The 72089-nt window shown below is 45.6% G+C and overlaps 2 protein-coding genes across 3 annotated transcripts; both read right to left on the reverse strand.

Moving 5' to 3' along the window:
• Positions 1 to 2937: 2937 nt before the first annotated feature.
• LOC116947096 (uncharacterized) lies at positions 2938 to 18720 on the reverse strand. Its single transcript, XM_076070434.1, has 9 exons — positions 18713 to 18720; positions 17651 to 17838; positions 16190 to 16416; positions 15396 to 15759; positions 14769 to 14851; positions 9442 to 9601; positions 7772 to 7935; positions 4923 to 5023; positions 2938 to 3327 (listed from the first exon to the last, which is right to left on the reverse strand). The coding sequence occupies exons 1-9, from the start codon at positions 18718 to 18720 to the stop codon at positions 3255 to 3257; spliced, it is 1368 nt and encodes a 455-aa protein (XP_075926549.1). The 3' UTR covers positions 2938 to 3254.
• A 1875-nt stretch (positions 18721 to 20595) lies between these two features.
• Positions 20596 to 52530, reverse strand: LOC116947179 (coiled-coil domain-containing protein 63-like). Of its 2 annotated transcripts, XM_032962641.2 has the most exons (6): positions 52269 to 52530; positions 42326 to 42397; positions 36246 to 36345; positions 32675 to 32858; positions 22615 to 22716; positions 20599 to 21305 (listed from the first exon to the last, which is right to left on the reverse strand). In XM_032962641.2, exons 1-6 carry the CDS (start codon positions 52294 to 52296, stop codon positions 21159 to 21161), a joined length of 633 nt encoding a protein of 210 aa, XP_032818532.2. In that variant the 5' UTR covers positions 52297 to 52530; the 3' UTR covers positions 20599 to 21158. The 2 variants fall into 2 exon arrangements, with proteins under 2 accessions (XP_075926669.1, XP_032818532.2); XM_076070554.1 differs by lacking the exons at positions 42326 to 42397; positions 52269 to 52530 and adding an exon at positions 38363 to 38866 and having other exon boundaries at positions 20596 to 21305.
• Between the last annotated feature and the right edge of the window lie 19559 nt (positions 52531 to 72089).

Below are 72089 nucleotides of genomic sequence, written 5' to 3' on the forward strand. Positions count from 1 at the left end.
ACGACCGTTTGTGTTATGGTCGAAACGTCGTGAGAAATTTTTATTGTTTTATATATATTTTATTATTTTGTTGTTCCCCTTCAACGTGACTTTACCGAAAGAACTAAGAATATACGTTGTAGTTATTCACCTATCCCCACGTGCCCAACACGCTACCTCCCGCGCGTGCGGGAACGCCAAGCTGCCGCTCAGTGCGCGCTGGGGCTGGCGCCAGCACTTTGTGTCTCGAGGTTGTTGTGGTGATGGATTGCATGAGTGATTGATTGCCTGAGCTCGGCTGTAATTTACGTGGATTGTTTGTTTAAAACAATCTTCTCAACGCTTACCCCCCCCCTCTCCCTCCAATATTGCCCCAATGTTAATTTTATTTTTACGATGTACACATTTTTATTTTACCAGGTAAGGCTCCCACTGAGCTATATGTATGTTGAACTTCTTTCGCACCGTACGTAGCCAACCGTGCTCTTTTTCAGACGCGACCTGGCCATAAATGATAGCTCAACGAAGGGGCTCATCATGTGGAAATTTATAAACGTGGAGGGGAAATCTGAGAACCTGGAAGAAAAAAACATCCACGCGACCACGGGGAGAACATGCAAACTCCAAATATACAGGCGTCAGGGCTGGTATCGAACACAGAGCCCCCTGCATACCAGCGAGGTAGTTCACATCTTGCCTGCGTGGCGCCTCAAGCAGTGAATTGACTGGTGCATTTAAATATTCGTGTGCGTGTTTTATACATATATATCCAGTATACAAACAAATAGTATCATCACCTTGAACAGTTTTAACGTGCACCTCTCCGATGTGTTTGCGGTGCCGCACCAACACATGCAGGACCAATACTGACTTCAATTCAGCAGAGCGGCGGTGGTGGCTGTACACGTGGTCTATAACCCAGCACTCTGGGTGGTGAGGGGGTCCCATATCCTCGCTCGCCAGGAGAGGGCAGTCCAGCAACAATGTGGACTCCGCCTGTTCCATCTGTTTGGGATCGAGCGTGTCGCCCCTCGCCTGTTGTTTCGGCATGATGTCAGACGTTTCGCTGCACGTTTCGAGAACCATTCCGTTGAATAGCGCCAAGGTCCGGTTCAATACGGTACACAAAATCCGTGATCTGATCCCATCCGTAAAGGATGTCATTCCTGACTTACAGTACCCCGGTGTTTACAAATTGAGTTGTACCTGCGGTAACTGCTATAGCGGGGAGACGAAACGACATATTTCTGACCGAATTCGCGAGCACAAATCAGATTTGAAACACGGCAGAACGAATTCTTCGGCCGTGGCTGATCATTGTTTCAACACAGCGGGTTCTCATGACATTGTTTTTTTTCCGATACCAAAGTACTCTGCAAAACCTCCCGGTTATTACCAAAGATTTGTCCATGAAGCCATCCAGATATACAAACATAGACACAACTTCAACCGAGAAGATGGTTTTAAATTGAGCAACCATTGGAAAGATTTTGATTTAAAGCTTTCGTGACTGCAGGGATTCATATTCTTGGTTCTTTCGGTAAAGTCACGTAGAAGGGAAACAATAAAATAATAAAAATATAAAACAATAAAAAAATAAAAAATATAAAACAATAAAATAATCACGACGTTTCGACTGCAACACAAGCAATCATAATCAGGTGTGAAAACCACAACTAGAAAATTTGAAAAAAGTGGCGGTTTTTTAACTTTAGCACCATGGATAGCGATTTGACAGTTTGTTCAGTTGGACGAGTCCATCTATGTTCGGAAAAGAGGAGGGGGGAGACGAAAAATAATGGATGCGGTCTGAAAGCCACCTTTAGCGTGATCAACCAATTAAGACCTGAAATGGTTTATCAAATCCTTCCAACGATTGCTAAGCCGGAATCCATCTTCTCGGTTGAAATTGTCTCTGTGTTTGAATGTGGATAGCCTCATGAACGAATCTCTCATGGTAGCCAGATGGCTTGCAAAGAACCTCTGTCTTGGAGAAGTCAATGTCATGTGAACCTACTGAATTATAACAGTGATCTGCCACGGCTGAGGTGTTGGTCCTACCGTGTTTCAGGTCTGCTTTGTGTTCACGGGGATCACAAAAAAGATCTCCAAAATCTTGAATAAACACAAGATCCAGGTCCGATTCAACACATTACATAAAATCCGTGATCTGGTTCCGTCTGTAAAAGATGTGATTCCGGACATACAGTACCCTGGCGTCTACAAACTAAGTTGCCTCGGACCGCATTCGTGAACACAAAGCAGACCTGAAACACGGTAGGACCAACACCTCGGCCGTGGCAGATCACTGTTATAATTCAGTAGGTTCACATGACATTGACTTCTCCAAGACAGAGGTTATTTGCAAGCCATCTGGCTACCATGAGAGATTCGTTCATGAGGCTATCCACATATACAAACACAGAGACAATTTCAACTGAGAAGATGGATTCTGGCTTCGCAATCATTGGAAGGATTTGATAAACCATTTCGGGTCTTAATTTATTGATCACCCTTAAGGTGGCTTTCAGACCGCATCCATTATTTTTCGTCTCCCCCCTCCTCTTTTCCGAACATAGATGGACTCGTCCATCTGCACAAACTGTCAAATCGCTATCCGTGGTGCTAACGTTAAAAAACCGCCACTTTATTCAAATTTTCTTGTGGTTTTCACACCTGATGATGATTGCTTGTGTTGCAGTCGAAACGTCGTGATAATTGTATTGTTTTATATTTGTATTATTTTATTGTTTCCATTGGAAAGATGTCATCAACCAAGTCAAACTTTAGCTGCCTTATAATTGTACAGCCATTTCCATGTCTTCCAGTGGGTTGTACCCGCTTTCATGCAGTGCACCACCGCTTCCCCCGAACCCCCTGCAGCATAACAAAAGGCGGCTTAACTTAGCCCCTCCCCCTCCCCACCCACGTGCTTCCTGGCTCCTCCCCCCCCCCTTAACCTGTATATAATCTCGGTTGTCTCAGAGCTCCTCACTTGATACAGCTTTTTTGCTGTGACTGTTCCACCTGAAGACGGAAGCTTGTGTTGCCTCCGAAACGTCGTGATTTAATTTAGTTGTTTTCATTAATTTTATTTTACCTACGTGACTTTACCGAAAAAAAACCAAAGAGTATTACTTTGGAGTTCAGGCGTCAACGTTTAAACAGTTTACAGATTTGGACAAAGTGAGTTATTGAGATTTGTGTTGGCATGGATGCGATTCGCCGTGATGTCTTATTAATCTTGAGAGCTGGGACATGACGCAAACGCATCATCATTGCTTCGTTACTTCAAGCGGCTTGAGATCTGAGCCTTCCTCACTGGATTCCCCACTATCCCAGTCCAGTCTGCAACCGAGGGGAGAGAAGAATAATTCATGAACCACATGTTACCGGAATGTTTGCGTGCAAAAAAAAAACTGTACAATATCGCATATCTGACTGCCACATATCCGCCCGGACCAATACATCGACCACACCCAGTGCAGTTATTTGTCCACGTATGTAAGTTGACTTTTAACTTCTTTCCCACCGTAGTATCCAACCGTGCTCATCGGTGGTGCTGGGGAAGAACAGCAAACTAACCATTAAAAAACTGTTCTAAAGAAATGGCGTTAGTTTGTCAGTATGCATAGATATTGCGATGTGCCCCCCCCTCCCCCCGCCCTGCAGCTGTCCACCCCTGCCATCCCCAGTTCACATATCGAACCATTTTCACATATCCGTCCATACCCCAGTGCTCATCGAGTCACATAGGCGGCAGTGTAATATACAGGAAATGCTTCAGAGCAGATGGTGAAAAGGTGCTGACAGCACGTAGACCTGGCACAAACTGCTTCGCAACGGTCTAACAGGATTGCATCACGTGATGACTTGCTAGAGGATGAATTGATAAGAACAGACACGGTACAATTTTTAATCACCATTTTATCCCCCCCCCCCCCCAAAAAAAAAAAAGCCACATCAGAGAGCATTCTTTAACAAATCCTTCGGTCAGCGAAGTCCCACAACTTGTAAATAAATGTCCACAGAGCATGACCACTAAGCGTAATAACAATTGATCAGGATTCTCCGTTGCTTGAATTGCCTCGATATATTTATTTTTGCCATCAGAGCTGGGATAATAGTTGCTTATCATTCTATAGTTGAACCTTCCGGCGGTGCCCCGGCTCTCGCACAATGTCCACGATGCGGTCACTTTTAGTCTGTTGATGGTCGGCGATGCGGCAATCGACTCATCTCGACGAGCTGCACACTACGATGCACCACCACGGTGCGTACGCGAGCGTTCAGGGGTTCGCTCAATCGTCCTCGCTGCGTTTTGACATCGCGGAGTAGCACCGATGTCGGATCGAGTGGTACCCCAGTCGCGGAGTTTAGGTACACCCCTGGGAAAAAAAGTTTCCCAGAAATAAAATATTTAATTGCCTAGGCCATTTTGTATTATTTGGGCCCCCCGGGGTACCGCCAAAAGGATCAGTTATTGGCTATACGACTGCCACCAATCAGATCACTTGCCCCTTTAAAACCCAGTTTTCACAATCACAGCTGGCTGCTGTCAGCGTTTGAAACCCACATCTGAGTGGTTGCCGGCTCTGTGTTCTGACCAAGGGCATCAGCCGGCCTCGCCATACGGCAGACTCCTCACCGATTACGACACAGAACATGTATTGGGGCTCGGCGTCACAGGGGGATTTCTGTCGTTGCAACACCAAGCTGACAACAAGTACATTATGGTACTCGGTCAGTATACGAGAGAGATGGGGATAACATGTGATACGACTTCCGCATGCTGACCTTCGGAGCAGAACTGTTCGGAAACAAATATATAGCGGGAAGGGGTGCGGAAGGAAAATAATTCGAGCGAAATTTCCGATAGATTGTTTTTAGCAATTGTCACCCACGCGTAACATCAACCCAGAGTGTGGCAATCACGCACTTACTTTGTGCTCGGGAGTTCCATTGTGTACAAATCCAAGAGCGAATTCTTGACTGGCCTGGCGTTTGCTGTGTCCAATTTTCCCAAAGGTTCCGTTGCCTTTATCTGCGCGGACGTTCGGTTAACACGACAGCAGCATTTTCCGTGGCGAATTATTAAGAACACCGATGTCAATAGTGACCTCAAATACCAATACCTTCAAGTCCACGTCGCTGAACAGACGCGTACACAGTCATTCCCCCGAGGAGCGCTGCATTGTGATGTTTGTCTAATACTTTTGACGAGTGTTTTTCTGTTGTTGTGTTCGTGATCAATCTCACAGGGATGATGAGCAGCGTAAATCCATGGCCGAGCTTTGCACCTAAATGATTTAACTGGCGATTTAAAGACCCCCTTACCCCCACGTGGTTTTTTTGAAAGGTAAAAAAAAATGGCACGTACAGGTCCAGCCTGCAATTCCTTACTCACGTCACTGCTGGCATAAGGACAACCACTAGCGTGAGCGCTAGAAATCTTCTCCAGAGGGTATTTGGGCCTTCTCTTCCAGAATTATCAGTCATCTCGGAAGGTGTGAGAGTACGCACAATTGACCCCAACACACACAGTGGCGCACACATTTGCACTTCTTGGTGGAAGGAAGCAGCTGGTTTTAAGAAACTTGCACTATTGTTTCAACACCGTGGTGGCATCCCTTACTTACGAACTTGGCTTTAACTCAGTGGGACGTGGAAATCCTGAGTCAGCTACGATGTACGTTCATGGGCGCCACGGTGGTGAAATGAAAACTACTTCGCCTGGAAACAGGAGGTCGTGCGTTCTGGTACAGACCCTAACGCCTGTATATTAGGAGTTTGCATGTCTCACTCTCTCTGTGGATTTTTCTGGGTCCTCTGGTTTTCCCCTCCACATTTATAATCAACACGCATTTAGAGCGTTTGGCTGCTATACATCTCCACGTGATAAACCACTTCGTTGAGTTATCATTTGTGGCCAGGTCGCTTCTGAAAAAGAGCTATACAGCTCAGTGGGCCTTACCTGGTAAAATAAAAATAGTCTTGGTTCTTTCGGTAAAGTCACGTTGAAGGGAAGCAATAAAATAATAAAATATATATAAAACAATACAATTCTCACGACGTTTTGACTGCAACAAGCAGTCATCATCAGGTCTGAAAACCAACGGCAAGAACATTTTGCCGTTGGTTTTCACACCTGATGATGACTGATTGTGTTGCAGTCGAAACGTCGTGAAAATTTTGTTATATATTTTATTATTTTATTGTTTCCCTTCAACGTGACTTTACCGAAAGAACCAAGAACATGAATCACTGCAGTCACGAAAGCTTTAAATCAAAAAAATAAAATAGTTTATAGCTTAGTTCATGATCAGCGCAATATGATGCCATTCATCTTAATTTGTGGCTGAGTGTGGGAATTCCAAATTTCCAAGGTGTCTTTCTCAAGGATGACTAATTGGTACTTATTTTAATTACCCTGGGGAGATTATGGACTGAGCCGATGCATACCTTGAATATGATCTTGTATCGTTCTTATTCATAATTAAATGTATTTTGGTAATACTGCTGCGTTGGAATTGGTGCACAATAACAATGAACAGAAAACTGAACACATTTGTCATCAAAAACTGCCTTCAAAGTTTTTATATATAAATTATCGACGTTGGGTGAAATGGTCGTTTTTCAGAGCACTCGTAGGTGGAGGGTTATAGCAAAAAGCAATTTTTTTTAAAATAATACCGACACGATCTAACCCTTAAAAAAACTAATTATTAATCATAATATTTAATCGTGAAAGCCTACATTATAAATGTGTATCCTCCTGAGTGTGATTTGGGTGCTCCAACCACAGCACCACCCAGCCAAACATCACAATTCAAGTTGTGCAAATATTTATAATTGTGCCAGCTGTGATGATGAATTAATCGCCCCTCATCATTATTAGGACCTAACATTTAATGAAAGTGCTGGGTAGCCTGTACTTATTAATGTTTTTTTTTTACTTTCACGAACTGACAGTTCAAATCCAACAGCTTCCCCATGCGTCTTTTACAGGCGAATTAACAACGTTTGCTGTCTGCGCTGGAATGAATACTAATGACCGTGTGGCATCATTTTGATGGCTAGCACTGCTGACCCCACCTCTCATTGCTTAAAGCACCTTGGATGGTCTAATAAAAGAGCGTCGTGCCACTTTATGTACGCGCATATGTAGGTTGAACCTCTCGGCACGTGGCCAATCGTGCTGATCATAGGTGCGGGGGAAGGACAGCACAACTAAACACACTTTTTCAGTTTAATCGAGACGTTGCAGGTTCAATCTCCTGGCACGGCAGTGGAAATACTGGGCAAGTATTTTTTTTTAATTCGCCTAATCTCACCCCCCTCCCTCGCTGCCAGTGTCCACTCAGCAGTAGAAATGGGTACACCACAGGTCCTCATCCAGATCCAGAAGAACGCCGATGAACAGAGTGGAGAAAGGCAGGCTTCCAAAATAAACACCTCATTCCAGATCCAAACATCGCACCTCCTGATGTTGACATTCACTCAAAGACAATTGGGTTAACATCAACCGCATCAGAACATCATCAACAGGTCGATGGGCACATCTCCTCCATGAATTGAACATTAGAGACAAGCCACAGCTGTGTGACTGTGGCCATGAAACACAAACTATGGACCACAGAGGAAACTATTGTAGTCTGTGGAATAGCAGAAAACTATACGAACTCTCTCCTGAAGCCCTCTCGTGGCTAGCAGACCTCGATATTGGCATTTAGCTCCCGAACAAATTGCTACATGTAATAATCGAATCGCGTTCCAGGTGGAAAATTTCAACCTTTGACTGCAGGTAATCACGGGCAGAGAGAAGCCGGAAGGCTTCTTGCTTGATCAGGGTAAGGTAGGCGGCAATGTTTTGGTCTGTGACTCCTTCCTTCCAAGCCAAGCCTTGCTTGAGCTCTTCCAAATTGCAGTCCATTTTCATGAGCAAATTCCACACTCCTACAGAACAAACACGCACACTCAACAAAAACGATCCTATCGTTTACGAATGTATACGTATCAAGACCTCCATTCGACGTCTCCACCGAAACATTTTACTTTTAGTCATTGACCCATTGGCTTCTCAGGAAAATATTATCAAGCAGCGTTTGTTTAAGCATGCAAACTCTGGACAAATTTCCACCTGCTGGGACAGATCAGCATGAGGCAGGCTTGTTAAACGAGCACTGCAGTGTTATCAAATGTTATTGACAAGGGTGCTCCATTTAAATGATGGGGGGGTTGATCAACGGCAAAAAAGGCAATGTGGTATATACGTTTCTTACGTGTTATTGCGGGCCATTGTGGGTCAGAGCATGCATGAACACACCTCAACGTTATTTTAGGGAGTATATTTAGGAAACCTCCTGGTGGTCACTCGCTCGCTGTCAGTTAAATGAATTTCACGTGTTAAAAAAAAAAGTTTAAACTTTAAAATATTTCCAAATCTCTCAGTCTTTTTGAGCAAGTGGTGTAACTTGAACATCCCAATAATAATAATAATATAGGTCAATCACTCAACAGGAGATCTGGGGTTGGCTTCCCAGGGACCGGTATATATTGACTCAAGCCATCATCTCCCCGGGGAGATGATGGGTTGAGTCAAAACCTGATTGACATTTTCACTCACACAATTCCCATCATGAGTCAATGGCTCTAACTAAAGTGCCACCCAGGTGAATTACAAAATATATGTTCGTAGAAACGTATATTTCCAGCCCTTTGTCAATCAACGGCTGCATGAAGGCCTCCCCATGCTGTCTTGGGAGTTCATATTCTTAGCACTTTCGGTAAAGTCACGTTGAAGGGAAACAAGCTGGTCAGTACAGCTTGGTGAAGGGAGGACCAAGGACCGCTCCAGACACCACTTGCCACTGCTGCTGGGAATTGAAATTGGGTCACCAAGTCCGTAGTGAAGTGCGCGAAACGTTTCACCCAAATTGACAAATTATAAATAACGTAAGAAAATGTATCCAGAAAATGTCGATTGAGTTTCAAGAACCCCTTATTTCAAGTGAGCGCTGCACTGGAATGTTTATCTAATTGCTCATCGGGCAATCGAGTAGTGTACTTGGCAGGTGTTGTGCTGCTCTGTAGCTTGTGAACAAACTCGAGGTGAGAATGTCTAGACTAGACTGAATCAACTTTTTATATTACCAGGTAAGGCCCACTGAGCTACATAGCTCTTTTTTCAAAAGGAACCTGGCCACAAATGATAGCTCAACTAAGTGGCCAATCATGTGAAAATTTACAGCAGCCAAATGCTCTAAACGCATGTTGATTCTGAATGTGCAGGGAAAAACAGGAGGACCCTGAGAAAAATCGACGTGATTTCAGGTAGAAAGACACGCAAACTCCAAATATAAGAGGAGTCAGGGTTGGAATTGATCCCGCGACCTCCCGCACACCAGGCGAGGCAGTTAACATCTCGGCACAGCGGGGCCGCAACGCCAATGCAGGTCTCACCTTCCTTTAGCTTGCCGAGCGTTCCCTCGGCGTCTGCCCGCTTCTTCTCGCTCATCTCCTTCTCAGAGGTGACGCTGCAAATGTTCACCCGCACGGCTTTCTCCCTTTCGTCAGGGGTCCCCTCTGGACCACCGCCGCGTGGCTCCATGTCAGCGCTGAGCTAAAACACACGCGGGCACATTGGCGCAATCGTAAGTTCGGCAGAGCTCCGGACGCTTGCATGTGCGTACGTTGAACTTCACCGTACGTAGTCAAACGTGCTCCTTCGGAGGTGCGCTTGGTTGTGCGACGCGAGAGTAATCAGAGATCCGTCCCCCCTCCACCCCACAGCTATCGCCGCCAGTTTTCAAAGCCACGAAATAAATGAGAACACCCGTCTGGTGGTGATGAATAGGCAACCGGAGATGTTTGCAATAGCTGCATGAGCACTTTTTTAATATGTACATCATAATACTTGGAAGCCAATTACGTTTAATTTCCCCATACGCACCCTCTCGAGCATATGAGCCAGTCAAATTCCTAAGTGGATAACTCATATTTGATCTATAGCAGTGGAATAAATAAATACAGCTCCTACCTTTCATTTATTGGACAGATTGGGGTTATTTTTGTTGTCGCGGAGTTGATTTCGTGATATTTTCACTACTGGTGTCAGTTGGTGCCAGCCCCTTGGCGTGACCTTGTTTTAAAGAGGATGGCAGACAGAAACTCAGAGTGGCTGGAGGGTGAGCGGGGGGGGGGGCATGACACTGTCGATATTAAACAAACTTAAAACCAATCAATGTTAACCGCTACATTTAAGAACGGGTAACGATCCGCCTTGTCTACCGTGCTTTCTACTGTGGCTCTCGCCCTCTCCCTGTGTACGTGAGGCCAAGGCTCAAATGCCCATCGCTCAATTGTACCAAATGTTGCATTTTGTCCAGGCCCCCTCCACAGACTGCAGACAATTTATCATCATCACCGTGCTAGATAGTCGAGTCAAAGTAAACCTCACACATTTTCGACTGTCAATTACTTTTTTTAACTTCGGCGCTACCCCTTCACACCTCCCATTAGCACGGTTGCCTACGTACGGTGCGAAAGAAGTTCAACATACACACTCTACATACATCACCATCATGAAGCTCGCAAAATAAATGAAGGGCACTGTGGCAGATCAAATGTAATTGCGTGCAAACATTGAAAAAATATTGTACTCACAATGTGCCCCCCCTTTGATTATAAGAGTTTAGAATGTTGTGGGGGTGGGGGGGGTCTCAGCCCCCTCCAGACCCCCACAACGCTACAGGGCGGCGTTGATTCGTGCGTACAGCCAAGTAACTAAAAGCAATTGTTGATTACAAAGAGATGGCACCGTCAAGTGTAATAATCACCCACTTTTTGTTGACTTGCAATCGAAGAGATTGCAGATGTATGTTTGCCAATCTCTTTGTAAGCTATAAAAGCGCTTATATGTGGGGGGTTTCTCCAGCCCCGTCGTGCGTCGAGCGCTTCGGAGGCGATGGTTAGCGGATCAGACACATTTGTGGAGCTCCCAAACCCGCCGGGCTGACGTGCCTGGGGAAAATGGCAGTTCAGCAAGTGGTATCGATCTACCTGTGTGGAGCTTTGCGTGATTATCCCCTGATATCCAATACTCGAAATGGAATTGTTTCATCCAAAAATCCCAGCGCAACATCCTCCTTAAAATGAGTCTTGACGGTGAACTGAGGCTTTCATAGATTAACGAAGTGTATTCATATATACTGTATTGTGAATACTGGCAAAACATTCTAAATCAGGACCCTCTTGAAACATTCTAGAACTTCTCATTTATTAACATTAACAAAATACAAACATTCGCATAGCTCCGGTGCGTTGTACGTGTTGTTTGGCACGATGCCCGGAAGACAGTTCCAGCGTGTGGAGCGAAACGTCGGACATCGTACAACTCGCAGGCAACACGTCGGAGAACTCCACCAGCAGCACAACCGCGAAAAAAAAAATCCTCGCGGAGAAACATTTATCTCGAACGTTCTAAAAATATATAACGGCAAAAAAAAATCCAGCGGTGCGATTTTTTATTTTATTTTATACCTACGTGACTTTACCGAAATAATCAAAGAGTATGGATTCCTGCAGTCACGAAAGTTTCAAATCAAGATCGATTGAATACGTCAATTTACAAACCTAATTACTGCGCGTTGAATGTATCACTGTCGCCACGCTTGTAAACGCAGTGCGATGAGGATGGCATAGAATGCCAATGAATGGGTTTGGCAGGCTACGAGAAGCGAGGAATGCAGAGAAACAGCAGGAGAGGGATCGGGGGTTGGGAAAACAAACGTCCCACAGCACGCTTGCCTACCAGCACGGGTAAATAGAAGCCGCGCGACAATTGAGGTGATAATGCATAGGTGTGTGCGGTGAACTCTTCAGTACCGCGTGCTCTGCGTGAAGCTGCAAATCCATATGGTCGACTGAAATGTGAAATCACTGTAAGACCTGTGTGGAATAATAATTACGGTTGCTGCAATAGCATTCAAAGTGTGCGTAATGTCACTTTATCTTCTGCTAAATGGCTATTTGCAGCTTTTCAGTCTGTTATTTACATAAATAAGAAGTCGGAGATAAATTTAGGATATGAATTATGTATGAATGTTGAACTTCTGTCGCACCGTACGTTGTCAACCGCGCTAATCGGAGGTGCCGACATAGCACTGGATATCAATTCCAGCCATTCCCAATCCACCAATAGATATCTTCTCCCCGTGCCGGGTCATACACGGGGATGTCTTTGACCATACTTCACCACGCTGGTGAGTACAAGTTCGTGAGGAGGAAGGCAGGGAATGACCAGTTCTGATCTCACTCACCACCGATGCTAGCCATAGCTGGAAATTGAACTCAAGTGGCTGGATTCATAGCTCAGCACACACCGCTGTACTCCTGCTCCACCCCTGATTTACCATTATATTTCATTATTTCAAGAGACTTCTCATATGGAAGTTAATGGAGGAGAAGTCGTAGTTTGTGACAAATAAGACGAATATGATATACATATTATAAGTAGATGGGTCACATATATTGAAGGTAAGTGTGTTTGTATTAATTATATACTCGGTTAACCTGTAGTGGATCAACTTTGTTCCAATGCGGCTTTGCATAATTCAATTATAGGCCCCCATCTGCTGCCATGCTGCTGTGGTTGTGTACACGACTGACGTATCGGAGATCGCCAAATTGATCTCCTGATACTAAACTAAAACGAAACTATTTTTTATTTTACCAGGTAAGGCCCACTGAGCTATACAGATCTTTTCCAGAAGCGACCTGCCCACAAATGATAGCTCAAATGTAGTGGCTTATGACGCGGAGATTTAGAGCAACCAAATAGTCTCAACACGTGACGTTGAGGGGCCGTCGATAAATGACGTCACGCGATTTTGGATGATCTTTGACCCCCCTCCCTCGTCACACGGCGTCACAAATAGATTTTCCAAGACGAAGGTACTCTGCAAACCCACTTGCTATCAACAAAGATTCGTTCATGAAGCCATCCAGAAAAATAAACACAGACACAATTTCAACCGAGAAGATGGGTACAAACTGAGCAATCATTGGAAGGACGTTATTAACCAGTTTAAGTCATAACTGGCTGTGATGTTTCCATCCTACCTGCCGATGTCAGCAGTTATTTCCATCTCTCTGAGTTACATTCACGCTAAATGTCTCCCTAACACAGCCACCGTTGCTCCTTGTCCTCGAGTTGGCGGTGTCCCTCGTTTTCTAACGAGCTGGATGTCCCACAAGCACAGCCACCGTTGCGGTGGTTCGCTTACATTGACATGCTAATCTCTCTCAATACAATGGCCACCTCCACAGCTGCGTCGTCGTGGAGGTATATCAGCTCTCCGATCTCACATTGATATGCAAATTATATCTCTAGCCCCGCCCACTTACCCTTGGGCTACACCCATCTCTAGCTCCGCCCACTTACCCTTGGGCTACACCCATCTCAAACCTATATAACATCCTGCTTCAGCAGCTCTCCGATCTCACATTGACATGCAAATTCCATCTCTAGCCCCGCCCACTTACCCTTGGGCTAAACCCATCTCTAGCCCCGCCCACTTACCCTTGGGCTACACCCATCTCAAACCTATATAACATACTGCCTCCGCAGCTCTCCGATCTCACATTGACATGCAAATTCCACCTCTAGCCCCGCCCACTTACCCTTGGGCTACACCCATCTCAAACCTATATAACATCTTGCTTCAGCAGCTCTCCCGCTATATTTTTTCACCTGATGACGATTGCTTGTGTTGCGATCTATCTACGTGGCTTTACCGAAAGACCCAAGGAATATGCATTCCTGCAGTCACGAAAGCTTTAAGTCAAGATTTAAACAAAGATATTGGCATGCTGCCCTGGGGCAGTGGCGCATAGCCACACAAATCAAAACACTCAACAGGCTAGCCAATAACTCTCCTCAATTTGTCTTATTCTTTAAGGCAGTAGAACAAGTATGTTCATGAAATCCATCTGTGGAGACCTTTGCGTGATTACCTCCCCGCATGTGTGCTGGGTTTTCTCTCGGAATTTCAATTGCTTTCCACAAGACGCAAAACACTCACGAACGTAGATGCGGCCACACATCATTACAGGGGACCTTCCCGATGAAACGTCTCGAGACTGAGAGAAGACTTTCCGGTTGAAAATAATAATGTAATTGTTGTACGTCTAAATCATAGCGCATTCAAGAGTCACATTGTTTTATGTAAATTATAGAGGATGTTGAAATGCCTCTGGGGTAAAGCGTGGGGATTTCCACCTCTTCCAAGACGAGTAAGCCAAAGAATCCTCTGGAAGGAGCCTCTATAAAGATCCCTATGGTCAAGGCTCTTCCACCGTTATTGAGCAATTGCAGGGTTGCACGCTCATCTATCTGAATCAGGTGGAATGACCGCCCCAGATCAGTTTCAAGGAATAAAAATTGGTTCAGAATTCAATAACGCTCATAATCTGAACCACGTGATTGCGTCCAAATAAAACCCAAACTCTGCACTTTTAAATTATATGAAGAGAGTGTTAGCAATACTTAGCAATCAAATATTTATTTGCATGACATGATTATATATTTATGAAATAGATGAAAGTATTTCATATCCTGATCTTAGACATTTTTTAAAATTACAAATCCATTTCTACATTGCTAATTAAACGAAATGTTATTTTGTTTTAAGAAGTGTTTTCATAGCGTTTTTAAGGCAGTTATTCTGAGTATTTCATCTTAAGAATTTGCGAGAATTAATTATATATTTAACCTCTCCCATACATACCTTTTCAATGTCATCCTTAAGTTTTCGAATTTCACATTCCTGTTCTGTCACGTAGTTGAAGAGAGCGAAGTTGGCATTCTCTCCTGCAAGAAAAAAGCATTCTGATGAACGTGGCACTAACCAGAACAGGCATCCGGGAATAATGGCAAAAGATACAGGATTGTGGTTTAACATTTGCAAACGAAGGATTTCTAATTATAAACACTTTAATTGCTTCAGCATTGAGTCTTCAATGCTTGTGAAACCAGACAATGCAATCGCAGTGTTTGTGTCGTGGAACTCGGTAGCGACTCATAACCCATGAATACAATCCCAACGCATGTTGTGGAATTCCAAAACAAAGAGAATTAGAGCCGAGCTATCCGATTGCCCAAGCAACCAATCACTTTGCCCATTATCGGTTCGATTGCTCGCCTACTCAAAAAGAGTTGCAAATTACCCCATGTCTCACTTCCGTTCCCACAAAACTCACCCCGAGCCTGGCGACTCCTTAACCGCACCAGGCTGACTCTGAACGGCCCCAGCACGGCTCGGTTGTACCAACGAAAAACAAAAACAAAAACGGATACCAAAAAAGCCTCCTCCTTCTCCTTTTGCGCAATCCAACGCTGCAAGCGGGCCTCTTACTGTCCACGTAGGTGTCGTGGATGAAGTCCGCGTTCAGGCGGAGATCATTGCCCCAGGAGGCCCAGTCATTGCGGTGGTGCCTGGCGCACGCCGGGGGCCCTCTTGCTTCCTCGCCCACGCTGAGCTGGGTCGAGCCCTGGGCCGGCTCCGTCAGCATGCCACTGGCGCGGCGGCGAGCCGGCGCGGGGCCACCGTGGCCCGGCGCCACGCTGCCGCGACGACGGACGGCGGCGCCACCTGGGACCCCCGGTCGCAAGCAGACGCAACGCAACAACGCTCTGCGTGAAGGCAACCTCGCCGGCTGCGAGGGCCCAGCGTTTGGGTTTCCCAGCCCGGGCCGTGAGTCGAGCACAAGCGCGGTCGCCTTTCACGTCGAGCATTTGTTGCCGCTGACGCACTGCCGCCGCAAGCATCTTCGCGAGCTGTCGTTGCCCTGCGCGGGATGGCTGCAATGTGTTCGCGCAGCAGCGATGTGTTGGGGCGCCGCTGTGGCGAGATGTTAAGCATCTCGCCTGCTGTACAGGAGGATCATGGATTCGATCCCGACCCTGATGCCTGCTGTCTATTTGGAGTTTGCGTCTCTCTCTCTCCCCGTGGTCGCGTGGATTGTTTTCTCCGTCTCCTCCGGTTATTCCCTCCACATTTAGAAACGCGCGTTTCGAGTGCTTGGCTGCTATACATTTCCACGCGATGATAAGCCATTTCGTTGAGCTATCATTTGTGGCCAGGTCGCTTCTGAATAAGAGCTGTATAGCTCAGTGGGCCTTATCCGACACACGCGCGCCATGAAACACTTGCGAATCCCAAGCGCTCGGCTTTGACGTGCGCGTACCTGGAAACGGGCCGTCCCTCGGCTTGTCCACGGACACACCGGCCACTTTCACGTTGGCCTCGCCATCCGACTTTGCGACGTCCTCGTGGGCCTCTCTCTCCGCGATGATTTTGCTGACTTGTGCCACCGCCGCCTCGTACTCGCACAGCGCCTCGAAGCCCTCGGCCCTTTGCCTTTGCCGCGCGCTCTCTGCGAGCGAAGGAAACAAACAACCCCGAGCGGTTATCCGAACGGGTTCGTGCTCGACGTCGTGACCACGTGTCCTTTCGATACAGACAACCCGACGTTTCGCTCCCCCAGGACCGAACGATTCGGTTCCTGAAGGAGGCTCCTGGCACGCGGCGGCGAAACGTCGGACAGCGTCCCGAACAAGACGCGCCGCGGCGAGCTTCACGCATGACGAGGAACATCTTACGGAGTAGAAGTAAAACAAAGTGATCGGGGTAAGTGGGTGGCGTCTCGTGATGTTACACGATCAGTTCTGCCTTGTTCCTATTCACAGAATCGTCATTCGAAACACGAATTTCTTGAGAGCTGCTTTTTGTGTTAAGTTTGCTCCCCTTCCTCAGCACCTCCGATGAGCACGGTTGGCTACGTACGGTGCGAAAAAGAAATTCAACACACATACATGCATGCATTCATTGGCCGGATGATGCCCTTCATTTATACACGTCGCTTTTTGCGAGGTATACTTGCGACGTGTTTTTTCGTTACGAGTACGATTGTTCAACTGCCGACCGCTGACCCCAGGCTGGGCTGCAAACAGGAATCAGTGGCCCGCTCCGACCCACGCACGCTGCTGTCCGGCGTGTTATTTGTACAGGTGAGCGCGTATTCGCAAGCCCCATTCATTACCCACGGGGTGATTCCATCTTATCTGTAGCAGCGCAGGGAGAGAGAGAGAGAAGCAACAAAAATTAACCCGCGGATAATTGTGGGCTAATTGTGAGAACAGGGACGTGGACGATAGAAATCGTCGCGGCTGCTATGGCTCCCGCTTGTCAAGGTAGGGTCGCGGTGGAGAGAAGCTTCTCCTGTCACAAGTAACGTGAGTGTTATCTATTAAACTATTAAGCTGCATTTTTTTTTCTATTTTACCAGGTAAGTCCCACTGAGCTATACAGCTCTTGTCCAGAAGCGACATGGACCACAGATTGTAGGCCAACGAAGTGGCTTTATCACGTCGACATTCATAGCAGCCAAATGCTCTACAAGCACGTGGAGGGGGAAAAAAACAAAACAACGGAGTACCCGGAGAAAAAATCCACTCGACCATGGAGACAGCGAGAGGGAGAGAGGCAAACTCCAAATATACAACAGGTGTTCGGGGTTAGCGTCGAACACCCGCGACCTCCTGTATACCCGACGAGCTAGTTAACATCTCGCCACCCAGGCGCCCCGTGATCGGGGACGTTGGAGGCACCTCGCTTGCTCCGCGCGCGCAGCCACAGCTCGTCCGCCTGCCGCCTCTTGTTCTTGTCGAGGAGGAAGGCGTCGAGACGGTTCGCGGCGTCGGCTCCCCGCCTCTGCTCGCGCTGCTGCCCCTCACGGCGCTCCCTGTCGACGGCGGCGCTCCGACGGCGCCGATCGAGCTCCTCCGTCGCCTCCCGCCTGCCCAACGCGACAGCGCCCCGCGTCACCTGGTTGTTGTGGTTGTTGTGGTTGTGGTTGTTGTTTGACTTGCATCCCACTGGGGATTTTTTTTGCACACAGCGTTGGTGTGTACGGTGCTATTTCAGGAATATTTTGATGTTTTTCCCCCCCCCCCCCCGGATTTTCTGTTTGCACAGTCACGCATAGTCACTTTAAGAAGTTTTTCTTGTTCGTGTTTTTTTGTTTGTTGCGGTTGCACCCGATTCAAGAGTCGAATGGCTCACAGGGCTATACCAAAATAAATGAAACTATGGAACTAATGAACTATGGCTGCTGCTGTGGCTTCTACTGCTACCGGGACGTGCGTCGTGACGCGGGCGCCCGCCCGCTCGGTCTTGGCGGACCCGTCCGACTGTTTCGGCCACCATTTGCGTTTTCAAGTCGCCTCCCTATCGCTCGACTATCGCTGCTAGCTACTAAAAACCCATTCAACTTTAATTTTAATTTTTACCAGGTACAGCCCCACTGAGCTGCGTAACTCTTTAACGGAAGCGACCTGGGCCACCACAAATCACAGCTCAACAAAGTGGTTAATCAAGTGGACATTTATAGCAGCCATATGTGGAGGGAAAAAAACTGGAGGACTCGGGAAAAAAAACAAAAACATCCGCGCGACCACAGGGAGAACGTAGAAACTCCAAATATACAGGCGTTAGGATCGGGATCGAACCCATCATGACCTCTTGCGTACCAGGCAAGCGAGTTAACATCTCGCCACCGTAACGCCCTACTGCCTTTGCTCCTCCTCCCGCTACCGTGGTTGCCGTTCCCGTGAACTTCACCTCGTCAAATCCTCCACACACCTTGAGGGCTTGGTCTCCACCAGACTCACCGTTTCATCCCATCCGCACTGTGGTTTAACCACCACGCCGCATCTGTGCTGTCTGTTTACATACGCCCCCTTATCGCTCGTTTAACGCTGCTTATGTGGTTGCTGTTCCCGTGAACTTCACCTAATTGATTTCCCTACCGATGGTGAGGAATCATTCAACCAGACTAACTGTCTTGTTTCATCCACACTGTTTCAACCACCAATCTGCAAGTCACAACAACACACCTCACCCACCCACCCATCTACTCACTCACCTATTCAATCATTCAAAGACAAAGATCTGTGCTGTTAGCGAGCACCTATGGAGGCTGGCACGGTACACGAGGGGGTGGTTGGCCAGCAACAACGCCCGGCCGCCTTTGTCTCACGAGTTGTGATGTGAAAACATCACCCCAGGTATTCATTGGAGGCTGAGTCGACCTAGGGGAGGCGCAGCACCGGTTCAGATCATCGTCACTGGCGTTGGCCGTGAGCGGGAATTGAACTCGGGTCGCCGGCCTTGCATCGCTGTGCGCTAACCGCTCGACTGCCGGTCCCACCATCCCACTCACCCACTTGCTCAATCACTCACCACCCCGAATGTGCCAATGCTTCTGTCTCCTCTTCTTCCCTCGCACTGCTGAGCCTTGGGATTCTCTCTCATAATCTCCTTGCTCGAGTACTAATAACCTTGCCCGATTCAAGAAACGTATTAACTCTTATCTGTTACACCTTCGAATAGTGGCGGTCGTTTTAGCATATTGGACATTTGGGTCTGTGAGTAAAAAAAACAAGTTGGCAACTGTCCACCAATGCAATTCACGCCAGTGCTACTACTTGTCTTCTTAACATTGAAGGCACGGGGCAGGACAACAAACTAAATACAAAGAGCAGTTTCAAAGAAGTGAGTTTTTCAATCTAGATTTAAAAGTTCAAAGCTCCAGTGGCCTCCTGATATCGGAAGGAAGAGCGTTCCAGACGGCCGTAGAAGCGCACCTGAAAGCACGCGATGCGGTGACCGGATCTGTTCGCTGGCCAGCCAAAAGCTACTGCGAGGAAGACCATAGTTCGCGTGATGGTTTATATCCCTTGACGAGATCAGCGAGGTATTATGGTTCACCAACGTGATGGGAGCTTCTTCAGGAACGACTCTGTTTAGGAACGTCTCAGTTCATGAAGCTGCCGAGTAAACATGTGACTTAGATTTGAATTCACAACCGAAAGATTGTGTGAGTCAAATGCTCCAGTCACCACGCGCTATTTGGTCAAATAGCGCGATGCGACGTTCTGAAGTACTGTACGTGGAAAAATTAACTGATTCATTCGACTTGGCCTTGACTGTGTCACAGCACGCAATGTGTGTGTGTGGGTGTAATATTTATTGCGGCATTATTTCAGTGATACAAGAAAATATTGAAATCAAACCATGATTGGAAAACTTCTTTGCCAGCATCCATCTTTGCTGATGTCTCTCTCCTCAACTCATCCAATTCCTGTGAAGCAACCATAGCAGTAACAATCCTTTTGTAACATTAATTTTACACACTCTACAATATACAAGTATTATTTCCAAGGGAGGCATTTCCACGTATATATATAAAACAAATCAAGCACAACAGTGTATGAATTTAATTTAGTGGGCCGATGTAAAATTCAGCATTACATTTTGCTATTACAATCTCCATATAATGTGTTCGTTAAATAGCCCCTGGCGCTACGCATTCAATTTAGATCAGAATAAATATTGAATAGCTTCTATCAATAGCCAGAAACCCGTTAATTTTTTTTTGCTTCACAGTGCAGATAGATAAGGTGTCATAAGTTAAGCTGAAAATGTAATTTACAGAAATGCAAACCCTGCCAAAATGTGCGTGGGCTACTGCTTCTTCCCTGTTGAGGGTCTGAAGCAAGGAATTAATGAATTCACGTTTATCGGCTGCCGACGCAAAGAAAAGTGGTTATTATTTATTCAGATATCTCGATGGTCGGTAAAACTCAGCCAGGACTCAAAGAAGCAATGATGGGTTTTAAATTAAAATCTTGAGTCACGTTAATTTTTATACCCAATTTCAGATTTTATTTTTCTCTTTTCAGATTTAAAAGTATTATATTTTAATACGTCTTCATTGTTTATGCACTCAATGTAACCACTTCATTTGTTTTAAACCTAGTAATATAAACTTGTCTCAAAAGCCTGCCTTATTTTAATGTTTTTTTAATATTTTATACATTTTTTGGTGTGACTTTTTCACTCCATGAATTAGCAAATTGCGAGCTCATCATATTTCTTCCACAAAACATTCATTTGCAGGTTGCACATTGAGATGTGTTGTGAATTGGCCATGTATTGGATGTTTATGATAATGGCGGCTATGTAAATGATGATTACGGCCATGATAACGATGAAGACAATAATGACGATGGTCATGATGATGATGATGATGATTATGGCCATGATGGTATAATACTATGCTACATTTGTGTGGCGCACAAAACCTGCCTTCTGCAGCTTCTGGAGGACCTTGTGAAACCTGTCCCTCTCCCATCTCATCGTTTCGATCTCCTTGCGGCTATCTGCGATGTCTGTCAACAAGGAGCTGAATTTACCCTCCGCCTGCACAGGAGAAACAACCACCTGAGTCACAGAGGCATTGGAAATTCTACAGAGGTCAATAATCGATACAAAAGACAAGAATGGCTGAATTTCTTACGAAGTGGTATTTTATTTATTTATTATTAACCCCAACAGATTGATAGGCTGAGTCAACCTGAACTCTGATTTGAATTGGAAAAAAATCCCATTTCAGTGTAAGTGTCCTTTTCAAGGTTCCGCGAAATATGCACTTGTGGAATAGTGCAAGTGAATATATGTACGGTTGTGCTGCTGCATAGCTCTCCGATGCGTTTACAAATCGTACTACAGTTTGTTAGGCATCATGTCCGATATTTTTCTTGTATGTATATTGACCTTCTTTCACAACCGCGCTAATTGGAGGTGTGGGGGAAATACAACAAACTAATTACAAAAAGCAGTCCTATAAAAAAACTAGTTTTCAATTTAGATTTAAAAGGGCATAGCTCCAATTGTTTCCTAATATCGGAAGGAAGAGCGTTCCAGACAGCCGCAGAAGTGCATCTGAAAGCGCGTGATGCAGTGACCGTCTTTGTATGTGTAGTGGGTTCCACAGAGGCACACACTTGAATTCGAAGGCACCACGTTTATGCAACAACCCCAACATGGTAAATCCCTAAACGTACAACATAGCTAACTAGACCCCAACGGGGTCACTACATAACCGGGTCAGGCCAGCAACGTCTGCCTGACCCACGATGCCGAGCGTGACGACCGAAGACCGACGACGAGGAGACGTAGCACGGCGACGTGATTCCAGAAGACAGCAGCGATTGCTCTCGGACCATTCCCTCTTATGCTGCTGAGCGTGACCTTGCTCCACCTTCCCGCCACGCCCCCTTCTGGATCTCTCCAGAAGGATCTGGAGCCAGCATCACGTGTCCCTCAAGCCCCCTTTGGGCCCCCTGGCTACCATGTGCCGGTCACGTGCACTCTCGGGTTCACCCAAACGGTCAAGTCCTCACATGACCTCTCTCCGCCCGTCAATGGGACCCTGCCATCTAGGGCCCGCTTCCCTGTCATACCCACGCCCGTGCCAGAGAGAGGCTCAAGACGCACAGTTACAGGCTTGTGACCCTATATGGCGCACACGCCATAGTGACTCTATTAACATCACTACATATGCACGAGTGTGCATCGTGCCCACATATATAGTTGGAGGTTATGTGCTAATTGACTTTTTTGGGAAACCAATTCCGGCAAATAAAGAGCAATAAAAAATAGAAATCTCGGTGTTGTAGGCGGAGATTGTGCGACGTTTAAACGATGGATGATAACATTCCCGGGGTACCTTTTCCACCTGTGAGGTGAGAGTTTGCATTTTCTTTGGAAGGTCCTCCTCTTCATCAGTGGGCCTTTGCATTTTGCGCAATTCTTCCACCGCTGTTTTAATCTAGAAAGGAGGGCACACATTTGTGGGTAAGGTATTAGGTTGCTGTCGTTTTAAAGCACGAAGCACGCATGATCTCGCGCCCTCATATATTCTGCACTTATTACACACAAAGTGCTTGCCACAAATGAGCCACAATACCTTGTTGATCTCGTCAAGGAGCTTAAACCATCACGTAAACTCCGGTCATTCTCGCATTAGCGCGCTTTCAGATGTGGTTCTGCGGCCGTCTGGAACGCTCTTCCTTCCGATGTTCAGATGTTACTGGAGCTATTCACTTTCAAATCTAGATTGAAAACGAATTTCTTTACAACTAGTTTGTTGTCCTTCCCCACACCTCAGATTAGCATGGCTGGCTACGTACGGTGTGAAAGAAGCTCAACTTCACGAGGGATACATTCTAGAGCTGAGGCTGCCACCCCCACTTTCCAACACGAACACTGAGGTCGGCGCACTTAGATCTCCTCTCCCATCTCCAGAAGGAAGCTCAGATCCGTCATGGGCGATCGGGCCTTTGCTTCCATGGCACCTGAGCTGTCGAATTATCTGCCGAAGACCGTCTGGGGAGAGTCCGGTTCAGCTGAACTCTTCAAGTGACGATCTATAACCCATTCCTTATTCAGAAAGCATTTCCACTTCTTACCTATCACCACCCCCCCCTCCCCCCCCCCCATTGTCATTGATGTAACGTGCCTTGAGATGTTATGATTAAAGGCACTGCATAAGCGGTAAGTATGATGATTACAATAAAACTATGATCGTGTTACTCTACACCTCGCCACATCAGAGCCATCTCCCTGCTCAAACAAAAAAAAACACGGAGCAGCGCTCGTCTCCATTCGTGGTCTCGACCCAGGGGTGGAAATTCCACGTTCCCACTGCGGCGGCCAGCCCCTTCCACAGCACAACCACCGTCCACTTCAAAACAGGGTAGTGGCCACTTTTATTGACATGGGATGAATGATTGGCTGAGCACGACCGTAATTGGGATTGGATCCACACAACACGATGAATTATGTGAGTCAATCGCTCTGCCACAGGGTCAACCGGCTGATCGTTGATGCACTACCAAGGCTATGTTAACTGCATTTAACATACATCAGCATGCACAGTGCTTAGATGGGTGGCCACAACAAGTGTAACTTGTTTTGTATTACTGCCTCATAAAACAGGTGATATAGGCTGCTGTGTGGGGCTACTTTGCAGGAAGTGCTGCAAAACAATTGTTGTACTGTACTTGCAGGCACCCAGTTTCTATGCTCTCTGTATTCGGCAACACGCACTAACCAGCGTGGTGAAGTATGGTCAAACAACCTCCCCACGACCAGCACAGCGTGGGCAGGCCATCATCCAGCAGTGGACCAAACAAACGAGCTGTGCATGGACGTGTAGACAAAGATCCCCCGTATAGCCTTAACAGACTGTTGGGGCAATTGCTGTGAGCGAGCACCTATGAAGGCCGGCTCGGCAGACGAGGAGGAGGGTGGCCAGCACCACGCCCGGCCGCCTTTGTATCCATAGTGGTGATGTTTACTACACACCGCACCAGATACTAATTTAAGGCTGAGTCGACCTAGGGGAGCCCCAGGATCTGTTCAGATAATCGTCACTGGTGTTGGCCGTGAGCGGGAATCAAACCTCAATCGCCAGGTTCGTAGCGCAGTGCGCTAACCGCTAACCCTGCCGCTCTACTCTTTGGGTTTTTCGGTAAAGTCAGGAATAAATAAGAAATAATAAAATAACATAATAGCGTACGACGTATCGGTTGCAACACAAGCAGCCATCATCAGGTACAGAAGAGCTAAATTTACGAGAGAGGGGAAACACATAACCCCAGATGTATATAGACACCCAAGTAGGGGGAACTAACACAGACACAACAGGGGACACAGAGAGACAAGTATACCCAACAGACAGGGTTTAGCAAAATTTTGAAACCACATAAAGCAACACAGACGGTGGGTCAAAACACAATTAACGCATAGTCCGGTTGATCACGCTATTTCAAAGATTGCTAAATTGCAAGTTAAGTATGAAACTCAAAATACAGACCGCACACACACAGACATCCAAGTAGAGCGAACCAGCACAGAGACAAGCACACAGTCAAGTCGCCTTAAATAGGCAGAGAAGGTAAGGCTGAGAGACAATGGGACAAAAAGACTTCACTGTGTGCTTGTCTCTGTGCTGGTTTGCTCTACTTGGATGTCTGTGTGTGTGCGGTCTGTATTTTGAGTTTCATACTTAACTTGCAATTTAGCAATCTTTGAAATAGCGTGATCAACCGGACTGTGCGTTAATTGTGTTTTGACCGACCGTCTGTGTTGCTTTATATGGTTTCCAAATTTTGCTAAACCCTGTCTGTTGGGTATGCTTCTCTCTCTGTGTCCCCTGTTGTATCTGTGTTAGTTCCCCCTACTTGGGTGTCTGTATATACATCTGAGGTTATGTGTTTCCCCTCTCTCGTAAATTTAGCTCTTTTGTACCCGATGATGGCTGCTTGTGTTGCAACCGAAACGTCGTACGCTATTATGTTATTTTCTTATTTCTTATTTATACGTGACTTTACCGTAAAAACCAAAGAGTAATGCCTGCAGTCACGAACGCTTCAAATCAAGACCGCCACTCTAGGCAGCAGACATAGACACAGATGTACACTAACTGGGCGTGTGTGTGAACAGTGAGGGAAGAGCAATGGCAGTGCTGTCCCCAGGGGAGTACAACGTTAATAAACCCCTCTTAACGCAATAAATAACTAAACAATGAAACTTCTACCGTGCTCCTGGAACGCTCTCCGTGCAAAACATTGCAAAATAAGTGACAATAACACTGGTCTACAATATTTTAGACGTCGTCTGCAATCAGAGACGAAATGTGCTGCTTGTTACGGATTTTTACGTGCTGAATTAAAATATGACAATGAAAGCAACAATTATTTGCAGGCCGTCGTCAAGACGCAGCCCGTCTGCTGTAACGTGGACATTCGCAGGCAAGCGCAACTCGCAAAGATGTTGGCGCGGCTGTGCCGTCAACGCCAGCCGATGTGCCGCGGGGATTGTATTTGTTCGGCAGAAAGGTCTGACGTTTTGCCCCCTTTTTTTCCGGACCTTACCTTTCCTATACTTTGTACTCCTCGTCGTGTTTTTTTGCGTATTGTTTGCCTTTGTAACTTTCTGGCCTGCCCCTAAAAAGAGCTTCGAAGCGCATCGGATTTCTCCTGGCTAAGATCGAGAAAAGGTAAGCAGGTCACTAAAAATAAAGAAATAAATGCGATTTAAGTATAGGAGTAGAAATTGCACAGGAACATAATTTCCTGCCGATTTGTCAACACCAAATGGAAGCTTGGGCACGGAATAAAATCAACAACAACAACAACAACATCAGTCACAGACCAGACCGAGCCAACACACCATCCCTCGATTGCATTGCACATTCAAATTGAACCATCTCTTATCACTAAAATTACAATGTGAATAAAAGCAAAACACTGACATTGAATTCACTAGCCCTTTTGTTTGTACAGCTTTAAAAATATATTGTCATGTTAAGTAGGAAATTGAGTATGTCGAAGGACTGATTGAAATAAAATGTAATCCATTGTCTCTGAGCCTTCTGGATTCGTGTTTTTTTTAAATAGCATTTGGCTGAAGGTAGACTTTTATTGAAGATAGTATCCGACAACTACGCAACTATATCCAACCTGATGACCCTGTTGGCAAAGCCCCACGCATAACACTGTAACAAATTTTAATTTTGTTCCTGGGTAGTATGTATTATATCCTAATTACTTATGCCTCAAAAGTACAGAAAATTGCTATTACTCCCCACAAACTTTGCGTTTGTGGCCAGGACATTGATATTTTGAAATTCACCTATTTTCCAGAACATTCCAGATAGATTCAGTGCTGAGTAAACTTGGAGTAACTTCTAGAACATTCTGGAACTTTCCAGCAATATAAATAGTAGTAGTATAAATACAGGGGCCTTAAGCCCACCTGTTCAGTTTAGTTCAAGCTCCCTAAGTGGATACAAATCTGCATTTTTCTGAGATGGCATCAAGAGGCTGCAAGCATCTGTCAGGCGCATTTTGCTATGTCTGTGGCCAATTTATCAAGACAAGAGCGAAAAAGTACTCTGTGGAAGCATCTGCTAACATGTGTGAGGCCTACAAGGCATATTTAGACATGCCTGTTGGGGATCAAGACAAACCCTGGGCACCTCATTTCACCTGCAAGCAATGCAAAAAAAACTCTGGAAGGTAAGATGGACAATTGTTGCTCAGAATTTTATGGTATAACATTTGTAAAAAAATGTTTTTAAGTTTATAATTTTAAAATGTTTTACAATTTTCAATGTTATTGAAAAAATATATCATGAAAAATGTTGCGATAATCTCTTACACATTTGTCATGGGTGAAATAAATGTATTTTTGTAGGATGGTACAGTGGAGAAAAGAGAGCCATGAAGACGTAAAGCTTTTGTGGCTGCAGGAATTCACATTCTTGGGTCTTTCAGTAAAGTCACATAGATAGGTTATTTTCTTTGAACCTATCTACATTACTTTACCGAAAGATCCAAGAATAAGAGGCATGAAGTTCGCTATACCAAGAATTTGGCGGGAACCCACTGACCACTCAAGCAACTGCTACTTCTGCATGGTGGACCCTTCCAAACGTCGGACTGGCAAGAATGCACCTGCTATCACTTATCCGGACCTTCCTTCATCCAACGCCCCCGTGCCACACTGCCATGAGCTCCCCGCACCCACTCCTCCAGAGAGAGAGCAGCCGTCTTTAGAAGAGAGCAGCAAGTCAGAGAGCGAGGAAGACGTTGTAGATCCAGATGACAATTTCAGAGGTCGAGCTGAGGAGAGAAACCCATACTACCCCAACCAAAAAGACCTCAACGACTTGATCAGAGATTTTGGTCTCACCAAGTCCAATGCCAAGCTTTTGACGTCAAGGCTCAAGCAGTGCAACTTGTTGGATGAAAGTGTGCAAGTCACAGATCAGAGGAAGCGTCACCAACCTTTTTGCAGCTTCTTCACCTGCCAAGATGGGCACTGTTTATGCCACAATGTGACCAGTCTGTTCGATGCAATCGGAATCAACTGTAACCAGAATGAGCGGCGCCTCTTCATTGACAGCTCATCCAGGAGCCTCAAAGCCGTGCTGCTCCATAATGGTGTAGTGGATTCGAATTAGGTGCACACACGACTCCTTGGGAGGCAACGCTGATTTATTAGAACGGTAAGTAATATAACACTGAATATAAGGTGGTGACCACCGACCTACTCTAGCTAACACATACTTCTCAAATACTCTAGCGTGACCCAGCCAGGTGGGCTACTGCCAGGTCCGCTGACTGGAGGCTTGACTCCTCTTGGCGTCTTCACGATGCATCTTCGTTCTTGATACGGGCAGCCTCGAACCTCGTGAGGAGGCTGCTTATATGGGCCTCGGCGTGCCCGGGCCCCGACCCGGCCACACCTCCCTTCGAGAACCCTCTCGAAGCCCCCCTGCTGTCCACGTGCCCTCCAAGGTGCCCCCTAGGCCCCCGGCCCCCACTGGGGTCCAGTCACGTGTCCAGCCGGGGTCACAGAGTGCCACGGCCTCACACCACCCTCGTGGCCTCCCTAGCCCAGCACCGGCCCTGACGTAATTCCCGCCTCCAGCCGGGATGACGTCATGCGTGTGTGTAGACCCGCGTGGTCATGACGCTCCCCCGCATAGTGACGTCACGCTTGTGCGTGTGTACACAGTAGCGATGCTACCATCACTACATCACCCTCCCCCATGTAAAAAAAAAACAGCCGTCTCGGCTGTGACAATACAGAAAAAAAAAACAGTGTGCCTCCAACAACAACAAACAACCGGCGACCGACAATAATCACCCCGAGAAACATATGTACACACACCGAGAGGGGGGGAAGGGAACAATGTATGGAATGAGGGGAACCAACAACCACATGTACACCAAAAGAATTGGTCAACCCACTTATCCCTCAGCAGAGCCCATCCGTGTGAATTTGTACGCATGCACCGACATATGAATGTGGCTGCTTGACAATGGTGTAGGCAATCAACAAGGTGTGAGAGTCATGGACAGCGGCCAGTCTTCAAACGAGTTCGCATGGCCGAGCCCCCAGGGGAGGCGAGTACGCTCTCCCTGGAGGTCCTGGGGAAACTTGAAAAAGGCCCAAAAAGGGCACGGCCCCTCCCCAGGAGTTGGGCAACAGGATGAGCAGGAGTGTCGTACGGGCGCTCCACTCTCCCCTTCAAGTCCACATCCGGCCAGCACAACCGGCGACTCCAAGGGCGGCAGGTGCAGGAATCCTGAGAGGCTGTGAGGAACGGAGGCTGCACTGTGGAACTTGAAGACTCTTGGATGGTGAGCACAGGATGCCACCAAGACGGCCCAAGATCTCCCTCCACAGGCGTTGAGAATGGCGGGAACGGCGTTTTGGCGGGAACCGCGTCCCGACTGCCCGCCAAGATGGCGGCCGCGCGTGCACCATGCGCGCGCGAATTTCCCGCCCAGGCACCCGCAGCAGCAGCAGCGGCGGCGGCGGCGTCCTCTCTCCTCCAGCTCCGTCGCTCTCTCTCTCTCGATGGCGGCGAAGCAGCGACGTGATGTGCGTGCTGCTGCCCCGCCTGCAGCGCCATCTCCCTCCTTCACCGAGGCTGCAGAACCCCGGGGCTGCCCCGAAGATGATCGTCTCGCCTCCTTGTCGTGTGAAAGCGAGCAGGTAAGTTGTAGTAATCGTGCACATTTAATAAGCTGACTAGGATAACACCTAACGTTATTTATTTTTCCGCAACTTCTGACACCAAATGTAGTGGGTTCGAATTAGGTGCACACACGACTCCTTGGGAGGCAACGCTGATTTATTAGAATGGTAAGTAATATAACACTGCACATAAGGTGGTGACCACCAACCTACTCTAGCTAACACATACCTATCAAATACTCTAGCGTGACCCAGCCAGGTGGCTACTGCCAGGTCCGCTGACTGGAGGCTTGACTCTTCTTGGCGTCTTCACGATGCATCTTCGTTCTTGATACGGGCAGCCTCGAACCTCGTGAGGAGGCTGCTTATATGGGCCTCGGCGTGCCCGGGCCCCGCCCCGGCCACACCTCCCTTCGAGAACCCTCTCGAAGCCCCCCTGCTGTCCACGTGCCCTCCAAGGTGCCCCCTAGGCCCCCGGCCCCCACTGGAGTCCAGTCACATGTCCAGCCGGGGTCACAGAGTGCCACGGCCTCACACCACCTTCGTGGCCTCCCGAGCCCAGCACCGGCCCTGACGTCATTCCCGCCTCCAGCCGGGATGACGTCATGCGTGTGTAGACCCGCGTGGTAATGACGCTCCCCCGCATAATGACGTCACGCTTGTGCGTGTGTACACAGTAGTGATGCTACCATCACTACAATGGTAACAAGTACCCATCTCTTCCCTAGCTCACTCGGTGCACCTCAAAGAGGATTACAACAGCATCAAGACCTTGCTAGACGCCTTGAAGTATGATGAGTACGGCTGGGAGGTCATCGGATACTTCAAAATGGTGGCATTCCTGAATGGTCTCCAAGGCGGTTTTACCAAGTTTATTTGCTATCTTTGCCTTTGGGACAGCAGGGACACCACGGCACACTACCACAGGCGGGACTGGCTACACCGGACCGAGTTCTCTGTGGGGAGGAACAACGTCAAGTGGGAGCCACTGGTGGACACCCGGAAGGTGCTGATGCCACCACTGCACATCAAATTGGGCCTCATGAAACAATTTGTCAGAGCTGTAGATAAGAAGTCGGCAGCCTTCAAGTACCTTCAAGACTTCTTCCCTAAGCTGTCTGAGGCAAAGGTCAAAGCTGGTGTCTTCGTCGGACCACAGATAAAGAAGATCCTGGAGTGCAATGAATTCCACAAGAAACTCACTAATAAGGAGAAAGCGGCTTGGAACAGCTTTGTCGCAGTGCTTCGTGGCTTCCTGGGCAATCACAAGGTCGAAAACTATGTGAATATGGTTGAGACTCTGGTGAAGAACTACGGCACAATGGACTGTAGGATCTCCCTCAAAGTCCATATCCTTGATGCTCATCTTGATAGATTCAAGGAGAACATGGGAGCGTACTAGGAGGAGCAGGGCGAGCGCTTCCCCCAGAATTTACTGGACTTTGAACACCGCTACCAAGGACAGTATAACGAGAACATGATGGGAGACCACATTTGGGGGCTGATTCGTGAAAGTGATTTACAGTATAATCGTTAATCTCGAAAAATTACTCACTACGAAATCTTTTGTAGCAACTTTTTAATTACTATATTATAGGTACATGTAAATTTGTATTCGTATGTTATTTTTTTTCTGACTTTATGTGGACGTAAAATACACAAATTCGCCAAATTTCTCATTGAAAATATGTACATTTCAAACTATCAATGTCCTGGTCACAAAAGCAAAGTTTGTCGTGAATAATATAAATTTTCTATACTTTTTTAGGCACAAGCAATTAGGAAATAAGACTTACTACTCAGGAACAAAAATTGTGTTACATAGTGTAATCAGAAGGTCGTGAGTTTAAATACTCAGTGGGGGAGGCAGGGGGGGGGGGGGTCAACTCGGACGATCATATCCATGTAGCTGATAAAATAAGTACAGGGACTCGTCTACTTACAAATTAGTTAGGTTCCAGAGGTCTGTTCGTAAGTCAATTTGTTCGTAAGTCCAACTTTACCCCTGTTTATTCCGAACATGTCATTCGGCGTGTACACTAAACACGGGGAATAGCTTCAAAAGTTGTATCATCTCCTGTAGATGCCACTGGTTCTTCACGTTCTGTAGATGTCGATGCCACCACCGCCATCTATTGTGCGGTGGTTGAACTTACGACTCTCGTTCCGAACAGGCAACTGTACATACGGACGGGTTTGTTCGTATATCTGAAAGTTTTAAGTCGAATGTTCGTAGGTAGAGGAGTCCCTGTACCCACCTTTGTGGCAAGTCAACAGTGGTCATCAATTTATGGATAAAATTCGCTCAGGTCATCCCATCTTGTGAATGTGGAAAGTGTCCGCCTCTGGCTCAAGGCTCACCAATTGTGGTGAACACTTCCTGTTGGATGATTGCATATGGAGGACGCAGATTTTTTTCCTTGTTATTCCATAACACGCATTACCCACGCAAAGGGTAATTACTCTCAACAGGTCTTTCACCTCCAGCGGAAGCCAATGATGAACACCGATCAATGGATTTATTGTTGGGAAGCAAAATTATTCCATTTCAAAGGACACATTGCACCTGCTCGGATCCATACTCTCACCCAGATCGATGGTGTTCAAGTGCTGCTGTTAAATAGAAAATATTTTTCTCATGGCGTTCAGGTGGTGCTCACGGAGTTTTAAATTAAATGTGAATAGCCTGGCTGGGCACTGGAACCGTGTCCCGAATAGTAAGTGGACCATTGGTGAGATTTTTTTATTCTTCTTTTTAATATCATATATGCTGTTTGTCTCATAACTGATACAAATAAAATTTTGTTCTTCGTTTTAATGTTAGGTTAGAAACACTTATAGCATGTGCTCTCTACATTCTTGGTTTTTTTCGGTAAAGTCACGTAGAAGGGAAACAATAAAATAATAAAAGTATAAAACAATTAAATTCTCATGATGATGATTGCTTGTGTTGCAGTCGAAACGTCGTGAGAATTTTATCGTTTTATATTTTTATTATTTTATTGTTTCCCTTCTACGTGACATTACCGAAAGAACCAAGAATATGAATCACCACGGTCACAAAAGCTTTCAATCACAATGTGCTCTCTAGTTGCCTGGGTGAAAGGTGGTGCCATGCTTTGCACTTTTTTTTTCAGTCCGAGTGGAAAATTACTCAGCTACCAAAATCCGACGGGCAAACACAAACGAGCGCAACATGGGAAAACAAGCCGCGAGCCTTGCGTACTCACTTGGCGGTCAATCTGCTGCTGCCTGGCCTTCTCCTGAGCTATGAGAGCCTCGGTGTCTTCTTGTCTGCGGAGCAGCGAGACGAGCCGCGTGGATGTGGCGCGGTCCTTCGATTGTCTCCCGGCCGCGACGCCCAGCGCCAGCTTCAGGTTCTCTCTCTCCAACTCGAGCTGCCTGATCTGCTGCCTGGGCACGAGTCAAGCGTAAGCGTTAGTAACCCCACGCGCGCGCACACACACACACACTTGGTTGGGATAATTAAATATATCAAGGTACCTTTTAATTGCCCCCCCCCCCCACCTCACACAGCATAGCGGTGCAGCGAGCGGCTGACAATCTTTGGGTTGCCGGATTCAAATTCCTTTGGTAGGGGTTGCCTCCTCAGCTCATGATCGCTCCGGGAGTTGATGAGATGAGCATCACTTTTTGGGGAACCACTTTATCCGCTAATTATTTTTTTTACTCAACTTTTTCGGAGAGTAGTGGTGACGAATTGGCTAAATGAGTTTTATTAGCGGCCAAGGCCTAAGTTAAATTCCTGATGAACTCCGACCTACAATTTTCATGGCCTCCTGGTACGATGTGATACATCCATCATGAATGTCAACGATGGCCTATTTTTCTACGTTATTTCTACTCAGTTGCATTGTGATGCAACGTGTACTATAACAGCTGAAACCAGACAGTGGCGTATTAAATTGAATGGTGACATGCAATGCACGATGAACCTGTCTTTTGCGAGTGGTGTTTGAACTCGAATCAGAATATTTATTTCTACTGGAGGAATCCGATGAGCTATAAAGCTCGGCTGAACAGTACCATGGCAACACAGTATTTGGGAGGCCTTCATCCAGCAGGGGATTAGCAAAGGCCTGAATGTCAGTTTAAGTTCTGTTTTCACGATAGTTTTACCAAGGTTACTTTCGTGGCAACCTATTAATAATTTATTTTTGCACAAAAAAACTATTCAAGCAACAAAGGCATCTGCTCAAATAATAAATGGCATGGCATTTGTTTACACGGAATATTGGTGGTCTAGACTCAGTGGTAGAACATCCACCTTCCAATAATGGGTGGCAGTCACTTCACCCACAGAGTAGTTTTCGTCTGATCAACAGGAGAGGAATAATTGGCGGAGCGGACTCCCGACTGGGATTGAAATTGAAACTCTCAATATTTAGAATTGGATTTTCTATCACTGGCTCTGGTTGAGCGACTCCGGATGTGAGCAACGCCCCATGGCTTGTGTCGTGAACCCCTCCCAAGTGATTATTGCCAGCCCCCAGATTCTTGACATGCCAAGCCAATGGCAAAGTAACGGTTGAAATGGGTTCTGCGTGTGAGACGTTGACTGGGGTGTGTGGAGGATGATTCCATTGATGCTATTGATGATGATGATGCTGCCAATTGATGTTAATTTACTGTAATTGATGGTTAATGATGATCACGATGTCATTGATTTCGGTGTAATTTAGGTTCACGTTATAAATCTATTGATGGTGATGAAATTGAGATGAAGAGGTAATGAGTAAATGATGATGATGATGATATTAAAGCTGGGGCAATTAGGAGCGTGGACAACAGAGAACAGTTTCAGAGGTGGGAGTGATGCGTGCAATTGTCATTGAGGAGACCAGTGGCCCTTAAACCATGGGAATAGATTACTTTGAGCTAGAGGAGGGATACGTGAAGAAGGGGGAGCAGGCGCAGATGAGGCAACTCTGGGGTGAGGCTGTGGGGCGAGACACAGAGGTGAGGCAGCCAGGGAGATGAGCAGGAGGAGCTAAGTGAGAGATCTTGTCTCGTCGACAGCGGTGTAGGGTTTGCGGGGAGCGGTAATGTAGCGGTCAGCGCGCTGCAGTATGAACCCGGCGACCCGCGTTCGATTCCCGCTCACGGCCAACGCCAGTGACGATTGTCTTAACCGGTCCTGGGTCTCAAAAGAGTACCTGGTTTCGGTGTGCAAACATCACCTACTCGGGATACAAAGGCGGCCGGGCGTGGTGCTGGCTACCCACCCCCTCGTGTGTCGTGCCGGCCTTCATAGGTGCTCACTAACAGCACTTGGCCCAACTGTTTGTTCATGCTCTAGGGGGGATCTTTCTCTTTGATGTTAGCCACAGCAAATGGGTAGAGTGGAGTCCCTAAAGGTCAGTGAGCAGAGAGGCTGTCTGGATTGCGTCGAAATATTTGGGAGAACAGAATCAATTTACATTAGATGTTACGAAGTGTTTAACGATATGTTGGCACTTGAGTATTAAAAATACACTCAATGTTAGATGAATCTCTGTTTGCAGTGGGTTGTTTTCTTGGCCTTACTAGCTTTCGTGATTGCATTTAAACCTCCTTTATATAAATGGTTTTACAATAATTCAAAGACCTACGTCTCCCCCTTTTCCGTTGATTTGCAAATTCGTCGCCACTTGATTATTAACACTGCTTCCCCATTTGCGTGGCCTCAACCCACGCTTACGTCGCTGACAGCATCGTCCGTCCTATCTCGGTATCCGTCGCCTCTCAGCCTTCACCTCCACCACCACCACCTCCTCCACCTACTACCCTGTACATCGCTTCGACTTACGTCGTTTCGATATTCTTCAGCGCACCGTTCAGGCACGCATCCCCGACGTAAAACCGGGGTGCATTACTGCACCACCATATTGTAACGTATAATATTACGAGGCATAGCACGCTCCCTTCACGCTGCTGTCCGGATATGGAACTGCCTCACCGAACACATTGTCGGCGAAATCACCGATTCTGGTCTTCAGACCTTCAAATGCCGAGCACATGGACATCACCTAACTTCGCCACACGCGTTGTAGGGACCGAGTCTTTGAGCTGCAGTGAACCAACGATTATGCCGGTTAGATCTACTAATGTCCTATATGGCTGTTGTTCACAATTGCACCCAATAAAAAAGGACCCTCCCCTCTCCCACTCCCCTTTTCACACGCTCAGAACACTCGTGTGAGAAAGGGACACTGATTTAGACTCAATGTCTCGTGGTGGCCCTTCCGCTAGCAGTCACGTGGACGAGCAATCGCAGGGCTACATGTGTATCGCTTCTTGATGTTTCACATCATTAAAACCCACCGATGATGATGTTAAAGATGTTTATGCCAATGCCGTATGAATACATTGTTTTGCAGACAATACGCTCAAGGCTGAGACTTGTCATGATGATGCCACCTTCGATGCAAGTTTGAGTTTACAAAAGGACCTAATTAAGATCCAAATTCAAGGTTAACCACGATTATTTGGTGATGCCGTGTTGGCAATGGTACACAATTAACAAAGAAACTCAACACTCATTAAAACATACTCCCTTAAATGTGATTATATATCCTAGACTTTTCCTAACTCTCAGATGCACTACAACAACATTTCACAGGCAACGGAAAAATGTGCTCGACAACATTATGCAATGAAGACCATAAAAATTTACTCTTAAAGTTACACAATCTGTTCCAACAATGTCAGCCACTGTTGTTAATGTTGTTTACCTTAATGGGCCATGCACTTATCCTTGAAACGTAACTCCGCTTGGCTGTTTGCGACGATGATACTCACTGCTGCCTGCTGATCGTAACTTCGCTGTCGCGAGCGTAACTTCGGTGTGCTCCTTCCATCGCCCTCTTCCTTTGTCTCAGTGCCCTCAGCTCTGTCTCTGCTGAGAAAAGAATAATAATAATACCCGAACAAGACACGTTTTTGACACCGGGAAAGACCTTGTTCCGGTTTTATAAAAATAACTCAATGATTATACAGAGGAGGTCGTGGGTTCAATCCCGATCCTGATGTCTGCTGTATATTTGGTGGTTGCATGTTCTCCCCGTGGTCACGTGGATTTTTCTTCAGGTCCTTCAGTTTTTCCCTCCACATTTAGAAACATGGGTTTAGGGTGTTTGGCTGATATAAATTTGAATACGATAAGCCACTTCGTTGAACTTTCATTTGTGGCCAGGTCGCTTCTGAAAAAGAGCTATATAGCTCAGTCGGCCTTACCTGTTAAAATACAAAAAAATGTTTACTTTAATGATCAACATGATTGACAAGGCACAGGGAGGCCTTCATCCAGCAGTGGATTGACAAAAGCCTGAAATTATCATTGGTATTATCGTCACCATCATCATCATCATTTTGACAAATGAACAGTGGCTTTCTTTTTTTTGTAATAACCTGGCCCCGTCATAGAAATGTACAATTCCCACTGCAGGTCTCAGGATGGTCAAAGCACCGCCATTCGTTTGAGCTTGGAGACGCTTCTGAAATTGTTTACCTTTGAATGTAGAGATTTCTGGTTCGTCTGTGATTTACCCCGTGTGATTATGTTATTGTCTATTCAGAACAAGCAAAGACATTTATGGAAACCCTGGGAGGGATTACACAGACAGCACGCACACAAGTTGGAGGCATAATATTGGCTTTGGCAGGTCATTTCGCTCAAAGGATTGATAGCTGGTTGTCAAGGCGAATGAAGAAGTTGCAGCCAACGGAGGGATAACATCCAAATCAGTTCGTCTTCAGGCGGATCGTTGCATTGCAAGACCGTGAATACCTTGGGGAAGCCTTCATCCAACAGTGCACAGATCGTAACTGATGATGATGATGATTCGTGCGTCTCGTTGCATTCACCGCATGAATAGGGCCACATCTTTTGATTGCCAATCGTAGCCCTTTTTGTGTCCAAAACAACGTTGTGGAAATAACCTTCGTGCGACCAAGCAAAGGGCATAGATTGACTGCGGACGGCACACAATGGCACACAATGACAATAAGTAACCCGATACGTGTGTGAGTGTTAAGGTGTTCACGTTAAAAAAAAAACAATGTTTGTGGTTCCTTTGTTCACTATTCAACAAACTCAGATGTGGCGCGGAGCAGGATTAGAGATGCTTTTCGCGGGCGATTTTTTTCGGGTTCTTTACGGACAACTGTCAGCATCCCAGCAATGCCCTCCGACCAAGACGTTGCCTTAAGCAAACGAAACAACATCGCCGCTTGCTCACGTGAACAAAGGTTTGAACAATGGTGAGGCACCTCGGCACTTTCCGCTGAGCTGGTCGTAATTATTCCAAATTTCCGTGGTAGGCGGCAGAGGTCAGCAGTTAGAGGCGGTCCCTGCTTTTACGAGGTCATAATGCATTCCTTGAGAAAAAAAACCCCCATCGTCATAAATTGGACCCTATTTTCCCCATAGAAGGTAGACACATCACTTGCCGCTGCATTTTTGTTTTTCCTTTTATGAACCATACTCAACAGGGATAAATAGGTACAAAACTAAAATCCACAAAAAAACACGATAATAATAATAACATAAGCTCCGCGCCAAATCGCACAGGTTAAACCAGACAGACTCTACTCTTTGGTTCTTTCGGTAAAGTCACGTAGAAAGAAAATTGAATCAACAATAGAATACGACGTTTCGATTGCAAAATAAGCAGCCGTCATCAGGTGTGAATGCAACACACATACAGAGAGAGAGAGAGAGAGACACACACAGAGAGAGACAAACACACAGAGAGAGAGACACACATGGGGGAGAGACATACAGAGAGACACATAGAGAAACAACGCCTCTGTGATGGGGAATTATACAGAGAGAGGGTGGGGGGGGGGAGGCACAGAAATTAGCATGTCAATGAGAGCGGCAGGGGGAGAGAAATTGGAAGTTTGAGAAAACAAACCTCGTAAACTTAGAGAGCGACTCTGTTCGAACGTGTCCGGCGTCTTGTCAGAAGATGCGTCGCGAATCAAATTTCTGCGTCGTAAATAGATCCGTGGTGGGATTATATGAGCATCGTAAACGCGGACCGTCGTAAATCGGAGACCGCCCTGTGTCTCTATTAGACAGGCACTGTTGACTTTCCACAAAGTGGTGCTCATTCTATGGAGTGCCCAAAAGGGGTGCGAGGCTGAGTTGACCTCCCACCGCCCCGATTTGAATGCGTGCCCTTCATGGTGCTGCCAAATGAGCTCGGGTTCTTAAACTGTCAACCCAATGGTAGGAAAAAGGAGAGCACAAATACTTTGATGAAACGTCTATTGGAGTTCTCCAGCGAGGGCAAATACCGCCCTGAAGGATAACGGAAATTGAGGTAGGGGGGGTGAGGGTCATTGCACACTTAATAAAATGCAATGCAGGGTGATCCATTTACAAGTACCCCACCCCCCCCCACCACTGCATTCCAATGCCCCTCTTAGTATAATCTCAATGACTGATCACATATTGTGCATGCGGTGGTTCCGTATCTTAAAGAGAGGTGTAAGAGCTTTAATACGCACATTGAGATTGGTGGGAGACGTGTAGATACTTTGAGAAAAAAAAAATAGATCTGCCTCCACAGTACACCAATTCTACGAGCCTGGTGAATAAATAGGGCAGTGATATGCTGGATGATGCCTCACAGTAGGACATGGTGTCGGTGCAGAAAAATAACAAGTGCGTCCAATTCAAAGCTCAGGGGCTTGCACGCATTTGGGCAGTGGTAAACAAAAAAAAAAACCCCAAAAACATTCCACGACCTTCTTTCCACACAAAAAAACTACTAAACTCTTTTTTTTATTAGACTTCATAGCTCTTTTTCAGAAGCCACCTGGCCACAAATAATAGCTCAACTTAGTGGCTTATCTCGTTGGAAATGTCTAGCAGCCAAATACCCTCAACGCGTGTTTCTAATAGTGGAGGAAAAAAACCGGAGGGCCCCGGACAGCAGTCGTCAGGGTCAGGATTGAACCCATGATCTCCAGTACACCAGGCGAGGTAGTTAACATCTCGCCACGGTGGCACCCTTAGCGGCTCACTCCACTGTTCACAGAAGCTCTAGAGAGCCCCTCTTCAAGAGTTGTTTTCTTTGGTCCACTCTTCCATGCTGGCCCCGATGTCTTGGCAGGGATGTGAGTCCCCCACACTTTACCCCCCAAACGCACACGCGACCTGCCGATAGGCCAAGCGTGCGGTAGCCCTCTTGCACCAATGTTTCAACTGCCGCGCCCGGAAATCGAATTAAATTGACGACCTATGGATGACAAGCGCATTGTGCTTAAAACTGCTACGCAACGGAAGCCCCCCAACCCCTCCCCCCGCCTCTTACCATTAACACTGCCTTATAAACCACGGTCGATGGAGTGAATGCGTAAGCCTGCGTCGGGTGTGCCCTTAATTGTTTTTTTTAAATCCGAATCGCTGCCTTTCCCCCCTCCACCCCCTTATTTATGAGGAGCGATGAATCACAGCATTTAAAGCGCAGTAAAAGAGCAGCTGGTGTATAGACGAGCGCTGTTGTGCATTGAGACAATTGTTACGGCATGTGCAACAACAACAAAAACAAACAAACACGATGCTAATGACGTCATCGTTAGGAATTGCGATATAATTTCCACCATTTTTTTTTATGACAGGGACCAACAAGACAATTAATAAGCGAATGTTTCCTCCACATTGTACGGAGTGGTTCTCAAGCTGTGAACCAGGACAAAACGTTTTTTTGAACACGCGCGGGCAACGTCAACGCCACGTCGCGGTCACTAAACGCACGGAGGTGGCGCACGAAAACAAACACCTTGCTAACACTGCGTGACTAGAAGGTGTGGACATGTGAACTCTCTCCGCTGTGGGCTTAGTCATCTCGTCCGAGGCCGCGTCGGAGGGAGGGGGGGGGGGTCTTGGTGGGGGGAGTCTCTACACCAGAATAAATAAAGGTTGGGGACCAATGCCCACGGTCGGAAGCTTACAGTCCACGTGGTTACGCATCATCAGCTGAGTTTGTCCTTGGCTGGGATTTGAACTCATAACCTCGTCATGTTTTGGGCACCAGCTGTTACACCAACTGCTATCGCATGAGAAGGTGTTTCTTCATTAGCATTGCTCATGTTTTTGTGGATTATTTGGGCATACCACGTGTTTTACGGGTCTAATTAAACCGTATTGCAGCTGCAGTCGTGAGGACATTTGTTTTTAATCGTGCGAAATAAAGCAGTAATAAAAAAATCACGCCGAATACTCATGGACTTTATTAATTATTTAATCATAGACTAGACGCCGGTCGATATCCAATGTGGAAAAAGTCATGTTAAGGGCGTGATATCGGAAAATAGAAATAAATGTCGATCTACTGATATTAAAGAAGAAATCCATTTGGATTTAATGTTAATTTGTTTTTGACCAAAGGCTTAGCTTCAACGAAAACGGTTTATGAACTTTATTAAATCTGGGAAATGGCGCGATGCAGTCTCTCAATACATTTCTAAAGGGATTGGTTGTATAATACATTCATGACATTTTATAGCTTTACAGCTATATAATAATACTCATCAGAAAATTCTCAATTATACATGAATTCAAATTGAGATAACATGGCTTATGAAATTAGGCCATTCGTGCAAAGGCTTAAAATAAATGCCAAATAAATCCCTGCTCACATGTAGCACCGCTAATCTCTGTTGATGGCCCTGAGGTGGACATTCCTCATTCCTTTTGGGGGAAGTCAGTGTGTCCTCACTCCATACAGGTTAACCCTAGCCATAAATGATAGCTCCACGAAGTGGCTTATCATGTTGAAATTTATAGCAACCAAAAAAACTCTGAAAGCATGTTTCTCAATGTGGAGGGGAAAAACCAGAGGATCTGGAGAAAAAAATCCATAGAACCACGGGGAGAACATGCAAACTCCAAAAATGCAGGCATCAGGGTCGGGATCACACCCACGGCCCCCTGTACACCGGGCGAGGTAGTTAACATCTCGCCACCGTGTTGCCCTAAAAGCATGGTGTAGAGGATATAATCGTTTATCCTGGAATAACATCGAGAGGCATCAATATGAACATGTGGTTTCGAGAACACAAGGTAATGACACCAGTCATACTGTTAAGGCGAGCGAGTGGGCTTGAGCAGCGCTCGTCGCTAGAGGGGATGATGGACGATTGTCCAGTATGCATGTGTGTATGTATGTATGTATGTTGAACTTCTTTCGCACCGTACTTAACCAACCGTGCTAATCAGAGGTGCGGGGGGAGAACAACATACTAAACACAAATATCAGTTCTAAAAACAAAAACAAAATCAAATCTATATTTAAAAGTGCACACCTCCAGTGGCATCTTAATACGGGAAGGAAGAGCGTTCCAGACGGCCGCAGAAATGATCACGGAGTGGCAGCCGAGGAATGGAGGGACGAAAACAGGTCGTGTGTAGTTGCTAGCTGCTAGTCCACCGCCTCTCATGATCGCAAGCTCATAAGGGGCGGCGATGGCTCGGGGAGTCCTTCATCCAGCTGTGGATTGAACATGGCTGCTGATGATCACGATTGTTAAAGTATGTGGTAGATGTTTTCACACCCGAGTAGCATGAAGAAAATACTGAATGATTTGGCAAACCGTTGAGCGGCTTGCTGAACGCGCAGGATTGTTCTTTGAACGGCCAACCTCCACCGTTGGGTTCTTCGTGACAACCCACACTGCAGCTGTGGCACCGTACGAGCATCATCATCGCGCATCGTCGATGACTGGCCACGGACCAAGTGCAGCGGAGGGCCACGAGAACTTCGCGCGCCCACCGAGAAAGCGATCGCAACAGCTAAGCGAATTCGCACGCGCGCAAAAGAGAGAAAACGGCCGTTGTGCGGATCAATTAAGTCAAACCACGAGGTCACCTTCATTGTCGCTGTCGTGTTCGTCCCCCGTTAGAAATGCGGTTTTGCCGGCTCCGTTCGACGCCTTGCCACCTGCACCACGCCCACACAACGATAACATCATTTGTTTTGACGTATATTTTATTTTAACCAGCTGCGACCCACTCTTTTTCAGAAACGATCTGGCCACAAATTATATTTATAGCTGCCAAAAATTCTAAACACATGTTGATTTTAAATGTGGAAAGAAAATAAAAACCAGAGGACCCAGAAAAAAAATATACACGCGAGCACGAGGAGAAAATGCAAACTCCAAACACACAGCAGGCGTCAGGGTCGGGATTGAATCCACGACCTCCTGTATACCGGGCGAGGTAGTTAACATCTCGCCACCGTGGCACCACGGGACAATGATGTGTCTCCTGAACCGACAGGAAATAAACATAGATCACAGTCGTCCCAAGGTTTAAATTACCTCTTGTGCGCGGGAACTTTCAACCACCGTGGCTCGTGAACCAAAACTAAGTTTTAAAAAAAACCTCTGACATTAAATTGGATCACTTGTTTTGCAGTTTTATTTTTTAAAGCGAGCATCATTAAGCCACTTTGCACAAAGTCCACTGTTTAACTCCTGCTATTTTCCAATGGGAGTTTACCAATGCATGACGTATGATGTAAGACTTTTGGTAAACACCAATATAATGTGTTCACAACGGTAGGCAACCACCACATGTCGAGGTTTCAGCCAAAAAATCCCCAAAATTAAATGACCTGCAAATAAAATCGCAACATAATACGTTTCCTATGGTTTCTTGTTTTTTTGTCAATTAAAATCTATACCTATATATTTTGTGTCATCTACTTTCATCAATCTTTTGAAATAAACGTATTACATTAGCCATTTTCTGTAGAACATAGCCATCACTTAGCATGAGGCTCTCTGTTCAAGCATCGAGAGAAGTTGCAGATGTCCTCCTGTTGTACATGTTTTTGCCATTGTACATATTTGTTTGCTATCTGCATCATATCATGAGACAAAGTATCCACTTGGATATCCCGTAATGCAGTCCCAACCTTCGTGTTAGACAATGGCCCAACACAAGGGGATGTCACAGAGCTACCTCTGAGAACCCTTCAAAGTCACCTCTTGCCTGCACGGTAATCCCCGTGACAGCAATGTTCATCGCATAACGGTGATTCTCAGCATTGGAATGTAGCCAACTGAAGTGAATAAACACGTTTCACAATAAAGTATTATTAAGGTTCTAATTATGCAGTTATTGGTGACCTGGCTGAGTGCATCAACTCACTAGAACTCAGTTTAATGACAGGTAGCCGTCGCCTGGATTCAAAGCCAGGAACCTCAGCGGTACTCGGCCGGTACTCTGACCTCTGAGCGACATGACCACTTCCAATTCTACTCTGTCTTAAGTACCAGGGAAAGCTAACGTGCGATTCGTCCTGAGATGATGCCACCAATAAAGACGTTGGCAAAACACCTGGGACTCCCAGATCTCTATGTGATGCGCGTTGCGAACGCTGTGGTGGACGCGTGGAGGTTTAGAGGGATGAGACTCGAGCGATAAACTCTACATCCGACCGAGAGTGAGTGTATCGTTGTGTTAACCTCGCTCATACTGGCGTCCCGTTAGAATTCCTCCACAATGGATGATCTCTTCAAGGGCACCCTGTAACATTTGTTTAAATACGTTCCGCTTCATTTTGTTCACCTGCTTGTCAGGAAACAGCACTCCATGTGTAGCAAAGAAATAGCCCTGCAATTGCTTACTCACACCACTGCTGGTGGAAGGGCTTCCATTGGAGAGAACTCTGGATCCTACCGGTCGAGTAATTGCAATTCATGGGGCGCCACGGTTACGAGATGTTAACTACCTCGCCTGATGTACAGGAGGTCGTGGGTTCGATCCCGACCCTGACGCCTGGTATCGTGAATTTTTCACCCCGGGTCCTTTAGTTTTTCTCCCCACATTTAGAATCAACGTGTGTTTGGAGTATTTGACTGCTATAAATGTCCGCATGATTAGCCACTTCCTTGAGCTATCACTCGTGTCCAAGTCACGTCTAAAAAAGAGCTATATAGGTCAGTGGGCCTTACCTAGTAAACATAACAAATAGTTTAGTTCATAGTTATAACTGTGATAAACTTGCACCATTGTTTTAACTCGCACGCTGGCAGATATTATCTTATCTAGGATCGTATATCGTGATTTTGTGAAAGCGCTAAAACAAGAATAAAAAATCAGACATTAGTTATTAGCTTATGGGGAAAAGGGATGGGATTTGAGTGTTGGGGAGGGATGGCAAGGAAGGGTGATGATTGCGGAAGGAAGGGCCGAGGTTAGGACGGGGAAGGATGGTTAAGGTTTTCAGGACGAGGACAGGAAGCAGTAGAGGAAAATGCTATTTAAAAAAAAACAGTCTTAAGGGAGGAACGGAAAATGGTGAGTGAAGTTGCCCGTTAGATGTGGCAATTTATTCCAATTGAGGGGAGCCAGGAGGGAGGATTGGAGGGGGGGGGGGAGATGGGACGTCATAAAAATAAGAGACGCGAGTTAGGGTGGGCTAGAACCATGGAAGATGGAATCTAATTGGCGATTACTGGTTTACAAGTCAAGTGTGCTGATTTCTACAACCACGGCAGCCAAACCTTTATAGTATTTTATTTAGACTTAAAACTTTCGTGACTACGGGAATTAATATTCTTGGTTCTTTCAGTAAAGTCAGGTAGATAGAAAAAAAAAACCCAATAAAATAAAATAGAAATAAAAAATAAAAATAAAAAAGTAAAATAATAAATGCAAAACACCCACCACGTTTCGATCGCAACACAAGCGGTCTTCATCTTCATCTGCTTATAAGGGTTTCCAAAGTGAGTGGGCGGGGGACGAGAGCTGGGAGGAGGAGAGATACGCGGTGCAAAGAGCATGGGGGGAGCAGCCAATCAGCCAGTGGCAATGTAGGAGTAGACACTGGGGGAGCAGCCAATCAGCCAGTGGCAATGTAGGAGTAGACACTGGGGGAGCAGCCAATCAGCCAGTGGCAATGTAGGAGTAGACACTGGGGGAGCAGCCAATCAGCCAGTGGCAATGTAGGAGTAGACACTGGCGGAGCTCGGAGGAGGAGAGATGCACGGTGTAGGTCAGCCAGTGCTCATGTCGGAGTAAACAATGGGGGGAGGAAGCGGGGTAGAGATAGGGGAGGGAGAGGGGTGGTTAGAGATAGGGGGAGAGAGGGGGGGGTAGAGATGGGGGGGGGTGGTTAAAGATAGAGGGAGAGGGTAGAGATGGGGGGGGTAGAGATGGGGGGGGGGGGCATTGCTCCTCGCTACACACATCCACACTGCTGATGGTAGAGGCTGACAAGTGGGCGCTACACACACCCACACTGCTGACGGTAGAGGTTGACAAGAAAACACAAATCAAGTAATGACCCAAAGTGGTTGATGACATCTTTCCAATGTATTCTTGGTTCTTTCGGTAAAGTCAAGTAGAAGGGAAACAATAAAAGAATACAAATATAAAACAATAAAATAATACAAATATAAAACAATTTAATTGTTTTATATTTTATTCTCGATTTGGTGCTTTCGAGACATGCATAGGTCTCTCTATGGTATGTATTCTATCACTATCTTAAATTTCATACTCAACTTACAATTTAACAATCTTTGAAATAGTGTATTCAACCAGACCATGCGTTAATTGTGTTTTAACCGACCGTCTGTGTTGCTTTACATAGTTTCCAAATTTTGCTAAACCCTGTTTGATTTAGTGTGATGCTTCGTCTCTCTGTATCCCCTGGTATATCTGTGTTAATTTCCTCTACTTAAGATCTGTATATATATCTGCGGTTATGTGTTTCCTCTACCTGATGATGATTGCTTGTGTTGCAATCGAAACGTCGTATATTATGTAATTTTATTTTTTCTTATTTCTACGTGACTTTACCGAAAAAAAACAAAGATTTATATTTAATTGTTTTACATTTTACGTGACTTTACCGAAAGAACCAAGAATATGAATCCCTGCAGTCACGGAAGCTTTAAATCAAAATCTTTCCATTGATTGCTGAGTTTATAACCGTCATCTCGGTTGAAATTGTGTCTATGTGTGTATATATGGATGGCTTCGTGAACGAATCTTTGTTGATAGCCAGTCGGCTTGCAAAGTACCATCGTCTTAGAGAAATCAATTTCAAGTGAGCCAGCCGCATTAAAGTAATGATCAGCCACGGCAGAAGTATTGGTCCTGCCGTGTTTCAGATCTGCCTTATATTCACGAATACAGTCCAAGACGTGTCGTTTAGTTTCCCCAATGTAATAGCTGCCGCAGATACCGCTTAGTTTGTAGACGCCGGGATATTTCATGTCTGGAATCTTGTCCTCCACAGATGGGATCAGATCACAAATTCTATGCACTGTGTTAAATGAGTTATCTCATTTTAAAAAGAGGGAGGATATCGTCATCCTCTCAGCCGACAAGGGCAATGCCACGGTCATCATGGACAAAAACGTGGACAACAGAATTCAGGGCCTAATTAATTATGGGAGCTACACAAAACTTTAAAGAGATCCCACCAACTGCCTCATTATAAAAACAAACAGTATCATCACTGATTCAGTTTCATTAATTGAACAGGCTAAATCGTTTTCCTTAAAACCTCCTGCTAGACCACCCAGACTATATAGCTTACCAAACATCCACAAAGAAGGTACACCCCTTCGTCCCATCGTCTCCACCATTGGCTCACCCACCTACAAACTGGCCGGATATCTGTCTGAGAGCTTGCAGCCATTCACTGGTAAGACCACCTCTTCTGTTCTTAACTCAGCTTACCTGGTATCGTCAATTAAAGACATCTCACTGTCCCCAGGTGATTTGCTCGTCAGTTTTGATGTAGTTTCTTGTTCTCCAAAGTTCCTGTGCCCGATATTATTGCAATAATTGAAGAATTGGTCCAACAAGGACTGCATGCTGATGTACCAGCCCTGGTGAGACGCTGTCTCACCAATACATACTTCACCTGGAATGGAACATTCTACAAACAAACTGAAGGCACCTCAAAGGGTTCTCCCTTATCTCCAGTTGTAGCCAATATATTCATGGAAAAATTTGAGACGGACGCCATCCAGGCATCCACTCTACGCCCATCCTTGTGGAAAAGATACGTGGATAACACGTTTTTCATTTGGCCACATGACCGACCGGCTCTGAAACAATTCTTCAACCACATCAATTCCATACACCCAGACATCAAATATACCATTTAGGTAGAAAAGGATGGCATGCTACAGTGAGGGAAAAAACGTATTTGATCACCTGCTGATTTTGTACGTTTGCCCACTGACAAAGAAATGATCAGTCTATAATTTTAATGGTAGGTTAATTTGAAAAGTGAGAGACAGAATAACAACAACAAAATCCAGAAAAACGCATGTCAAAAATGTTATAAGTTGATTTGCATTTTAATGAGGGAAATAAGTACTTGACCCCTCTGCAAAACATGACTTAGTACTTGGTGGCAAAACCCTTGTTGGCAATCACAGGGGTCAGACGTTTCTTGTAGTTGGCCACCAGGTTTGCACACATCTCAGGAGAGATTTTGTCCCACTCCTCTTTGCAGATCTTCTCCAAGTCATTAAGGTTTCGAGGCTGACGTTTGGCAACTCAAACGTTCAGCTCCCTCCACAGATTTTCGATGGGATTAAGGTCTGGAGACTGGCTAGGCCACTCCAGGACCTTAATGTGCTTCTTCTTGAGCCACTCCTTTGTTGCCTTGGCCATGTGTTTTGGGTCATTGTCATGCTGGAATACCCATCCACAACCCATTTTCAATGCCCTGGCTGAGGGAAGGAGGTTCTCACCCAAGATTTGACGGTACATGGCCCCGTCCATCGTCCCTTTGATGCGGTGAAGTTGTCCTGTCTCCTTAGCAGAAAAACACCCCCAAAGCATAATGTTTCCACCTCCATGTTTGACGGTGGGGATGGTGTTCTTGGGGTCATCTCCGACCATGAACACCTGACCAGGGAACTCAAACACGTACACTAGGCTCTCATGGCGAATGGATATTCCGGTTATAAACTCAGCAATCATTGGAAAGATGTCATCAACCACTTTGGGTCATTACTTGATTTGTGTTTTCTTGTCAACCTCTACCGTCAGCAGTGTGGATGTGTGTAGCGCCTGCTTGTCAACCTCTACCATCAGCAGTGTGGATGTGTGTAGCGCCTACTTGTCAACCTCTACCATCAGCAGTGTGGATGTGTGTAGCGCCTGCTTGTCAACCTCTACCATCAGCAGTGTGGATGTGTGTAGCGAGGAGCAATGACCCCCCCCCATCTCTACCCCCCCTCTCCCCCTATCCCTAACCACCCCTCTCCCTCCCCTATCTCTACCCCGGTTCCTCCCCCCATTGTTTACTCCGACATGAGCACTGGCTGACCTACACCGCGTATCTCTCCTCCTCCCAGCTCCGCCAGTGTCTACTCCTACATTGCCACTGGCTGATTGGCTGCTCCCCCAGTGTCTACTCCTACATTGCCACTGGCTGATTGGCTGCTCCCCCAGTGTCTACTCCTACATTGCCACTGGCTGATTGGCTGCTCCCCCCGTGCTGTTTACGCCACACAGGTCTCCTCCTCCCAGCTCCCATCCCCCGCCCACTCACTTTGGAAACCCTTATAAGGAGTTGCATTTGGAGGCTTGCCCCCTCTTTTCTCTCCGCCTGATGAAGACCGCTTGTGTTGCGATGGAAACGTCGTGGATTTGTTTGCTTTTGTTATATTCAATTTATGATTTTTATTTGTAATTTCATTTTATTTCATTATTTTTATTTTTAATTTTTAATTTTCTATCTACGTGACTTTACTGAAATCACCAAGAATACCTCGTAGTATTTCCCCTCAAAGACACACAGGGGAAGTGAGTACCCACTGAAACAATGATTTGATGACCTTGTGGTTTTGCATTGTGCCCCGAATGTGCCCCGCATGTGGACCAAAGCAGTTACGTCAGCCGGCGCGTGCGAACAGATTGCAGGTTGTAGGACGCTTTCGCTTCAGAGTACAACATCAATAGCATGATCCATTTTTGAAGCCGGCTCTTTGGACACAAGCACGCGTGTTAAATGTGAGAAATGTGGCATATCTAAAAAAACGACACTGGAATCGATCAAGCCGTTGCTCTCTGTTTTCATTCGGGTAACACATTCATCTTTTTTATAATTTGGCCGCTCCAAAAAATGAAAGCCATTGTTCCGTGACAGCTAGACATCAGTGTCGCTACATTAGATTTAAGGCATTTTCTAAATTTCAGTGTTTTATAACCCAAATATTGAGCGTATTATACCCGAGCGCTACTAATAATGTACAGTATGATTAATACAATTATCGTGCCTCATGATAAGATGTAATGAATTTATCATGAATGGAAATTGCGGCCTTATTTTGTAGTTAAATTAACATTAAATGTTAGGTATGATGTTGAATACACGGTACAGAACAGATAGCGCGTGTCAAATCAATCGGTGATGTCCAGTGCACTATGAACCTGGAACCCTGAGTTGGATTCTCGACCACCACTCACGCCAGTGGCGAGTGGCGTCTGATCCTGTCCAGAGCCCTCCTCTAGACTAAACCGCAATAACCCGGTTGGTGAAGTATGGTGAAACACTGCTGGATTTTATAAAAAAAAATAAAAAAAAATTCTTAAATCCTGCAGTGTACCTCGGTTCACCGCAGTAAATTGGCAGGTCGCGTGCGATGGGGCAAAGTTTGGGTACTTCCACCTCTTCCAAAACCAATCACCCCCGAGAGGGACCTTCTAGAACTCCCTCTGTTGGAGGTCCTTCCGGCAGCAGCAGCAGCATGACAAAGTAACTACAGGGCTGCACTTTTACCTTTTATACCTTCAACAACGAAATAATAATATTTCCCCACGGCATTTACATCTTTGTCTCAATGCAACATGCATAACAGAGTTGTTTGGGTTAGGTCGCGTGAATATAAAATGTGTCGTTAAACCCGCCACCACCTGACACAGCCAATTAGTAAGGTTTGTCACGTAAAGAGAACGTGACAATTCGTTACTAGTACAGCAACACCAGTGCGTTGGAGAGTAACCCCCACAAAGCCAACGTGTTCAGTGCAAAATTTGTACATTTCATACACATTGGGCAAACACAGACGCAACGCGTCTCTGCATCCTATATTGGCATAGGATGAAGCCGTATTGGCCACCTTCGTATCAGCAACAATGAATCACGCTGTGACGCTTGCAATTTCCAATGTCACTCAAAACATGCATATACAGGCCAGCAGATAGCAAACATTAACACTTTCTGTCCACTCATGTCATCTGGTGTCCAACTCTGCTAGTGGTCCCGAGCGCTGGCTGAGCGGTTTCACAACCCTACCGTGGCACCAGCCTATATCCATGCACACGAAGTACGGTAAGATGTACGCAATGCTACCGGGGTATTAAACCCACTTAAGCTGAATAATGTCCAATGGGTCACGATGGATTATCTCGAACGCATTCCGCACGCGCGATTGTTCACAAAGTTGCGCTTTGCAGACGCCACTTTGCGTTGATTACAATCACCTTCACGGCCACCCTCTAAGTAGCAGTGGCTCTTGGCTAACGCATCGCGCGCTTTAAGATGCGCTTCTGCGGCCGTCTGGAACGCTCTTCCGACGAGGAAGCCACTGTGGAGCTATGCACTTTTAAATAATCATAATTGCCATCATCTAGATTTAACAATACATTAATTACAATTGCTTTTTGTGTGTTAGTTTGTTGTCCTTAACCCCGTACCTCCGATTAGCACAGTTGGATACGTACAGTGTGTAAGAAGTTAAACATGTGTACTGTACATACAAAGTACATATATTGTACTTACAGTCGCCTCCACGTCACTCTTATATCGCTACTACTATCGTGGTTACATGCAGATCAAAACAACTCCTCCTTGGACTACTTCCCTTGCACTGATCGTCTTTGGAATTCCCTCCAATCGTCACTTCGTTCAAATCTTTTACAATAACAATAATAGCCTTCCTCAAATTCAAGACATGCATTGCAACTCGTATCTATTGCACCTTCAGTAGTGATCTTTGTTTCTGGACGCTTGCTATTGGAGACATTTTGCTAAGCAAGTGTTAAAATTTTTTTTTTAACACATGAGAGCATCTTGCTTTGACATATATTCTTGGTTCTTTCGGCAAAGTGACGTAGAAGGGAAACAATACAATAATAAAAATATAAAACAATAAAATTCCCACGACGTTTCGACTACAACACAAGCAATCATCATCAGATGATGATTTGATTTTATTGTTTTATATTTTTATTATTTTATTATTTCCATCTTCTACGTGACTTTACCGAAAGAACCAAGAATATGAATCCATGCAGGCACGAAAGCTTTAAAGCAAAGCTAAGACCCGCCACAAATGATAGCTCAACAAAGTGGCTCATCATTTCAAAATGTATTGCAGCCAAATGCTATAAACGAATGTTGATTCTAAATGTTGAGTGAAAACTGGAGGACCCGGAAAAAGACTCACACGACAACGGGGAGAACGTCCAAACTCCAAATATACAGGCATTAGGGTCGGGATCGAACCCACGACCGCTTGTATACCGGGTGCAGTAGTTAACATCTCACCACAAGCGAGAGTTGACTTAGTGTCCTATGTATTTCCATGTTCAAAGTGACACGTTCATAATTACATATTTACGTTTTATAATTACATATTTATGTTGAACTTCTTTCGCACTGTCCGTAGCTAACCGTGCTGATCGGGAGGTGCGGGCGAAGGACAACAAACTAAACACAAAAAATCAGTTCGAAAGAAATTAGTTTATATTGCAATGCGGTACATCCCAGTGCAATGGACACTGGTGAGTAATTTAATGAAGACAGTCGGTGGACAACTTACCAAAAGTAGACATCTTCTTTTTCCTCATCCTTTATTGTTCATTGGAACGTGCACAGAAGCACACAAAAGCAGCTAACGCCTTGAACGCCACGCCGCCGTTGTTCCACGCTTTCTATCTCGTGGTCGCAGTGCGTGGCCAGTAACTTGCATTCAACAAACTTATACACCCAGAATCAACCAACCTAGGAGAGAAATGTTACCACTCTCCCTCTTATCTCAAGAGCCTCTCCTCGCGTCACTTCTCAATGGACCGTGACAACGAGCCGATTACTCCTCATCTGAACTCAGCCGTGTGTGTCCACACAGTTACCAAACGAACAAATAAACAGAGCTGTAAAATGTTTATTTATATATACATGCATATAACTCTGCCGTTGCTGTCAACACAACGTTATGGAGCACGGTGGACAAGCCCCTTGCAGAGAGGACACTAACACATTACTGGCATCTCCATTGGCAATCATTAGCCAGGTAACAGCCACCGCATGTTAAAGGCACAGGCATAGGGCATCTTTCCTAATGCTGCTCTGCTAACGTGAGCATTTGTAGGAGAAGCGGTCATCTACAAGGCCAGCGGTGTGCGTGGCCATGTTTTTTGTTGTTGTAGTACGGAGTTAAAATGATGGCTTTAGTCTAAGTTGTCTTGTGGTTCATATTCTTACATATTTTGTCTTGTGGTTGTTGTTGTTTGACTTGCATCCCACTGGGATTTTTGCACAGAGCGTTGGTGTACGGTGCTTTTTCTGGAAGATTTTTGCTGTTTTTTCCTGGATTTTTCTGTTTGCACATAGCCACTTTAAGATGTTTTCTTGTTCATGTTTTTTGTTTGTTGCGGTAGCACCCGATTCAAGAGCCGAATGGCTCACAGGGCTATACCAAATAAATGGAACTGAAACTGTGTAGGCCTCAAGTCTTCCGGCTGGCTGCTGGCTGGGTTCCTCTCCACCCCGACGATAACTCAGTTGCTAGCGGATGTGAAGGTCTGTTTGTCACCGAAATTAGCTGGGTAACTGGCTAAACTGTGATTTTTATGTGCAACATTGAGTTGATTTTGAAACGGAGGTAGAGGTTCGGAAGACGTATAATAGATAGCAGCACCGAAGAGGTGGGACTAAGAAACTAAAAAATAAACTATTTTTGTGTTACGAGGTAAGGCCCACTGAGCTATATAGCGTTTCTTTCAAGAGCGACCTGGCCACAAAAAAAAGCTCAAATTAGTGGCTTGTTATGTGAAAATAATAGCAGCCGAATACTCGACGCGCATGTATCAAAATGTGGAGGGAAAAGACGGAGGACACGGAGGAAAATCCACACGACCACGGGCAGAAAATAAAAAAATTCCAAGTATATAGGCGTAAGGGTCAGGATCGAACCCACGACCTCCTATATACCACGTGAGGTAGTTCACATCTCGCCACCGCGGCACCTGTAATGGTCACAGAAGACTAACACCTTTAGTTTGAAATTGCTTTAACTTTTCAATTTGTGCTCCTAATAATATAATTATTCCGCCAGAATAATCTTAAATTCCTTGAGTATATATAAAACTCACAATACTTATTATTTAGGAATTATATTACGTAAAACGAAGTACAGGATTGTGAGACAGCTCTCTTCTTTTCCATTGTAGAGCATTGGATTCTCTCCTAGGAAGAGCAATATGTAGTCCTTGCTTAATCCACTGCTGGATGAATGCTACCCCATGCCTTGTTGATCATGTGGCTTAAATGAAAGTACTTCACTACACTGGTTTTGTATGCATGTTGAACTTAATTAGCACTGTACGTAGTCAACAATATTAATCGGAGGTGCGATTTTCATCCACCCACAGTCGTTCTTGACTAAGGTAAAACAAAAAAAAAAAACAAGCTCTTCATCGCGGGGGAAGGACAACAAGCTAAACACACAAAGTACTTCTAAGTATATATTTTTTTAATTTAGGTTTAAAAGTGCACAGCTCCAGTGGCTTTCTAATATCAGAAGGAAGAGCGTTCCAGACGGCCGCAGAAGTGCTATTGAAAGCGCGCAAGTGACCATCTTTGTTCGATGGTTAGCCAAAAGCTGTCGCTGCGTGGATGACCGTCGTTGACGCGATGGTTTATGCTCCTTAAAAAGAACAGCAAGGTGTTGTGGTTCATTTGTGACAAACACCTTGTGTGTAAATGAAGGATCGGTACCGTTCGATGTGAGGGCCGAGGGCTGGGACCGGTCAAGATAGCCGCTCGCACTCAAGATGCCGGCCTCAGAGATCGTGACGCGCTCACCACTTGTGCCACCGTTCGGATTAGTGGCACTCATGCAAACAACAGCTTCTCATTAAGTTCATTGGTGGCAGTTGCAATAAATAAAAAATGTAACCGTTCGGACTTGATTTCCACTGCAGTATTTGTTCTGGGACTGCCTCTAAAGTGCCTCATTAATGTGATTTTTTTTGTTGTCCAAGAGATCTTTCCCCAAGTTTATCCCAAGAGGCGTCACACTCAAGGGGAGAGATGCGAGTGCCCCGTAATGCAATGGCTGTGGAGTGTGGCTTTAGGGTTGCTGGGTGTGGTTGGTACAGGCTGACCACCCCACACAGCATTTGCCCAGCAGACCATGGGCAAGAAGGCATTGCTTGAGGTACTATATAGCCCCGCGACTCCTGTTGAGGTGATATCACATAAAGCAGTTTTGTGACTTTAAGCCTATAATTTTATGACATAGGCTGGAATGGTTACCTGGTCGTGGTGATTTACGAGCAGCGAAGGTGGCATTTATTTACCCGTCTAACTCACCGGATTTATGACCTCACCTTTGACATTCTACCTTACTTGGTCTATTTCAGTTTTTTGTTCACGCTGCTTTTGGAGTGATTGTGGCAGTAATTTCTGGTAGCGATGATGCCGTGGTGTCATGGGGAGAAACACGGTTCACGATGCCTGTTGCGGCAGCTTTTCCCGCACGTTTGGCTACGTATGGTGCGAAAGAAGTTCAACATACATACATTATATTTATATTCTTTGTTCTTTCGGTAAAGTCACGTAGAAGGGAAACAATAAAATAATACAAATATAAAACAATAAAATTCTCATACATACATTGTTCAGTTTTTGGTCCTTCCCCCGCACCTCCGATTGGCACTGTTGGCTACGTACGGTGCGAAAGAAGTTCAACATACATACGTACGGACGGCAGTTGAAGAAATATTAAAATTTTCACAACCCTGCCCCCCCCTCCCCCATATCTCGCCTGTGTCCACGCAGCAGCAGAAACAAGTACGCCACAGTTCGTCGATTTGCAGGTCGCGTTAAGTGGGGTAAAGTGTGGGTTCACGCACGTGCTCTCAGAGCGGCTCTTTAGGGCAACCATCGAGTAGGGCACCTTGTTTAATTGGTTGATTTTGAGACGCGTGCACATGTTGGCAAAAATGTGTAAAAAAAAATCAACTTTAAGTGACGTACAAGGGGGGGAGGGGGGGGGGAGGGGGGGAGGGGGGGAGGGGGGAGGGGGGGGGGGGAGGGGGGGAGGGGGGAGGGGGGGGTATCTGTGTCGTTGTGCACGCATTCCACTTGCACGCAGACGGCGTTAATTGCTTAGTGGATGCACGCGTTTAACAATCATCGGACCGACGCAGCGTGGTGGTGGGTCACGGGGAGTGGAGTTTGGGAAAGTCTGCAGTGCAGGCTCTCCTGAATGAATCTTGAGACTTTTTTTTAAATTATGTTTTTTGAGAAAATGCCAAAAGGCCCAAAACGCCGAGTGGTCAGCGATGGACAGCACTATTCTACGTGTTACAAATAACAGTTAACATGCTTCTTGAACTGAGCAAGGTTGTTATTAAAAAAAACATTCTGGAATAAAGACGTTGGGAGGGAATTCCAAATTTGGCGTAAATACGAGGATCAACGCAGAAGGAGAAGCATTGTGACCTGCAGTGTGGTGAGTGAATGAATGAATGTGCGGGTAGGTGAGTGAATGACAGGGTCGGCAAGTGAGTAGGTAGGTGGGTGAGGTGAGGTTGTTGTTGTGACCTGCGGTGTGGTGAGTGAATGAATGAATGAGCGGGTAAGTGTGACCTGCAGTGTGGTGAGTGAATGAATGAATGAGCATGTAGGTGTGACCTGCAGTGTGGTGAGTGAATGAATGAATTAGCGGGTAGGTGAGTGAATGACAGGGTCGGCGAGTGAGTAGGTAGGTGGGTGAGGTGAGGTTGTTGCTGTGACCTGCAGTGTGGTGAGTGAATGAATGAATGAGCGGGTAGGTGAGTGAATGACAGGGTCGGCGAGTGAGTATGTAGGTGGGTGAGGTGAGGTTGTTGTTGTGACCTGCAGTGTGGTGAGTGAATGAATGAATGAGCGGGTAGGTGTGTGAATGACAGGGTCGGCGAGTGAGTATGTAGGTGGGTGAGGTGAGGTTGTTGTTGTGACCTGCAGTGTGGTGGTTGAACACTGTACGGATGGGAAGAAACAGTGAGTCTGGTGGAGACCAAGTCCTCAACATGGGTGGAGGAATCGAACGAGGTGACGCTCACGGGAACGGCAACCACGGTAGTAGCGATAGACGAGCGGCGAGGAGGCGACCGGTAAGGCAATTTTCATCAATAGGCTCAAAGCGGCGTGCTTCTTCTCTCACTAAGTCGGACAGGGTGAGGGAAACAGCAGCACGAGTAAGAAGTAAGTTCTCGGTGAGCATCAAGAGTAATATTCTCATAAGCACAGATAATTAGGCAGCGTACAATTATGCCATGATGCAGACACTCATTGACATACCTTACTGGTCTTAAAATCCTTAATTCCATCTTTTCGGCAGACAGTGCATTTATATAATAGGCATCATGAGGTGGTAGTGTGATGTGAAACTCCTGAACTGTTCATTCAAGCCCCAATTACTTTCGTAAAAAATTATGTTTCGTAGAACTTTGGGCTATAATCTGCAAATTATGTTGCTTTTCATTAAATTAAAGTGTGTTTTTAAAGTAGGATTTTAAAAAGTACCTTTAATTGACTTTCAGAGATTTGTGTTCGGTGACTTGTGTCATTTATTTTAATAAAAAATGCAAGATTATTATAACGGATTTTTTGTTAATATATTTTTGTTTTCTACCTGCTGAGCAACCCAAAACGCTCGCAATAGCTCGCATCAACTATTATTTAATTCAATTTCACTAATAACCTAGTTTGTTACGACAATTAATGCGTAACCAAATAATGTGCATGACAAGTAGGGTAAACATAGAAGCATATATTTTGCCAAATCTAAATTCACATATGGTTCGGCATCCTGAAATTAAGTGGCAGTCTTAATGTACGGTCAGTAAGTTTTGAGTTATTTTCTTGGCCATATCTTTTCCGATACGATACACATTATTATTTTTTAAAGGTTGAGCAAAAAAATCCCACATTTTATCTTTGCTGGAATTCTTTTTTTTTTACTTTGAAAGAAGAAACTTTTTTTAAGAAATAGAATAGATGTCATTTGGGGGGGGGGGGGGGTGGGGTGGGGAGGGAACAAAAGTCTAAAGTGGCGTTTGAAAATATAATGGCGAAAGTTTCTGCATTGCTGCTGTGTATTTTAGCCGCTAAGAGACAGAAATCCATAGCGGTATAAATCATTGCTGCTTCAGCGGTTCCACGTGGATGAATGGCAATGGGTGAACGTGGAGCACCCCTTACAGAATAGGAAATAGAGAGCAAGTGTGCCGATAGCTTTTGTGATAACGTTTAGAGAACAGGAGAATGCACGATCAATGCTTGTGTCTGTGTATATACTGAACATGTGGGGAGTGGTAGTGTCGTGATTAGCGCGCCGCGCTACGACCTCCGAAACCCTGGATTTATTCCCGCTCACGGCCAACACCAGTGACGAATATCTGAACCGGTTCTAGGCCTCCCCTATGTCAACTCAGCCTGAAATTAGTATCTGGTGCAGTGTGCAAACATCGCCACCGGGGAGACAAAGGCTACCTGGCGTGCCGGCCTTAATAGGTGCTCGCTAACAGCACTCACCCCCAACAGTCTGTTCAGGCTGTACGGGGGATTTTTGTCTTTGTATTAATATTCTACCCACTGCGGTGGTGCAGTGTTTCGCGCGCTGTGGTATGAAGCCTGCGACCGATTCCCGGTCACGGCCAACACCAGTGGTGATTATCTGAATCGGTTCCGGGCCTCCCCTAGGTCGACTCAGCCTCAAATGAGTACCTGGTGCAATGTATAAACATTGCCATTCGGGAGACAAAGACAGCCGGACTTGGTGTTGATGACACCACCCCCTCGTGCGCCGTGCCGGCCTTAATAGGTGCTCGCCAATAGCACTTTCCCCCACAGTCTTTCTAAAGGACACATGGGGGATCTTTGTCTTTATATTTATTATTTATATGCCCAGTTGGATGTAACTGCCTGGCACCGGCACACGAGCCGATTTATACATGTATATAAAGAATATAAACTAACAGCATAACAACATCGGTGATTTAAGGAAGGGGAATGAATCGTGCAAAATTATTCAAAATATTGAGAACAGTTGAAGACTGCCTTTGTACGGAAGAAAGCGTTGCCATGATATCATAATGCTGCTATTTCTGAACTCTGTTAAGAACATGCTCTTTGATTCTTTCGGTAAAGCCACGTAGTTAGAAATAAAATAAAAATTAAACAAATCACGACGTTTCGATCGCAACACAAGCGGTGATGACGACCGCTTGTGTTGCGATCGAAACGTGGTCATTTTTTTCCCTTTATTTTATACCTACGTGACTTTACCGAATAGAACCAAAGAGCATGGATTCCTGCAGTCACGAAAGCTTCAAATCCTTTCTAGATTTTTTTGTTGTTTAATTTTTTTACCTACGTGACTTTACCGAATAGAACCAAAGAGTATGCTTCAAATCCTGTTCGGAACATTAACTCAAATTCATACACAGCAAGATGAAAGACAATGAAAAATATATTAACAAGACTTTTTACTTTTGATTTAAAGCTTTCGTGACTGCAGTAATTCATATTCTTAGTTATTTCGGTAAAGTCACGTTGAAGGGTAACAATAAAATAATAAGTTTTATATATTTTTTATTATTTTATTGTTTCCCTTCAACGTGACTTTACCGAAATAACTAAGAATAAGACTTTTTTTACTTTGTATTTACCCGGACCATATCTAATTTCTGTAAGTATTACTCTTGGTATCTGATAGGAGGGAAAAATAAAACCCATCTTTTGCACAGCGCCAGAAAGGGCTTTGCAGTGCGACGAGAGCCATGTTCATACCGTGGGACATTTCGTGATACATCTTTGGTATTTCAATCTGAGGCTTTTCAATGACAGACTGTTGATGTCCTACAGTCATAAGGCGTCTCCAACAACTATTGTGATTGCAATGCCAAACTTTTTTTTCTACCAAGATAAAGGGGCCACAGCCAAGCAATGTCTTGCTCGTGCCACTGCTGGCGAAATGCCAACAGCCCTCCTGTGAAGGTTCTTCCAAATCCGGCGAAATGTTGGGATTGTGGTCTGGGTTATGGAGACCGAACGGATTTATTTATTTTAAGCTGTGTTTCTCTGTGGTGATCAATTTTTCGTTATGTGTATATATTTTCTCGTTATTTTTACGTCTTCACTTTCTTAGTTTTCGATTTTATAAGTAGTGGGGTTTTATTTTTTGTATCATCTGAACAAGGGACTGGCTAATTAATGTGCAGGGTTGTGCCATGGCAAATGCATTAATGACGCTATATAAAATTAAATTATTATTATAGATGTCTCGTAAGAGGCGCGACTACCCACACTCTACCCCACTGCACGCAACTTGCCGATAAATTGGCATTTTTACCCATTTGTAAAAAAATAAAAATTCGACAGGCTGCCCTGGTTTCCCATCGCGGCTGGTAATAATCACACACGACACACGTGATGTTGAAAAGCCCTTGACGGCATTCGAAGAAGAACCGGCCATAGTGTGCCCACTGTGGAAAACTCAGCAAGTCGGAAGGACTCTCCTGAAGAAGAATCTTGAGTGAGGCTTTCCTGGGTAAACAGACGTAATCATAAAAACAAAATAAGCAACGTAAAAAAAAATTCACGCATGCAAGCAAGGAATTTAAAATTGCAGTGATATAAAAAACAAACTCAACTGCGACACATCAAGTAAGTACAAATGTTGCAGGAAATTCGGAACGTGATTCTTGTTTAACAAATTAACGAACCCACAAAATTAGGCCCATGGAGATTGTACTTAACTTATATATGTAATGACATATGATGACACCTGCTGGCTGGGAAAGGGAAGCACGGGTACGGGCACCGCTAAGACATCATCCAATTTGAAAGGGAGAGGTATCTGGGGCAAAGGTAATAGGCGGGGCTGGCCGAGATGCTCCGGGTACCTGCTGAGAAGGTTCCACGATAGGGCGTGGCCGGAGGCGGAGCCTAGCCGCGCCTGGGGAGATATTAGCGCTGCTCGCCATCATCTCTCTCCATCCTCCGGCCACGTGGAAGATCTCCTGCGGGGTTTTCATCGCCATCCTCGTCAACGCCGTCAACCAGCGGCGAAGAGGAGTGAGGGCGGTGGGACCACACCGAGTAATCGGCTGCGTGTAGCCAGTAGAGACGTTATTATCTAAGTGTTGTACTCAGAGTAAGACGGATAAGGTTGGCCTGTGTTATGCCCGTGTGAGAAATTAAAGAAGAAGTATCCTCTACACGACGTGTCGCGGAAGTCGCTCATTACACATAAGACGTGGAGATTATGCAACCTTAATCCAGCAAACATTGACCTTTGCAAATCCCACGGTGTCCTCCAAAGATAACAAGCAGCGGCAAAATAGGCAGATTCCTAGAGCTCCGATTTTCTGAAGATGCGGAGCATAACGCAACTGTAATGTCAATTCCATTTAATGTCGCGGAAGATTATGACATTGTCTCATTCATCTGCCCAGCAATTCATGTATTGTCCAAAGTGCACATAACGAGATGAGGCGTGCAGTGGAAATTATACCAGGGATGTAATGTTGCATATGTATTACTCCGATTACAGTCAGGGGGCTTAATATCATCTGCGGATTTGGAAAGCGTTTCATGCTCTATCACTGTTTTTCAGTAATGTTAGAAGAGGCAATGATTATTCATGAATTCTGAACATCATTGCGGTTTATTGGGAGGTGAGGATTAATAAAACATTTTTTTTTTAAATCTAAGTTGAAACAGATGCTTCCATGGTCTAATGGTTAGCATGCTGGACTTGCAATCCAGATGCCACCGATTTGCCTTTCATCTCCCGGCGCGGTCGTTGATACAATGGGGAGTGTTTTTTTTAATCTGTACCCAGCAGCATAACATGGACACTACACACAGTTAGTTGATCAGCAGGTTGTTTCTGGTGAGGTAAAAGTGTGGGTACGCCCACCTCTTCAAAGAAATATGGTCAATGTGGAAATGTAGACCAACTGCTCGAGAGAGCCTACTCTCGTGAAGCTCTTACACCAGCAGTGGAGTGAGTAAGCCATTGCAGTACTACACCTTTATCTTTGACATTGGCTAAATGATTTTAACTATTGAATAATGCTTGGCCATGAATAAACCAAAGTTCCTTCCTTATTAGAACGTTCTATGTTTAATATGCGACTTTGTGGAATATCAACATTGCTTAAAGTACACGGTTGATTTAGTTACTTTGGTTATTCGTCTGCATGTGGTAGGTTAATATACACTTAAGCTCAGCTCTGAAAAGGTTTACACTGTTATGCCAGATTAATGCTTCTTATATGTTGGTTATTTAATGAAATTCCTTGAAATGAGGCCACGTTTCATATGACACGTTGTGTCGCATGGTGCCCTGGTTGAGATAAACGGGCTCAGTGTCCTTCAGAGAGGGGGCATTTAACACGTCTTTTGTGCCATGTTGCTGGGTGCTGTTTTCAAAAGAGTTGAGTTTTATTGAACTCTTGTGATCAACGCGAGTACAATGCCTGCCTCAAGAGCAGGGTTTCTCTCATGAGAATGATGGCTTTACTCTGCCCACTGAGTAATGTCATGCGGTATTCTAAACGGTCTATTGCTTTTTCATTTCAACCAATCGACAGAGGTGGGGCCAGGCTGGCAATCTCTTTCTATAGGAAATGAAAGAGATTGCATAACGCGAATATGTGGAACGTTAGGCTTGACAATAACTTGACTGGTGAAATATAAAACAAATTCAATGTGCCCCAACACTAAGAATATTGCTCTTCACATTGCTATCATGAAGGCCCTTGCCAACGAACACCAACTTCTGACAAAACGGTACCAATTTTATTAACCCCAGATAGATGATGAGCTGAGTTGACCCCCAACTTAGATTTCAATGCGCTTTTGCGACTGGTGCTTCAGAGATTATATATATGTACGGGGCTGATTTATTTTGCATCACCTGAATTCTGGACTGCATATAGCGCATGCGCTGTATGTAATCGGTAAGGGAAATACATGAATAAAGAGTGACTCCTGTGGAGAGGCTGGCCCATCATAGGCGACAATTCAATCAAGATTATTTAGAGCTGTTTTTCAATTGACTGTGGGTTAAATGTCACGTGTTGGTAAAATGGGGACCCAGAAGCCATGGCCGGGAATTGAACCTAAGCTCTCATGGCGAAGTGTGCTCACCATAGCACCAGTACTAACCTAGTTATAATTTGTCATGGTATTACTTACTTAAAATAGTACAACATTTTTGTTTACGACCTTTGAAAGTGTACATTCAGAAACGTAACAATTTTTTTACTTATATAATTTTACGGTGTCTACATTTATATATATAAAAAAAGTAAAATTGTGTTGTCGGTCAATGTCAAGAGAGGATTGGACGAAAGTTTGTATAGTTTAAAAATATATAAATCTGAAATAGAAATTCTCACATTTTATTTGCCTCACAGCTCCACCATGAAAATCATACACTGTCTAAATTCATACTTTTCCAGGAAGAGTCGACACTTGCAGAAACATCATGGGATTTGTCATAAGTAAGAAGAAAAATTTATGTTGTCAGCAGCCGTTTATCCTTATTTTCAACTGTCATGGCAAGAGTTGTAAAAAAAAAACTGCAAGAAAAATCGAAAAGCGTATTTTGTCAAACCAAACTTTTACATTTGCGTGTTTTGGTCAGTATCCTTGTTTGTGTCCAACCAAAATATCCATTCACACTTTATATGTCGAAGTGGATGAGTGTTAACTAATGCTGGGCTTTCCTTTAAATAATATTCACAAAAAACATGTATCCTCTGTATACATTGGTGAACATATAGCCAGCCAAGTGTTGCTTCGGCTACCTGTAATCCGGCACTGTGGAGGCAGCATCGAGGGTTGGTGGATCACGAGAACGTTGTGAAACTCCCTTCCCGTGGGTTGTCGAGAAGGTGACACACTCTGGATTGGCCAGGGTAAGGCAGCACAGGCAAAAAATATGGACTCCATATAAATTAATGAATGAAACTTTTTTTTTTATTTCACCGAGTAAGGCCCACTGAGCTATAGAGATCTTTTTCAGAAGCGCACTGGCCACAAATGATAGCTCAACGCATGTTTCTAAATGTGGTGGGAAAAACTGGAGGACCCGGAGAAAAATCCACGCAACCACGGGGAGAACATGCAAACTCCAAATATACGGGTATCGAACGCACGACTTCATGCATACCAGGCGATGCAGTTAACATCTCGCCACCTGTCTGGCCTGCATGGGATAGAGTGTTGCTCCCTCGCACACGTGGATTCTCTCTGGCTGGCTCTGGTGTCTCCTCACATGTAAACACCCATTAATTTCCTGTGCCTTATTTATTTACTATCGGTGCATGTGGAGAACCGTCGAGTGTTTTACAGGATAGAGGGTTGAACAGTACGGAGGTTGGGAACAGAATGTGGCAGGTGCTAAGGGGGAGGGCAATCCTGAGATTACGAGAGCAAGGATGCGCAATGAACGATGGAAGGTTAACGAGATCAATATTGTTCTGTGACCTCGGGGAGACCTAAAGCCAGATGAACGGTTGCTGTAAACGTGGACCTTGACGGTTTGGGTGTCTACTACGCAACCAGACCTAGTTTTAGTGGAAGGAAATGAGGAAGAGGTGAGGTGGTTGACACCACCACACCTCATAGTGATGACAAATCGATCTTTGAATCTATGACCAATTGATCTGTCTTATTTAGTCCGACCTTCTGTTCCCTTTGCCCATCTTCATACATCTTTCCTTGAGGAGATTCGAGGATGAACGAAACGGGGCCACTCAGAAGGAAACTCACAAATTCCTCTTGTGAAATTGAACACCACGGAATCACAGTGCCTACATGTGCAGTGTTTGCAACCCACTTGCACCGCGCTGTTATTCTTTTCGAAGCTTTTTTTGTGGCAACGGCATTACAATGATTGTTAATTAATAACACTTCGCAAACCAATGTCCGGCTTCTCGAGCAAATTCGCCGGCGTCGTTTGCCAGCTGGTTGGGACGCTTTGGGTGACCCCCCGTCCACGCGGAATGGTTGTGACGTTGCAGCCAGCTGGACAAGAAGTGGACCCCAGCGCTTGTTCCTCTCCGCAGCGGCAGGTCGATTCGCTTTTGTATCTCCCACGCAGTGGCATAACGAGCGTGGGGGCACTGGGTACCCACCCCCCCGCCCGCCTGCCCTAACGGGCAAAGCTACGAGTTGGGGTCCCGCTTGACAACCACCATGAGTTATGTTTTCAACAACAGGAGCAGCACACTTATTTAAAACGCGGTTTAAGTTTAGTTGTTTCATGAAAACCATTTCCTTTACGCTCCACGTTTCATTTTAATCAGAGAGGTAAAAGTAATATTCCAAAGAGGTAAAACGAAGCTGCCGTGGCTGCATTTTCAAGTTTAATTTATTACTTACGAGCTTTACCACCCGGCTTCGCCCGGGACTTGGATTCACTACGCCCGGCCGCCTTTGTCTCCCCAGTGGGGATGTTCACACACCACAGCAGTTACTCGTTTGAGGCTGCGTCGACCTAGGGGAGGCCCAGAACCGGTTCAACTAATCGTCACCGGTGGTGGCCGTGAGCGGGAATCGAACTCGGGTCGCCAGGTTCAGTAGCGCAGCGCGCTAACCACTACACTACCGCTCACCCCACACACACACAGATAGACAGCGTGCTAACCACTACACTACCGCTCCCCCCACACACGTGCGCGCGCGCGCGTCCATAGGTACACAAAGCCGCGCTTGCTGCAGACACACACACACAACTTTCAGGGTGCGTACGACAGTAAACGACTGAAATAATAATAATAAAGCAATGAAGAACGCCTTGGACCTGCAACACATTTGAATTTCACTTTACCCGCGATCAGCAGGCACACTCCGTTACGCTTCCACTCACGGGTCACATGACAGATGTGACGTCACAGCTCACTTTCCGTGCAAAATATATACATTATTGCGTCCCCCACCCCCCCCCCCCAAAAAAAAAATACAAAAGTAAATTTGTATAATGTTTGTATAGTGTACAGTCTGGAAAGTACCCACATGGTAAATTTCAAGTTTGTTGCATGTCGGGAAGTACGCTAAACATTTTGAACAGACACACAATCACAAATGTCCCTTTAACATACAGAGTATATAGATAGCCCTGTGATCCATGCGGCTCTTGAGTCGGGTGCAACCGCAACAAACAAAATATGAACAGAGAAACATCTTAAAGCGACGACGTGCAACAGAAACATCCTGGGATAAACCAGCAAATCTTCCAGAAAAAAATAACCCACCGTATTACAACGCTGCGTGCAACAATCCCAGTGTGATGCAAGTCAAACAATAACAACCATGAGACAAATTTTGATTGAAAGCTTTCGTGACTGCAGGGATTCATATTCTTGGTTCTTTCGGTAAAGTCACGTAGAAGGGAAACAATAAAATAATAAAAATATAAAACAATAAAATTCCCACGACGTTTCGACTGCAACACAAGCAATCACCATCAGATGATGATCTGATTTTATTGTTTTATATTTTTATTATTTTATTGTTTCCCTTCTACGTGACTTTACCGAAAAAAACAAGAATATGAACGATAAGACAATTTAGATTAAAGTTATCAGGCCAACTCCCCACTTCCGCAAGAAACATGGCTTATCCACATGTTTTTGAAATCACCAAAATAAAGCTATTAAAAACAATGTAACAACAGTAATCATAGGAACTGTGATTCAAATGTAACAATAAACGATATACATAACATGTACGACCAAACTTGCAGCCATAGCTGGCAGCATGACACTCCCAATGTATGATGTGTGAGTGAGTCAGTGGTAGTGTGAGTGAATGTATGACGTGTGAGTCAGCGTATGATGAGTTAGTCAGTATATGATGTGGGAGTGAGTCAGTGTATGATGTGTGAGTGAGTCAGTGTAAGATGAGTGAGTGTATCACGGCCTCCTCCACGCCATCACAGCCTCCTCCACGCCATCACGGCCTCCTCCCCACCATCACAGCCTCCTCCACGCCATCGTGGCCTCCTCCACGCCATTGCGGTCTCCTCCACGCCATCACGGCCTCCTCCACGCCATCGCGGCCTCCTCCACGCCATCGCGGCCTCCTCCACGCCATCGCGGCCTCCTCCACGCCATCACGGCCTCCTCCCCACCATCACGGCATCCTCCCCACCATTGTGGCCTCCTCCACGCCATCACGGCCTCCTCCACGCCATCACGGCCTCCTCCACGCCATCGTGGCCTCCTCCACGCCATCGTGGCCTCCTCCCCACCATCACGGCATCCTCCCCACCATTGTGGCCTCCTCCACGCCATCACGGCCTCCTCCACGCCATCACGGCCTCCTCCACGCCATCGTGGCCTCCTCCACGCCATCGCGGCCTCCTCCCCGCCATCACGGCCTCCTCCACGCCATTGCGAAGACAGAGTGCATTTACAGTGTTACATTTTCGGGACCGTGAGCGTAACGACGATGTGATTAGGCAAGAGGAGCCACGGTATATAATAGCCTCTAGATGCGATCGTGCGAGACAAATCAAATATTGGGGCTCCACCTGACCAACTGCCACACTCCCTGAGCTAATAATGTAGTCACTAAGCCACTGCTTCCACTTGTGTAGAAGATGATAGCACTAGCCATACGCGATGTCCGACCACGACGATTCGAGAAGCCATGAAGGGGTTCTGTTTGCGTGGATGATGAGGTTTTTGTTGGTCACCTGTGCATCATTTCATTCCATTCTCCATGTGTCTGAATGTGGTACACATTTAATGGAACATGGTAACAAATGTAATGCTATAAATGCTGTTTGTTCATCTTTCTTGGAGGATAAGCAACTCAATAAAAGAACCACCGCTGACTTCCGAAAAATGGTCCAATCCATAGAGTTTAAGACCTGAGTGAGCTCACCCTGGCCAGGATATAAATATGCGACCTTCTAATTGGCAGTCACACACTGCAGCCACAGCAGCACCACCCTGCAGCTGGTAGGGATATTCAAATGAAACAAGGTACAGTGTTCCTTTTATCCGCGATTATATAGGGGGCCGACAAAGCAGATCCTATTATCCGCAAGGGTTATCCGCCAATTTACTAAACTTATTTGCGGGGGAGAAAAAAGAAACGATGATGACTCCCGTGGATAATTGGAGTTGCGGAGAAGATGAGTTCTCCTGTAGCATTTTCTTTGCTGTTCAAAACTCGAAAAAAGCTTATTTAAAGTGTGCATCATGTTTGTTAAATGAGCACAATAATACAATAATTAGATGACTTTGAGAATTGCCCTGAGGCAAATCTGAAAGAGAAACATTAAATTAGTTTGATGCAGGACCAGCGCTTGACTACAGTGGGGGTGATAGATATGCCACTGGGTTTTGAAATTCATCACAGCAGGCGTGTCCATCAGAGAATACCCAATGATGAAGTAGTTTCCGCAATAGATTATCATGAAGATGATGATAATGGCGGTTATAATTAATGTAAATAATGATTGTTTCACGTGCCGATACAAGTGGAGTGATCTATTCACACGGACACTTTTAGCTTTTCTCCTGAGTCACTTTATTACTTCGCATACCGTATGAATGCTCCTCACACTAACACAACGTACCCTTGCTCCAAACTCCCTCTGCCTATACTCCACTAGTCTGTCACCTACTACTCCACTAACCTGTCACTTACTACTCCACCAGTCAGTCACTTACTACTCCACTAGTGTGTCACTTACTACTCCACTAGTCTCTCACTTACTACTCCACTAGCCTGTCACTTACTACTCCACTAGCCTGTCACTTACTACTCCACTAGTCTCTCACTTACTACTCCACTAACCTGTCACTTACTACTCCACTAGCCTGTCACTTACTACTCCACCAGTCAGTCACTTACTACTCCACTAGTCAGTCACTTACTACTCCACTAGTCTGTCACTTACTACTCCACTAGTCTGTCACTTACTACTCCACTAGCCTGTCACTTACTACTCCACTAGTCTCTCACTTACTACTCCACTAGCCTGTCACTTACTACTCCACTAGTCTGTCACTTACTACTCCACTAGCCTGTCACTTACTACTCCACTAGTCTCTCACTTACTACTCCACTAGCCTGTCACTTACTACACCACTAGTCTGTCACTTACTACTCCACTAGCCTGTCACTTACTACTCCACTAGCCTGTCACTTACTACTCCACTAGTCTGTCACTTACTACTCCACTAGCCTGTCACTTACTACTCCACTAGTCTCTCACTTACTACTCCACTAGCCTGTCACTTACTACTCCACTAGTCTGTCACTTACTACTCCACTAGCCTGTCACTTACTACTCCACTAGTCTCTCACTTACTACTCCACTAACCTGTCACTTACTACTCCACTAGTGTGTAACTTACTACTCCACTAGCCTGTCACTTACTACTCCACCAGTCAGTCACTTACTACTCCACTAGTCAGTCCTTACTACTCCACTAGTCTGTCACTTACTACTCCACTAGTCTGTCACTTACTACTCCACTAGCCTGTCACTTACTACTCCACTAGTCTCTCACTTACTACTCCACTAGCCTGTCACTTACTACTCCACTAGTCTGTCACTTACTACTCCACTAGCCTGTCACTTACTACTCCACTAGTCTCTCACTTACTACTCCACTAGCCTGTCACTTACTACTCCACTAGTCTGTCACTTACTACTCCACTAGCGTGTCACTTACTACTCCACTAGTCTCTCACTTACTACTCCACTAACCTGTCACTTACTACTCCACTAGTGTGTAACTTACTACTCCAATAGCCTGTCACTTACTACTCCACTAGCCTCTCACTTACTACTCCACTAGCCTGTCACTTACTACTCCACTAGCCTGTCAATTACTACTCCACTAGCCTGTCACTTACTACTCCACTAGTCTCTCACTTACTACTCCACTAGCCTGTCACTTACTACTCCACTAGTCTGTCACTTACTACTCCACTAGTCAGTCACTTACTACTCGACTAGTGTGTCACTTACTACTCCACTAGCCTGTCACTTACTACTCCACTAGCCTGTCACTTACTACTCCACTAGTCTGTCTCTTACTACTCCACTAGTCTGTCACTTACTACTCCACTAGTCTGTTACTTACTACTCCACTAGCCTGTCACTTACTACTCCACTAGCCTGTCACTTACTACTCCACTAGTCAGTCACTTACTACTCCACTAGTGTGTCACTTACTACTCCACTAGTGTGTCACTTACTACTCCACTAGCCTCTCACTTACTACTCCACTAGCCTGTCACTTACTACTCCACTAGTCTCTCACTTACTACTCCACTAACCTGTCACTTACTACTCCACTAGTGTGTCACTTACTACTCCACTAGTCTGTCACTTACTACTTCACTAGTCTCTCACTTACTACTTCACTAGCCTGTCACTTACTACTCCACTAGCCTGTCACTTACTACTCCACTAGTCTCTCACTTACTACTCCACTAGCCTGTCACTTAATACTCCACTAGCCTGTCACTTACTACTCCACTAGCCTGTCACTTACTACTCCACTAGTCTGTCACTTACTACTCCACTAGTGTGTCACTTACTACTCCACTAGTGTGTCACATACTACTCCACTAGCCTGTCACTTACTACTCCACTAGCCTGTCACTTACTACTCCACTAGTCTCTCACTTACTACTCCACTAGTGTGTCACTTACTACTCCACTAGCCTGTCACTTACTACTCCACTAGCCTGTCACTTACTACTCCACTAGCCTGTCACTTACTACTCCACTAGTCTCTCACTTACTACTCCACTAGTGTGTCACTTACTACTCCACTAGTCTGTCACTCACTACTCCACTAGTGTGTCACTTACTACTCCACTAGTCTGTCTCTTACTACTCCACTAGCCTGTCACTTACTACTCCACTAGTGTGTCACTCACTACTCCACTAGCCTGTCACTTACTACTCCACTAGTCTGTCACTTACTACTCCACTAGTGTGTCACTCACTACTCCACTAGCCTGTCACTTACTACTCCACTAGTGTGTCACTCACTACTCCACTAGCCTGTCACTTACTACTCCACTAGTCTGTCACTTACTACTCCACTAGTGTGTCACTTACTACTTCACTAACCTGTCACTTACTACTCCACTAGTCTCTCACTTACTACTCCACTAGCCTGTCACTTACTACTCCACTAGTCTGTTACTTACTACTCCACTAACCTGTTACTCACTACTCCACTAGTCTGTCACTTACTACTCCACTAGTCTCTCACTTACTACTCCACTAGTCTCTCACTTACTACTCCACTAGTCTCTCACTTACTACTCCACTAGTCTCTCACTTACTACTCCACTAGCCTGTCACTTACTACTCCACTAGCCTCTCACTTACTACTCCACTAGCCTGTCACTTACTACTCCACTAGCCTGTCACTTACTACTCCACTAGCCTGCCACTTACTACTCCACTAGTCTGTTACTTACTACTCCACTAGTCTGTTACTTACTACTCCACTAACCTGTTACTTACTACTCCACTAGTGTGTCACTTACTACTCCACTAGCCTGTTACTTACTACTCCACTAGCCTGTCACTTACTACTCCACTAGCCTGTCACTTACTACTCCACTAGCCTGTCACTTACTACTCCACTAGCCTGTCACTTACTACTCCACTAGTGTGTCACTTACTACTCCACTAGTCTGCCACTTACTACTCCACTAGTGTGTCACTTACTACTCCACTAGTCTGTCACTTACTACTCCACTAGTCTGTCACTTATTACTCCACTAGTCTGTGACTTACTACTCCACTAGCCTGTCACTTACTACTCCACTAGTCAGTCACTCACTACTCCACTAGTCTGTGACTTACTACTCCACTAGCCTGTCACTTACTACCCCACTAGCCTGTCACTTACTACTCCACTAGTCTCTCACTTACTACTCCACTAGTGTGTCACTTACATCTCCACTAGTCTGTCACTCACTACTCCACTAGTGTGTCACTCACTACTCCACTAGCCTGTCACTTACTACTCCACTAGTCTGTCACTTACTACCCCACTAGCCTGTCACTTACTACTCCACTAGTCTCTCACTTTCTACTCCACTAGTCTCTCACTTACTACTCCACTAGTATGTCACTTACTACTCCACTAGTCTGTCACTCACTACTCCACTAGTGTGTCACTCACTACTCCACTAGCCTGTCACTTACTACTCCACTACCATGTCACTTACTACTCCACTAGTGTGTCACTTACTACTCCACTAGTCAGTCACTTACTACTCCACTAGTCTCTCACTTACTACTCCACTAACCTGTCACTTACTACTCCACTAGTCTGTCACTCACTACTCCACTAGT

This window comes from Petromyzon marinus, chromosome 29, assembly GCF_048934315.1.
Source record: "Petromyzon marinus isolate PM22_M1 ecotype Great Lakes invasive population chromosome 29, UKy_Petmar_22M1.pri1.0, whole genome shotgun sequence".
Taxonomy (NCBI): Eukaryota; Metazoa; Chordata; class Hyperoartia; order Petromyzontiformes; family Petromyzontidae; genus Petromyzon; species Petromyzon marinus.

Bases quoted from the DNA above. Each gene is read 5' to 3' on its own strand.
- LOC116947096 (XM_076070434.1), bottom strand. The intron at 16,417-17,650 runs GTGCCTCCAACG...CTTCGCTCGCAG, and splicing joins GCGCGCGCGGAGCAAGCGAG to AGAGCGCGCGGCAAAGGCAA. The intron at 5,024-7,771 runs GTTGAAATTTTC...ACGTCCGCGCAG, and splicing joins GTGATTACCTGCAGTCAAAG to ATAAAGGCAACGGAACCTTT.
- LOC116947179 (XM_076070554.1), bottom strand. From the start codon at position 38,561: ATGAGCACCACTTTGTGGAAAGTCAACAGTGCCTGTCTAATAGAGACA. The intron at 32,859-36,245 runs GTGAGTATCATC...ACTCGTGCCCAG, and splicing joins GTTACGATCAGCAGGCAGCA to GCAGCAGATCAGGCAGCTCG. The intron at 21,306-22,614 runs GTACCCCGGGAA...TCTCCTGTGCAG, and splicing joins TCACCTCACAGGTGGAAAAG to GCGGAGGGTAAATTCAGCTC.